The following is a 71811-nucleotide window of genomic DNA, read 5'->3' as shown; positions in this document are numbered from 1 at the left end:
GAATATTTAAGAGTAAACCAAATGGACAAAATGTAAACTAAAAAAAAAAAAAAAGCCACAGTTTGGAGATACAAAAGTAAGTCTATTCAAAAATCATCAAAAGATTATTAAAGTTTTCAGAGTAATACATTAAAAGACTATGAGTTCAAAAATCAGAAATTGTATGAAAAAGAGGGCAGAAGACTAAACTCTCATTATAACTATACGTGCTTTTTGCCTACTCTTAGCTATCAAAACATACGCACAAAGGCTGTAACGAAAACTAAGCAAGGTTATGAGAAGCACCAGAAATGAAAGTCAGTGCAGCAAGCCTGCATACAGCTGTTCCAAGGCTTTAGATCAGTGCTTTGAAACAACTTTCAGTTTCTGAATTGAACTTTGAGCACTGCATACAACGTAGCAATGAGCAATAGGTTACTGAAGTTTGAAACCATTACCTGGCTTATCTTATGTATTGAAGAAGAAGAGCTAAAACACCACCTAAAAGTATTAATGTATTCAGCTCCAGAATTTACAGGAGTTCCCCTCCTACCATTCTAAGCATGAAACAACAAACAATGCGTCCATCCATTTCCCCCTTGCCTTTTAACTAAAGACAGATGGAACAAGCATGATTAACCGCTGGAGCTTGCTTGCTTAAACAAGTGTTAGACTATTATTTCTAACCCTTAGCACTCTATATCTTAAAAGTACAGAACAGTTATAGAACAGAAACATTTGAAGAAAGAAAATTAGGAATTATTGGACATTCATTAAGAGCAGTATCCACAACGAACCAATACATATCTCTCCAAGTCAGTAAGACACGGAAGCACAGAGTACTTTCCTACCCCACTCTTCGGCAACAGCTTCATGGAGCTCCCAAGAATCTGCCCTATACACTTATATCATAACTTACATTACTCCAAACACACAACTGTAGAATAAAAATGGTCAAGCAAAACTTGCTTTTCACCAAAGCTGCAGAGAGCTGGGGACACAACTAAAGACCTGAAGCTTCCAGGCAGACCTTGTTCACAGCACAGTAACTGTTGTCTGCTCTTTCTGCCCTCCCTACTCGCTCCTCTTAGTCACAACACCACAGTTAGGAATACTGCTCTGTGCCAGTTTATCAGCTACGCTTTTTGCAAACCAAAAAATTACCGTTTTTGCACTACAAGGCAAAGTCTTCTCAGCAGCAGAAAAGCAATTAGAAAGTTTCCAGAGCCATGGTTTAACATCATTCTCTTGTCGCTGAAGCCATCCAAAAGATCTATTACAGAGGTTCTCTGTCCTGTTTCCTTCCATCATACAGCCAAGCAAAATGGTTCAACATTCTTCCATCCCTCCTTCCTTTCATTCTTTCCACCTGCTAAAGAAAAAAAAAACAACACAAATGTTTTACTTCAGGTTAAGGAAGACAAGATCACTGTGGTCTTATGAATTCCGCTACATCACACTCCTGCATTATTTATCTCAAATTTAATTATGCATGGGCCATAGCCTTGACTATTCATGTCTATTACAGAAATACACCTCATGATTTACCATATAGGTAATGGAATCTAAAGAAAGGCTTGTTTAAGCCCACGGCATTACCTATAAAATCCCAGAAATGCACTGCTGTTGACATAAAACAACTCCCAGAAACTTCCAGAGCACTTTCCCAGAAAGAGAAGCCAAGGGGTAAGTTTTCAAGACTAGCTCACTCATTACAAACCAGATGAAAGTGAGCTCAGCTGGAAGATTCAGCCTCCATATTCATTGTTCTTTCACGCAAAGAGCTACATACACTCGCATTAAGCACACAGCATTCAATAATACGACCTGAGTTTTTAAATCATTAAGATCTACAGGCACTCCTGTCAGTTCCCAGGCAGTTCCATAGTCCCACTGCATTGGCTCAGCTTTATGGAACCACAAGGCAAAACGATGCTCCACCAGAACAACCTACAATTAGAAATGAAGGCTCCATACCTTTTAACTATGGGCCAGATTGATTAACCTACAGCTACGTGGTCTTTCACATTTAACATTCACCACAAACCTCAAGGAATACACCCCATAACACCGACTTTGTCCCAACGTTATTTTTAACCACAAAAACAATTTTTTTTCTTCAAAAAAAGACAAACAAATCAGAAGTGTTTATTCATACAATCCGTAAACACTTCAACATAATGCGAGATATTAAGTTAAAAACTTCCAGAACTCTCGAGTAGGCCACTTTTGAAGTCTGATAATACCCAACAGAGCCGTTCCGCTTACGAATTAGAACGATTAAATACAATAAGTCAACAGACAGGAGCCACGCGAGCCCCCCGCGGCCGCGCCTCGCCTTCGAGACCCGCAGCTCTCGGCAGCCCCCAGCCCAGGGGGCGACACCGAGCCCCGGCCACTGCCCGCTCCCAGGAGGAAGGCGCAGCCCGCGACACTACTGGGCAAACGGCCGCTCCTCCCGCGGGCAGTTCTGTGCCGGGGCCGTTTGGCAGCTCCCCCAGTGGAGGCGGCCGCAACTCACGAAGGAAGCGGGCCCCGGCAGCCCCGGGCCGCAGCGTTCCGCACGGCCGTCCCCACCGGGGGAGCGGCCCCCCACCGCGCGAGACCGGCACGGCCCGTCCGCTTCGCCGCCCCTTCCAGAGACCCCCGCCTCACCTCAGCCGCCCCCGGCGCCGCCGCCCCTCACATTCCGCCGCCCTCACACCCCTTTGTTGTCCTCCCTCCCCCCGCCGCTGTTCCTTCCGCCGTCAAGCGCCGCCGAACGCCGGAAAGCAGCCCGCTGTCGCGCAGACGACTGCCGTAACACTACACTTCTCCCCTCCTCCCCGCTGGGCTGAGGGCGGCGGCTTTTACACGGCGCGGTGCGGCGCGCCGAGAAGGCGGGGCGGGGCGGGGCTGCGGAGCGGGGGTAGCGGAGTTACCGGAGTTACCTCACGGCGCGGCTGTTTGCCTACAAGACCGGGACAGAAGTATGGTGTCAGTTTGCGTAGCCGGGACTTGTTTCTTGGGAGCCGAGCCTCTTCTGGAGGCGAGGGGAGTTACAGGGTGCGGGCTTTCTCACGTGGCGCTGTCTTTCGGCGTAAGTGACACTGTGATATTTGGCTAAGTCCTCGTTTTACCTTCGCTCTTAGTGGGTTGCAGCCGCCAGCAAAGCTCAGAGTGACAGTGCTCGTATCCAAATCCAGTTTTTCTCATTTCTCACTTTTTCCAGTTTTTTTCACTTTGTCAGTTTGTTCAAGGTTTCAAAGGGGTTTTAAAGTCACGAGAATCTCTTCCTTTCTTAAGCAGACACAAATCCAGTTTTAGAGACTGCAGAGAATTGTGGACCATCTTTACACAAGCAGAATTAGCTTTCGCTGATGTTAAGTGCTTCCTTTTAGTTTGTATGTGGAGTTCTACTATGTTGCATCTTGTTACAAGTTCCAGTAATTCTCAAAAACATCAGCATTTGTGATGACTGCTGGTGATCAGATCATGTTCCAGCCATAAAGCTCATGGTTCTGTGTTCAGTTGCTCAGTGTTTGCAGCAAAGCCAACTTCCTCCTATAAATACAGTTTATTGTTGTGCATTGCATTGTGGATAGCAATAAGCTATACAGCAGTACGGTGCTGTGATTAGATCTGTGGTCTGTTGTGTTCATTATCCATTTGATTTCCTTAAAGTCCTCCCTTTTAGCTAGCAAGCTTTAAATTTATCATCAATAACCAATTCTTGTGGCAACCTGCTGCAGAATAACTGCCAACATCACTATGTTGTCCAGTGTCATTCATCAACTATTTAAGTTGTCTGTTGATTTCACTCCATTTAAATGTATCTGTTAAGATCTTGCACCACGGGGTTGGATTTTGGAAATACTAAGCATTGTGGTTAAGCTTCACCATCCCAGCAGTGGTATCGCAGAGCCTGGCTGCCGTATCTTCACTCCGTTCCACCCTTCGTGCTGCTTCTCCTAGAGTCAGCACATCAAGCTCCACTGATGTTGTCAACACCTGAGGTTGCCTAGGGATCTTCTTGGGTTCCTTGCATTACAGCTGCACTTTGCTTTAGCACCTTTCTTTAATGTGTGCACAATGCTTTACTTTTGTAAACTTGTTACTTGAAGTTTGATTTCCAAGTCACCTCTAGCAATTATTCCACAATAATTAAAGAACCTTTCTGTTAATATTTACTGCTTGTGTACAGCAGCACCTCTGAACCTCTGGCATCTCATAGCATCTGCTATACTGTTTTGGAACCAGATGAGAGCCTAAACAGATTCCTCTGAAATCTCAGAAATTTTTCTCTACTTTACCAGCATTTCAGGGTGAGAACTATTAAAAATGTTTGGGTATACTTTTGATATCATCTGTGCACTCATACTATCCTCAAAGAAAGAATTGAAATAAAACATTATTTGTCCCTAACTTTCAAACAGTGTATGAATTTTCGAATTGTTGGGGACATAGTATGATGGCACATGATTTACTTTCTGTAACTTAGCCATTGAAAACATTCTTGAGCAATGACAACTGCAAACTGCTGTTAAATGATTTGTTAAATACTTAATTTAGTTGCCTATTAATAGTTGTATAATAGTTTGTCTCCATTTACTTCTGTTGAATGTCTGACCTCAAAATACAATTAATTTGCTGAATATCTGACCTGAAAGTATAATTGCTTTGCTCACCATTTTCAACTAAAGCTATGATAGCTCTGCATGGGTTTCTCCTATGATAACATTCTGCCAGAAAAGCATCCATCATTGGGTTACATCCCAGTTCCCTGCAGCGGTAAGGGCAAGGTGCAGCCAGCTTTGCAGAGTCAGGCTCCGCTCCAGGCCGAGTGTTGCCTTGCTGAAGTAATGAGGTGGGATCAAGGCACTGTGCATGGGTGCCCATGCTCTGGCAGTTAGCACAGTGTGCTGTGCGGTGTGCAGAGATGCGTAGGTCGGAGCCTATCCGTACACACGCGTGCTTTGGTTTTGACTCAGGAAACAAACACTGGGCACACCCAGAGACTGGTGTTTGTGGGCTGCTGAGTAGGAACGCAGCTGGGGCACTTGGGAAAGCTCCGCATGGCTCAGCCCTGGAATGGAGCAGGGCAGGGCTGGCGCGGAGTTCCCTGGTTTCGCTCAGCCCGCTGTTGGCCTGGCTCCCACTGCGGTGCCCTGGGCCTGTGCGCGCTGAGCTCACGGCGCAGTGCACCTGAGGCGGTGTAATATTTCACAGAGCGCTGTGTCCTTGCGATGCTGGCTGCAGTCACTGGGGCTCGTTCCTGGCTCATAAAAACGGATGTAATGGAGGAACGCTGCTTTTTCGGAAGAACGTTTTTCGGAGTCACAAAGCAACCCTAGATGCGAAGCTTCTCCTCTTTTAGAGCATTTCTAGGGAAAACTGATAAACGTTTGAAACGACAGCAGCGTGGAAGGGCGGTAGATGCCGCCCCAGCCGGAAGGCGCGGCTCTCGCGGGAGGGGCGCGGCGGGGCCGGGTGCCGCGGGGCGGGATCAGCCCGGGCCCTGTTTGAAAATAACGAAAAGTTCCCAAATGCTGCTCGAGCCGCTGATTGGCGGAGCGACGCGGGGCACGTGACCAGCAGCCAATGGGGCGGCGGAGGCGGCCGGCCGGTCGCGCTGTGAGAGCGCAGTGTACCTCTGCGTAGGGTTCGGCGGCGGCTGTGACGGGCCGTTGCGGCGCGGGTGGAGTGGGGTGCGCTGCGCGTGAGGTGAGAGCGGTCTGGGGGCGGCGGTCGGGCGCAGGCTGTCCTGGGGCGGATTCCTGCGGGAAAGGGGCGGCCGTGGGAGGCAGGAGCGGTACCTTACCTCCCCTCGGTCCCCTCGCGCCGGGCTCCGTCGCTACGCTTCGGCGGTCCCCGCTGTGAGGGAAATGTGGGAGCGCAGCTCGCCGGCTCGGCTCCGCGCCACTTCCGTGCTCTGAATGGAACGGGGAGCCCCGGGACTGCGGTTGCCGGCACCGAGGTCTCCGGACCTGAAGAGAACTTCCGAGTGTCCTTGGGAATCGGGCACGCGTTGGAGATGGAGCGAAGCGGAGCTGCGGTGGAGCGGCGCGGCTCCCGGCCCGAGGGAGACCTGAGCTCGTTATCCCTCGCGCTGGTTCTCTTTCGTACTGCTTGAACAAAAGGAGAGGGGGCCGTGCGGCACGAGACCCTCGGCGCGATGGGAAAGCTGCTTTCCAGGAGCAACCGGCTGACTTAGATTCTTTGAGCTTCTTCTCTGCCGTGCAGTGCTTACGATGGTGTTTTAGTCCTGCCTTTGCTTAGTCTTTCTTCTCTCTTTTATTTCTCGTTAAAGTAGAACATGCTCTGACTCTGGCAGTCGGGCAGAGCTATACAGATGGCCAACGTTATTCACAGAGTTAAATTGTTCCCTTATCAGAAAAGTTATTTGATATGCAAGGATTTTTTGGAGTTCCTTATTCTGGGACTGAAACAGATTTTAAGCTGAGGTCCTTGTGATCTTAGGACTCTGATTCCCAAACGGAAGGTTCTTCAGTAATTTTAGTTGTGTGACTTTTTTTTTTCTCTAAGAAATACGCACTTCTGATGTCACTTATGTGAAATAACTTCCTGGAACGATTATGCTGAAGTGTTTTTCTCATTGTAAAACTCCATTCCCCACCCCTGAACACTTCCACTTCCTGTATGATGTAGAGGTTTTGTAATGTCTGTGACCAGCACTTGTGCTGCTTGCATGCAGGAAGTCTGGCATCCCAGATGTCTTTTCTGGCTTTGTGAAAACAAGTAAGGTGCAGCCAGCAAGTGCATGCTGGAGCCTGTGACTTTCTCTTCTTGTTGGTGGTTTTTTTTTTTTTTTTTTTTTTTTCTCCATTTACCTGTTTCTAACAGAATATTAGTAACACTTTCTTCATGCAGGCACACATTCTTCCCTTTTTGTAGTGAGTCTGTGCAGTGAAAAGTTCCTAATTGGTTTTATTAATTACTTTCCAGTCAGTTTACATGCTGACTTTAAGCTGTTAAAAATCAAGTAGAGAGGATAGTGGTGGACGGGAATCAAGGCCATACGCTTTCCGATAGCTCTTTAGGAGAGATTTATGATTTTTTTTTTTTTCCTTTTTTATAGGGGAGCTTTAGTACCTCACCCCAAACTCAGATTTCTCAGTTTGTATCTTTCATCTGTGATAAACTTGAAAATCCCTCTGAGGTAGGATACAGTGCAGGTGTACAGAGAGAAAACCTAATGGTGGTGGAACAATCTCTGCCTTGTTGTGTCCTCTCTGTAGAATAAGTATAGGTCTACCAGTCTTTCCTATGTTTACAGTTTAACGACCAATTTTAACTTGCAAATAGTCTTTAGTAATTGTAGCCATGGAACAATGTATTCTTAATGGCTGACATTGTGAGGGTGTCCCTAATCTTTTTTTTTTTTTTTTTTAACAAGGGCACACTTACAAGGATGCTGTGCGCATCAATTGCTACTTCTCTGAAAATTACTGGGTTCTGTGTACCTTCTGTAATGTTTATGGCTCAGTTAAAATCCTTTTGTTTGTGATGTGTTATAAGGTGCAGATTAGTGCATTCTCTTGCTTTTTCCAAAGTGCAGTGTTATAACCTGAGAGCCAAATACAATCCAACAGTAACTGTCTCTTGATTGCAGGCCTTTTGGTTCCAAAGGGTTGTTTGAAAGCTTTCAGGAGTAAATGTTACACTTCTTCACCTTGTCTGATTTCTTTCTGTTGACACAGGTAATGGTTTTATTATTATGCTTACATAAGTCAGAAGGAATCCTTTATTGGGACTTCTGAAAGATTTTTGTTTATGTAACAAAGTTAGGGATATCCTGGGTGGATTCTCTTCTTTTTAAATAATGAAATTTCCTGTTGTACGAGTGGACAGAATTAAGCATCCAAAAGGATCTCAGACTTGTTCTTTTATGTAGTGATTTGACCACAGCAATGGAAACCAGTCCTTGATTTCTCACTGCACCTACATCACTTCTTTTTATCTGACTTTACCTCCTGTCCTTCATTGTTAGAAAAGAATATCTTCTTCATACATCATTTGCTATGTCTGGTGAGTGTCTGTGGTGCCTTATATGTTAGATGCTCATTAATGTCAAAAGTAGTCTTTAGCTCACTTAAAAATAGAACAGATGTGTAGTGAACTGCCCTATGTAAGGAATGTTAATTGTGGTTGGTTTGAATTTTCTTCATAAAAGACAAGGATACTCTTTGGAAAATCCCTCCTTATACACACTCATTTTCCTCTTCTTTTTTCTCCTCTGCAGCATGTACTTCTGAAAATATGTAGAACTAGCAGCAACCTTGAGACTTTTTGCTGGAAAGCTCTTCATTTGTTAGTAAGAAGAGATTTAGGTTTGTCTAACCAATGCTAAGAAATGGGGTTTTAAAACTAAAATTCAATAACTTCTCACCTTTGGCTCCCAATCTAAATAGTGTGATATCTATGAGATTGGAGCTGATGCTGTGCATCAACGTGTTTGGACCCAGCCCACTTATCTGTGACATCCATGGGAGATTATCCAGAGCTTTAGGACTGATATTTCTCCCTTGTCAGGACTACCTCATATAAAAAGGTGGTACCTATAAACAGGTAACTTGCTAGTTACCTGTTTATTAGAGTGCAGTATGCATATCAGAAGGCATTTCATTATAGTATCTACTTAAGTCTTCAAGCAGGAGTTACCAACTTAAGGTGCTTGATTTCCACATGGCTCTTGTATGTGTCATTTGTTTTTGGGACTATGACATGTGCCTGTGCTTATGCTTGCACAAGGACTGCTGGCTGGTCTGGATTGCTCACTGGGTTGCTGCAATCTATCTGCACATCTAGTCTAACCAGATGCTATCCCACTGGAACTTCTGTGGAGCTCTTATCTTTGCCCTAGGAATTTCTGGAATTTCCTTCTCCCATGGCTCTCTGAGGTATCCGGATATATTGTGCCCATCAATCATATCTGGACTGTGATTGTTTAGGTTTTAAGTGGTTTTGTCTACTGTAGTGAGAATTTTTTTTCTCTTATTTAGCAAGTATATCCATAAAAAGCTTAGGTGCTCATGCTGGTGTTAACAGAGGAAACTAGAATCCTGAGTACGTTCTTGGTGTCTCTTTGAAGTTTTTCATTCGGTGTTTCTCTAGGGCTATTGAAATCAAAGTTAATTTGGAGGTGTGTCTGAGATATCCTCTTTCTCACCTGTGTTCTGTGTGCTTCTGCACAGCTGTAGCTGAAGTGTGACATTTGACCCTCTGTGTTGTGTTGACTACAGCAAGCATCTTCCCTCTGACAGTGTGATGTGCAGTAGCCTTGGGAAACCTGGTGAAAAGAATGTGGTGATTCAGTAGCGATTATCACGTTTTTATTATATCCAGCAGAGTGCTTTTGAGGCTGGTCTTTAGTTTGGTCTCCAGATACGCACCTCATTTGTGGGAGGAGCGGAGCACCACTATACAATGAAAAATAGAGTTAATTCACTGCGTTAGTTCTTAATGCTTGATCCTTTAATTTTCCAGGGCAGAATATGAAACAGGAGTTTTAAACTCTGTGGACTTGCCATGGAAGACTCAGAAGAACATCGCTTCAGCTCTGTTGAAGAGGAAACCAGATACTGGAAAGAGTTGGCTATGAAATACAAGCAATGGTAAGGCAGTGGTTTCATTCCTTGAAGCTGTTTGATAGGATGTATAAGCAGTGCATGCCAAGACAAATAGCTGAACTACCTTGATTTTACCTCTCTGTGTGGTGCTATGTTGAGTGGCAGCAGTAGCAATGCAGTACCACAGGTCTCAGCATAGACTGCATCAGCCCAGAATCCTTCGTGCTTATTTGAGCTACTAATTCACTATTACTGCTGCCATGACACTGCTGCTTTTGATCCCTTCTCTGGTTTTGAGTAGGACTGTGTGTTGGAGAGGGGCATAGAGCTTTCTGTGCTAGCAAATAGTATTTTCTTCCTCTCCAAAATCCAGAAATTGTTTTGATTCATTAAGGTGAGTTCTGTTGCTGGAACTGTGTTCTAGTGCTGAGAATACACAGGAGGAACTGCGTGAATTCCAAGAAGGGAGCCGAGAATATGAAGCTGAACTAGAAACTCAATTGCAGCAAACAGAGTCCAGAAACAGAGACCTTCTTTCAGAAAACAATCATTTGCGAATGGAACTGGAGTCCGTTAAGGTAAGAGGATGATACAGTAGCTATGTATCCTAAGCATGAAGGTGAATGAGACTGATGTGTGCAGATTCATCTTGGAAAAATTGAGAAACAACCATCTGTAATCTGCTTGAAAGAGTTCGAAATACTTCAGTGTCTCAGCTAATGTTTCTGGAAATCTAATTCCAGAAAGATGTTCTGTTCCCCTCCCCCAACTTAGTGATTTCCACACCCCTTCCCCCCTACAATCCTTTTGGCATTAAAAGCTCTGTGCCTTACTTAACTGCATTTGTTCTGTCACTCTGGTGACAGACTGGTGTTCTTGCTCTATTAGTGGCATAGCAATATTAAATGCTCTGCTTATTGTATGGAGTGTTGGCCTGTTCTTTTCCCCATAGTCACGTAAATCCATAGAAGCTGATGAGTGAGGAGAAGTTCAACAAAAACTTGCAGTTCATTTGGTTAAGGAGAGAATAGATTGCTTTCTTCTGTTGTAAGAGCTGAGAGAAAAGGGCAATGAATGAACTGAAGCAGTCGGGAGAGGAAATAGTAGGAACTGGCATAAAACTTCTAAAAAGTGGAGAGTAAATGTTTCAGAAAACCTTGTTTAATTTTCACAGTGGGTAAGTTTATAAAAACATATTCTGCTTGAAATGAGCATTTTAACAATTGGTTATTCATGCAGCCTGAAGATTGCAGTAACAGCCTGCAGTGAAGGAATAGAGGCTCTATTGATGGTCAGGTCAGCTGATGGTTTATTACAATTGGCTGAAAACAAAGGCTCAAACCTTGCAGTTCTGGTCTTTTATCTGAACCAATCCAAGAGCGAAGCATTAAACTCATGAAGCTATTGAGCAGTGATGTTAACTGAACCCATCAAGGATTGGTGTCTACATCTAGGTTAACACAAGTGAACTTGTACAAGTTGTAGCTTTGAATTTACCGGCTTGATGTGTGTGCTTGCTACTCCTTAGAAGCTGGAGTTCCTGAAGTATAAATGGAAATAATACTTTTGAAGACTTATTTAGAGCATTGAAAAGCTAGCTGAAAGTAATCTGCTTCTTAGAGAGCTTTTGGGGCTCTTAAAGCCAAAGTGCACCTGTGCTTTCAGGGATCAGGAATTATGACAACATGTCACCATACTTAACTAAGTAGAAATTAATAAATTCAGAATGGTTTCTCTTCCTTCCTCCTTATCTCTGTGTTATATGCACTAAAGCAGCTCTCTTCAGATTATCAGTTATGATAGACTATATGCCATGGTTCCAGTGTGTGGATTTGTTTTTGGTGACTTCAAGTGTGACTTCAAGGGTGACTTCAAGGGTGACTTCAAGACTTCAAGTGTGTTAAATTCTAAACAGAGAAGAATGTCAGGAATGCTACTTATCTAGCAGTCTTGGAGCTTTAAAGTCTCTGGCATGTTGAAGTCATCCAGTAGCAAGGTGGTGGAGTGTATGCTTTTGTTGTCACCTGATGTCTGGAAGTGATAACTAGAGAGAGGTTTGTGCTGGTGAAGTTAACCTTCTTCCCCATTGGTGTCTTTTCTAAATATGTGCCTTATGTGCATGCTGTAAAGGAAGACAGTTTGTTCTAGGTTCATGTCTGAAGCTTGTTGCATAGCTGCACCTGAAATGTTTTATAATCAAGACCTTTGAACCTGCTTTGGGTCAATAAAACCTCAGCAGTAGTGAAGAATCCTGATGGTTCCTTTAATACTATGTAAGCGTTGCACTTGGGTGTTCTTTTTCTTGATGCTTAGTTCCCTAAGTATTTCTTACTTATTCTCAATTCTAAGAAAGAATTATCTTCTTTCTCACATTCTGCTTGATGAATTTCTGGAGCTCCCAAGGCTCAGAAATTAGTCTTGTGCTGACATCCTGGAGTGAAGTGTACATGTTCATCCCATTCTGCAGAATCAGGTAGAGCAGATGGCAGGCTTACAGCCTTTTGCAGATAATTCCACTCTGGCCAGTGTATTTGCCTCACAGGTCCTGTAGATCCTTTCTGTGGTGTTTCTTGATGCTATTGCTCAAGGAGGTGCTAATTCTTGGGCCTCTGTGTTGTAGTTGTCACCTGCCTCTCAAAACAGCAAGGCCCTTCTGGCTGTCCCTTTTCTTAAACAAACAAAAAAAAATCTTTTAGATTGCAGGATGCTGTGTGATACGGGAGCTTTGTATCCTTTGCCTGTTGAGATACCTACAGTACTGGGCAGGACCCAGGCATGCTGGTGTAATTTCCTTCAAAAACAAGACAAAAAACAAGTAAACCAACAAGCTGTTGTTTAAGCCTTTTTCTCAGAAAAAGGTAGAGGTTGTCTGCATGTAAGATTATGATACGTTGTGAATGGAGGAGAGATGGGGAAGTGCAAGAGAGAGCTGTCTGGGACAGCAGGGAACTGCTCCGTGCTGTGGATGTCAGGAACTGTTCCCCAGCACTATCATTTGATAAAGAGTTATAAGAACTCTTGTCTATTGGCAGCCCAGAAATATGTGAGCAATTGGCTTTGTTGATATTTTACTTCGTGTAAGCTCATTGTTCTCTAAGTACTTCACAGGATCTTTTTTTTGCCTTTAAAGGGACTAAGGCAATACCAAGTCCCTGATAGGCTGTTTTATTTGTCCTTGACTAGGAAAAGTTTGAAATGCAGAATTCAGAATGGTACAGGCAAATCTCTGCACTGGAAGATGACTTGGCACAGACGAAAGCTATTAAGGATCAACTTCAGAAATACATTCGAGAACTTGAGCAAGCAAATGATGACTTGGAAAGAACAAAAAGGTGACCAGTCTTCTATGTTCTCTTCTATCACCTCAGTTCTGTCCTGCAAATATGGTGACTCTAAGTAATCTGTAATGTTGGGCTTTTTAGCACTGCCACTCTGAACTAACCTGAGCTAAATACTTACCTTGTTGATGGTTGTGATGAAGGTATTCAAGTAAAATTATGAATGAGATTTTTTTTCCCTTCTGTTACTCCAACTACACTATTTCATATTCAGTAAAAAGCTAAAATTAAAACAAAAAATAATCCTAACCCAAAAGATTTTACCTTCTCTTGTGGGAGAGGGAGTTTCTGTACTCCTGGTAATAAAATCTTGTGTATTGTCTTTCAGAGCTGCTATAATGTCTCTTGAGGATTTTGAGCAGCGTCTAAACCAGGCTATTGAAAGAAATGCTTTTCTGGAGAGTGAACTGGATGAAAAAGAAAACCTTCTGGAGTCCATGCAACGTCTGAAAGATGAAGCTAGAGGTGAGACAGCAGATCCCCTGTTCTCCCCTCCTGTACTTGTTCAGTCCAATCTGTTTATCTTAGTTTGACTTTCATATTTGTGTCTTTTAAATCTGCCATCTGAAATGCTGAAGCTTCATGCCCCACCATGCTTCTGTCTGCCTCAGTCCTTGAACTTGGTATAGAGGAGTTTACAGGTGCTAGAGTCTGTTTTAGACTTCTAAACTGTAGGAACGCTTTGGGATCTTGAGGTGTTAAGAAGAGCCAGCCCTGCTAGGGCATGTGCTTTCTGATTTCCTGTAACCTGTTAAGGTCCTCTTTAGCAACCATTAACCTCTGTTGTTTCCTGGCCTGTGAAAAGAGTAGTCAATGAAATACTGATAGAATGGTAAAGCAGTTGGGCTGTGACTGGCTTTCAGTTAGCTTTGACAGTTAGCCTTGTGTGTTAGTTCCTCAACACGTCGGTAAGACTGGATGAGAAAATGGAGGAGGCTGCACAGATGTGGAGCTGAAGAAACTTCCAACTCTGCTCAGATTCTGTGACCTTGAGTGGTTCACACTAGCTACAGTCAGTCTATGGGACAGGAGTTCTCTGTTGCTGGGCTGGATGGTGATGGTTTCCACTTGGCCATAGCCTATGCTTCCTTGATATGGAAGGAGGGGAAACAGTGCAGTACGTAGGAATCTCAGCCTGGTAGGGAACTGGGATGGGGTGTAGCCAAGATACTTCAAGTTGCAGAACTTCAGTCTTGATGTGCCTCCACTTACTAGTCTGTAACATCTGAAAGTATTAATTCACTGCCTCAAAGAAAGTCATGTGAAAGGGTACGCAGCTTAAATCAGGATAACAGCAACTGAACTAAATACTATAAAAACAACTTGAGCTGCAATCCCAGAGAAGCTTTAAGTATTCATCCATATTTTGAGTGTATGCCTGGAGTGGTCTTTACAAGGATAAATGATTTTGTTCTGCTGGTAGAGGTGAAGTATCTTACGAGCAAAATAAACTCTCTCAAATGCTTTTTATCTTAGTGAATAATGATTCTAAAGACTTGCTGCTTTCCTCACAGATCTACGGCAAGAACTTGCAGTACAGCAGAAACAGGAGAAACCCAAAACACCAATGCAAACTAGCCTGGAAACAGAAAGAACAGACACTGCAGTTCAAGCATCCTTATCTTTGCCTTCAACTCCCTCCGTGCACCGAGCACCCAACATCAGCATACCCACCCCTGCGACATTTAGGAGAGGTGTGTGACAGAGAACGAGCACAGCAAAGCAATGTCATACCCTTGTTTTCACCATAGATTCTGGCTACGTGACAAATGGGAAAATAAGAGCAGAGCTGAGTGTTTCAGTAAAATCCACTTAAATCCAATCACCGCGATCTCAGTATTCACTGACTGCAAGTTTGGGGCCTTATTCATAGGCTGCTAGTTTCCATTTGATGTGGATTGTCCAGTAATAATGATTGTAAGGGACTAGGTGAGCTAGTAGGACTTGATTATTTGTTCCCAACTGTTTTGGAGATGCGGGGCTAATTCAGGGAAGAGTTTAGAAACTTCTGCATGATCTTTTATGTTACATTTCTTGAAAAGGCTTCTCTGTGAGGGTAGATGCTTAGAGAGAAGTCTTCCTTTTACTCTGGAACAGCAGTACACTGGCAAGTCATCCTAGCTAGCTGTACTAAATTACTATCTCTGCTTTTGTGCTAATAGAATCAGTTACTGAAATAATCAATGCTCATTAAAAATAAAAATTCCGACCTTCTAACACTGACTCCTATCTCTTCAGTACTTAAAAAGTCAGAAACTTGTGTTAGCTGTGTATCAGAGATTACAACAAGGAGATGTACTGTCACATGCTGGTGACTGAATATTACAGTTAAGCACAAACAAAGATTGATTGTAGGCTTTGGTGCTCTTAACCTAATTTGGTAGGGGAGAGCTCTCAAAAAAGATTGAAAAGAGATTGAAAAAAGAGTGGAAGATTTATTGTAAAATGGGATGATGGCCCTCTCTGAGAGCACACTTTTGGTCCTGCCGCAGTAATAGGGATGCAGAGCAGGCTGGTAAAACAAATGGCTAGAAATTTAAACCACGGCTTGTTTAGAGACTTCAGTTTAGGACTTAGTAACTTGAGCTATCTCAGGGAGTCAGTGCTTCGTATTTCTAGTGGACGTGAAGGATTTGAAGGTCAGATACAGAAAGGTGAAGGTACTAATGTTTCATCTGCTCTATATGCCAGGCAGTCTTCTGATTTTGTCAAAGTGGGTTTTCTGTTTGTTTCTCTGTTTGTTTTTAAACAGTGGGTAATGTATTTAACCTGCCCTGTAGGTTTCGAGGACAGTTACTGTGCAACCCCCCTCACACCTGCTGCCAGAATATCTGCACTTAACATCATGGGAGACTTGCTGCGAAAAGTAGGGGTAAGTGTTTACCTGATAGCCAAAGTTCTTGGAAAGAAAGAGCTGTCTGAACATGTAGCCAGGATTGAATATCTGCACTGCTGCTCGGACAAGACTGGAAAGCCCATCTCAGCAAGCAAGTTAGCTAAGTGCGGCCTTGAAATTTGGCCTTGATTCTGTACACTTCTGAACAGCTCTGAAACAAAGACCCATCTCTGTTTTTCTGAGATCTTCTACATGTGTGGAGTCCTGATCTCTCTTCCTCTCCACACTTCTGAAAGAGTATGTGCAGAAAAAGACAGACTGGCATGAGTAAATGATGAGGGAATCTGTTCTGTTGGAGGGCAGAGAAGAAAGCAGGCTGATGCCTGCTGTCCAGTGGCTTCTGATAAAAGTTTTCAATAATACTCCAGTTGTTGTTTTAAGTAGGACCTAATGGCTTGATGAACTAATGACATTTAAAATAGTGCTGATGCTGGAAAGTTATCACATAAGTTCCTCCTGCCTTTTCCCCCATGCTCCAGTTCTTCTTGTGTTGGCACAAGTATTTGTATGACTTGACAGGCTGACTTGTGGAATACAGCAGGAAGTTATCTTAGCGGTGAAGGTGGAACCATTTAGGAAAGGAGCCTGTGGTAGAGAATAGGGTATCTGTGGTACCACCCAATACACAACCTGATGTAAGTTTAGGGAAATAGATAGTTCAAGGTAGTATACAGCACTGGTGTCAAGAATCTGCAGGTTCCTCTACTAGATGACTCATTTTAAAACAAACTAAAAATTGCACACTTGCTTTTTTCTGCACACTGTGCAATTTTTGTGTCAAAATTACATCTTGTGACGTTGTACATTACCTATCTTTACCTCAGGCTTTGGAGTCCAAACTTGCCTCCTGCCGAAACTTTGTGTATGACCAGTCTCCAGACAGAACCACAGTGTCCATGTACATGAACAGAGATGTCCTTGAAACACGCATGAGTTCTCATCAGCCTCTGTGTGATACAGGGTTAGTGCCATTCTAAGCTTTTTGCCTTAGTGAGAACTTTCTGACTGGTAATGTTTGTTTCTTGTTTGTTCTTTATTTTGGTAGAGTCAGACCTGTTTCTGAAAGGAAGGAAACTTAGTTATTCAAGATTGATTTCCATGTTTCAGACCAGATTAAAAATTGTAGTCTCTGCTGCTGAAATCTGAAGACTAGCTGTGATCAAGATCAAATTTAAAGCAATTGTAACACTTTATAGTAAAATCAGTGTTTAAATGTGAGCAAGTACAACAGAGGAAGCTCATGCTTATTGGCTTTGTTTGATTTATGCTTTGTTCTTGTGCAGTGATGAATCAGCAATCAGCAAAATTTTGGCATATGGGGACTTCCCTTATCATAGTTAGGATTTTTATCCACATGAGAACTGGAGGAATGGGGGGAAGTAGATAATGAATCGACTCATTTGAATTCTTTATAGTTGCTAAGATGTATTTCCAGGGAGCAGCTGACAAAAGCTATTACCTAATGAGCTGGTTATCTCTTTCCTCCCATTCCCAACACATGGGAAATGTATAAGTATATTGCAAATTAGAGTTCAGTATATAAGCCATGCCAATCCTGTACTGGATGGTTGTCTTTGTTTTGTTTTTCCCAAGTTTTCTCAGTATTTGTAGTACAAGTTACTGCAGATGCAACTATTCAGCCAGACCCTTGATCTGGGAATACTCGTTTGTCCTGTTAATTGGTGCCCAAAGTTGTCATGTGGGAAGAACGTTCCATGTAGTACTTACTATTGCAGCCTGGGGAGAAACCTACAAGAAAGCCTCAAGGGCCATACATTTGTGTATTCCTATAAGAAATTACACTTCTATTACTGTAACATAAGAACTGAAATTCTAACTTCTGTAAAATCTAGTCTGTCACTACTCAGAGAGAAATGGAACCTTGTTTTACAGTGGAGAACTTATCACTTGATATTCAGGCCATTGTTTTGTTTGTTTGTTTTTTAATCTGTTGGCTTCTCTGGCTTAGTGTTGCATTCTTGTAAATGACCAGTTACTGTGACCGAGATGATAAAACTGAGCAAGAAGTGCTCTAAATTCTGCTTTGTATTTGCAGGTTAGTGAAACGCCTGGAGTTCGGAACAAGACCTTCAAATATTCCAGGACCAATGAGTCATCCTTCACAAAGTGTTGTTAAAATGCTGCTATGAAAAGGAAAAATGAAATCTTATGTACATATAATATGAATATCAATAGGCAACCAGACAGAAGTGTAAGAGTAGGTGAGCCCTGAAAAAGAAGCTACTACTGGTAATGGCATCTTACGGCTTTGCCCTTCTGGCTTTTATGCTGTGTTGTGTGGGTAGTGTGATGAAGCAATGTTGCCTAGCAGCACAGGACATAAAATTGCTTCCTATATTCATTGCTGTGAATAACTCCTGCTTTGACACTGCCAGTTAAAGCTCTTGTCCCTTTACCTACATCAGGTTCCTAGTGCAACTCTAGGTTTTGGCTTTTGCAGTTAATAAAATCACCCATGATGTTCTGGCTTTCTGGTGCTGTCACCAAAGTTAGGGGAGTGGTTATAGGTAGAGATAGGTGTATTTCTGTGGAGAAACTGCTCAGTTCTTTGTAGGTTGCTTGCTGGCCAGAATCTCACTATGTGAAATTCTGTCTGGTGGTGAAGCTTTGTAAGCAATGATTTACTTTAAAGAGCAGGTAACAGTTAAGAGTTGAGGAATGCTTAATACTTATGGTACTCAGGAGATCCAGGTAGTGGAGAAGTTTGCCCTGTATTAGCCTATAGATATACTTTTGCTATATTGTGGCCCATAAAGCCTGGCTGTTGATTTGAGTTTCTAGTTCTAACATATTAATAAGTGGGTTTTACTACTTTCCAGACCTCCATTTATTACTGTGCCTTGGGTATGTGTGAATTTATCTTATTTTATCTTTGTTTCTCTTTAATGAGAAATGTTTCAGCTGTTACTAATTTAGCAATGGTTTTAGCTTGAAAAGTTCTTTCTGCTGGCCAAGTATATCAGAATAGTGAGTTCTTTTTTAAGTTGGCGTGTTTCCCCTACAGAAATACACTACATTTTTTTTAAAAATGAAATACACTCACAGTATTAATGCACATTAGATAAGCTTGCACTTACAACAGCAGTAATGGCTAAACATTTTTATATCTGGGGAGAGAGGGAGAAACTTACATGACAATGCATAATTATTTTGTTTTTTCAATGTGAAAACAACTACTGATGCATCTATTTCTCTGGAATAGAAAATAACCACAGGCCATTGCCATTATTCAAGCCGTCTACAAAGTTGGCTTAACTAGGGAGCAGAATAAAGCTTATTTTGAACGCTAATTATTCACTTTGGATTTTTTTTTTTGCAAGTTGTCATGCGTACCATGTAAGTATTTGTCATCAGTTTCTTTGCTGTTTCTTATCAGTGAAGCCTAAGGATACATTTTTGCTGAAATTATATGCATATTTTTCTACATCTCTTGTTCTCTTGTTTCTTACTCTAAGGAATGTTACTGCCATAGCTAATGATGCCTTCTGGATTTTCACAGTGCTTGGCATTACTCTTAAAATCTTGAACAGAGGCTGTGATCTGTTCTAGTGTTTTTGTCCTCTTCTGTCACACAGAGTTGGCACTCCTTTCTTACCCATAAGGAGCTAAAGCACGAGCTACTTCATTAGTTGTGCTGTCACATGAACTCAGTGGACCATGTAGCCTGATCACTCAAGATGAGTTCTGTGTGATCTTGTCAGAATTTGCCTGCTTAGTGAGCAGTTGACTTCTGTTCAGGCTGGGAGTCAGCACTGATGTAAGGTAGAGACTTAAAGTCAAGGCTTTGCTGGAGCCATGGATTTGAAGTTGAAGTGGCTACTGATATTATACTCTACAGATATGTGTTTTTGATGTGGCTACAGGTGGGAATGCTGTTGAGAATTGTCAAAACAATATAGTGCAGATCAATTGCCTCTGTAACGATGCATCTGTTGACAGAGGAACTGTAGCTTGCTGTTATGGGCTAACCTTCGTAGGCAGCTAATATCATACATCTGCATTCTTGCTTTGTGTGTCCAGAGGGATGGGGAAAGAATTGGAAGGGTAAAAGTTCAAGGAAAAAACAGCTCTCGTGGGTTGAGACCAGGACAGTTTAATAGGTAAAGCAAAAGCTGTGTCTGCAAGGAAGGCAAAATAAGGAATTTATTCATTGCCCTCTTTGCCTTCAAGCTGCTATGGAGAAAACTAACTCTGTCCCAGCCAAAACCAGCAGTTAGGACACTGTTGCAGAAGGGTTCTTTCTGCAGTGTCACAAAGAAAAAAAATATCTCTGAAGCTTATTTTGCTTTACAGAATGGGGTCTAGAACCTAAATTCCTCAAGCGGTAGGTAGTGCTTTAACCACTGCACTGTTAGGCTTCTGAGTTATGTAGACGAAGTCCTTTTAGAAAGGCATGATGTTCAGTTTACAAGTTCTAATGCAAGTACTGGTGCTTAACGCCATTTTATTGAAGTCTGACTTCCTCAATCTCCTTTGCACATGTACAGGCTTGCCAGCATAATAGCCAATTCTTGAACATGTTGACAGAGCTATGCTTCTTGGCTGACTATACAATGAAAAGCTTTTGCCCCCTCACCAACTTGTCATCGTAATCACTCTGAATGGATTCTTATTTAAGCTCTTCCTTTTGTATTTGCTCTAAAAAGAGTATTATTTGGGGTCTGATTCTGCTGGCTAAGTGGTTTCTGCTCTTAAGCTGTCGTGTTCTTTCTGATTTTTCTGCCTTGAGGAATAATTATTAGTTGTAGAAGGTGATCATCAGTGGTTGGGATAGATGCTTTTGCATGATTTGGTCTTCCTGTAGTCAGACTGCTTTAAAGTTAATCTGCAGTACAGTGTAAGACATCAAGAAAGCTCTTTGTACTCAGTTTAGAGTTAATCTTCCTGACTTTACAGTGTGTGGTTCTCTACTGCCCCAGTGTGACCGTAAAGCTGGCTGCTATCTGTGAGTATTAGGGCTGCATGGGTTGGTTGTAGGTCCTGGTAGTTGCCAGGAATGGGCTGCAGACCTGCTGAAGTGATCCAAATATAATTTATTTTTTTTTTAACTGCATGCTGATCCCTTAATACCAAATAGCTTGGGCTTAGATCAGTGTATCTAGTGTGGCCTGCTGTTTCTATTTGCTTCCAACTTGCTTTTGGAGGCTTTCATGGGAACTACCCATATACATGCAGATTAAACATGCGGATTCAGTTATCTAAACACAGGCATTTAGAGCCCTATCTGCTTCCTAGATGCTGCACTAGAAGACTACAAGTCTCTTGTAGGTGTTGCCCATCCTTGGGTACATCCTAGGGTTTCTCAGCACCATGCCTTCATGAAGTGGCTAAGCCTGTCTCACGTGCTTTGTGTCTTTTTTTTCTTTCAGCTGAATGTACATGTCTTCTTTCAAAAGCAATCACTTAGAAGATATCAGTTTTTCATTCTAGCAGACACAGTTGATATTCTCAGAAAGGTATTTGAGTTGTAAAGAAGTTGTATTGCATCTCCCATTTCCTTCTGGTGTGTTGTATTACACCCAAGTGACACCTGCACACAAGAATGTTGGAGTGGTTTTTATAGACTTTTATTAGTGTGTAAGCACATCCATGGTGCATATAAAACTGTAACAGTTGATTTAATTTGAACAAATGATATTTTATTTTTCAGTATGTGATTAAAAAGGCATTTCCACCTTGTGAATGGTGCATCAGGGGTGTAGTAACCAGGAAAAAAAATACTATATTGAATACTTAAGACAAAATGAAAGTTTAAGAAAAGATTAACTGACCAATGCCTTTTTTCCTGCAACAGTCCTACAAATCCTTTGTAAACTTCAGTTCACTGAGATTTAAATTGTCTGAACTACTGGAACTCACTTTCTTGGAAGATTCTTCATGAATTGCTCTGAGTTTATAACAAAACTTCTCAAAAACATTTCATGATAAAAGTTCTGGAGTACTTTTAACATGAATCTATACATTGGAGACAAGGCAGTTGTGCTTTCATCATCATCCAGAGGAGTGGGTGTGTGTGACCTTGACACTAAGAGTAGACTTAAACAGTGCTAAATATCATCCTCCCTCCCCTTGCTGCAGTGCAATTTTAAGCGTGTTTATTCACTGGCTTTTCCATTGAGATCTCCATCTCTTCCATCAATTTCTTGTTCACCTCCATCTGTTGCATTCTCAATTACTCTTCTGCCTCCAGATCTACGTGGTGGGGCAAAAGATACTGGTTCATTTCCTCTCCTGCAATAACAAAATAAAATCAGATGTTAGGTCATTTACAGCCCTCACAAATAATCATAGAGTTTTGTAACAGTACCTGTGGGTCTGAGGTTTTTAAAACAAAAACAGCCAAGAACTGTGGGCACCTAACATAGTTGTCTTCTCTGTAGCATCTGAAGCTAGTATGTGGACAGATTGAGACTCCCACTTGCTTGGAACTGTGATGGGATTCCTGTTCTTGTCCTTGAAGTCTATTCTAAATTGATTCATCTGCTCCAAATGCCCTAAATTCCTTTCTATTTTTTTTTTTCCCCTTTGGGACTACAACTGAATGTCCTTAGAAGGGATTGGGAAAAATGAATTGCTTATCCCCCACATCACTAGTGGAGTACTGATCCTGCATTTCTCAAAGATCAAGAAGACACAGAAAGCTCATGCTGAATTTTTAGTCTGAATAAGCTCACCAGTTACAGAAGACTAGTGAGGCCAGAGACTGGAGCAGTGCTGTAGATGTCAGTGGGTGTTTTCTGATCCCACAGTCAGGCTGTGTTGCTCAGAGTACCACAGGTGCTGTGACGTGGTGTTCTAGGCTGTGAGTAGCTCCAGCCTTTTCCACAATGGGGAGGAAGCCATCACTGTGTTTTGGAACTGTTATAATTCATGTGCTGACGCTCAGTAGAGACAATGTGTGATAGAAAAGCTCGCAGAAAATGTTTTTTTCCCATGTTACCCCTTTTCTTTTCCCTTTTCCCTCCCATCCCCATAGATTTCATAGCTACAGCCCAAGCCAGGGACACTTTGGTCCTCAAGGTTAATATCTTTGGGAGGTGTGAGCAAGTGAGACAGAAGATGAGTATGTCTCATCTTGGCCTTCATTGCTTGTGTGCTACAAAACATTGGAGTTTTGTAACATGGCCTCTCACTTGCTCTTAATTAAGCAAACCTTTGTAAAGGCTTGAGACCACAGACATAAGCAACAAAATAAATTCATGATCACTGAATGTTATGCCAAAATGACTAATTTGGTATTAAAATGTATCCAACTCTGCACTTTTGGGTACAGCAATCATGTGTAAATATTTAAAGGCTTGTCTTGTCCTTGCAAAAGACTAAGCCAGAGTTGTCCTTTCTGCAGCAGCTATTCAAGTTCAAAGTTCTGTCTTCCATATTAGGAAGCAGATAAGAATGTTGGCTGGCCTAAATTATTTTAGAGTACAAACCAAACCTGTGTTTCCAAGATAGAACACATTGCGTACGTATATAGTTCTTGTTTTGTTTTTCCAACCCTTTATGGTAACTTAATTTTGATGTGAGCAAGCAACTTGCTGGATACTAACACTTAAGATCTACTCTTAGCCTTAGTTCTTCTGAGGCACGTATTAGAAGACTTTAAGATAAGGGTATGTTTCTACTCTGTTGTGTTTGACAGATGAAACCAGAAGCATCTACTATTTCATGATGGCAGGTATTTGTTACTAAGCTCTGGTTAGGTCAATACATTTGTTTGATCTTGTCAATGAAGATCTCTGTCTTCATCAGGAAGAGCTCTTTGGATCCCTTCCCTCCTTGGGCTCTTGCTATCTAGACTTACATACAAGGCATTTGTCAAATGGCTTTTTACACTCTTGTAGTTCATTGGAGTACTATAAAAGAACATGTTACTGGTGGAGAGTAACAGAGTGTAACCAAGTCTTGCAGTACAGTTTTGGCTACAAAGAAAGTGAACTTCCTTCAAATTGGTATTGGTCCCATTTATAAATAATTTTTAAATCTGTTAATCTAAAACAGGTTTATGGCTTTGATAATATTCTTGTGATCATCTGCATCAGTACTTTTAGAGTAATGCATACAGCTGAGGCAAGGCCTAAGCATTAGTGTTTTGCTTAGCATCTATTTAGTCTACCTTTGAACAAGTGCTACTGGAGTGATGCTTCAATCACGCTCTGGGAAAATTAGGCTGACTAAAAGGCACATGCAAGGACAAGACAGCTTCTTTAAATATTTGTGTATTCACAGCGAAATTCAGCATATGTAAAATAGAAGATATACAAATATTACAAGGCAGTAGCTCTTTAATTTTTGCAACAGCAGGTGTCATTTCTAGTTCTACAGAATGTGATGAGGTGTGATGTAATGCTGTGCTGTATTACAGTGTTCACGTTAATTTCTGTCTGTGCTTTACGTTTCAGTAGCAGTAGACAAGCAACACACTGTAGACAAGCAAGGTAATGTCTGCAAAATAGTTTTAAAAGCCTTAGTAATAGCTGTTTGTAAGCAACCACAGGCACAGTGCTATGTAACAAAAGGCACAATTTCCTTTTATTCATGATTGGATGGCATAAATGTGTAATAAACCACATGCAAACAAGGTATTCTAAAATCTTGTGAATTAGGTAGGATCTTACCTTAGACTCAACATTACAATATGCTTAAGAAATAATGTGAAACACTTAACATGCTGTGACACTTCATGTTCATTAGTGCTTTAAATCAATTTTACTAATTAATAGTGTATTTGATTTGCAAATTTTTCATCTTTGGCTGTAAATAGGTGCAAAAAAAAAAAAAAGACAATTGACATGCAGAAAATGTCAGAGTACTTTATTGGGTACTCTGTTGGTAGAGCTTATAAGAAGTGAGAATGCAACACTGGTAAGTCTACGTCAGTACGTAGCCTACTTGTAAAAAAAGTTGTATTGCTGATGAACAGCTGATGATAGCTAGATTATTGTAATATTTGTTTCTTTTTAAAAAAAATTAATGCCAAGATATCCAAGCCTTCACAGTTTGCAGAAACCTCACATAATTTTTACTTGGGCCAAAGAAAATGGAATTTGTACGACACAAGCTAGCTGCAAAGTTGAAGGCATGGTACCTGCTTAGTCATGCGAAGGTTCCTGTGTCCCTCTGAAACAGAGATAAAGAATCCCGGGCAGTTATACTAAGCACATAGTCATGATCAGAGGTAGGTATATTACTTTTAAATAATTAAACAAAGTACATTACCGCCAATTACAGTACATTCAGGTCAAACAAAAAAATAATCTGCTATTCAATGTAAATATCCTTTTCTATATAAAAAAGGCTGAATGCAGCAGCTATTTTGTAACAGAGCCAGTAGTGTGTACCAACCAAGGTGGTACTAACAGAGAAGGCTACCACATCCCTAACTCTTTGCTTTGAAGTATCTACGTCTGAAGTTGCATGCATGTCAATGGAAAAACTCAACTACAGCAGCAAGAACACAACTAGGCAGGTGCTTTAGTTTCATTGGAATTACTTTTTGTTTTTAGGTAGAAAGCAGAGTTCTACAGTTTGATGATGCAGATACAGAAATTTCCTATGAATCAAGTCAGCCTGTGTTTCTGTCTTAGTGTTTTCAGACCCAACAAGTGCAGGAAAACTCAGGTATGTATCTGACTGCTCTGATCTTTTTCCCAGTCAGTTTTAATAAGGAAAATGCAAAATAATATTTTGGTCTTTCCTTGGTCTGATGACCCTATATAAGGAAAGGTGAGGTTCAGAAACCTTTGAATGAGAGTTGTATAACCTGCTTTGCCTTTTGCTGTCTGTGAAAATGCACAAGACTTATCACAGTCATTACATATGAGCTGTGTGTGTGTGTGTAAGTATGAAAAGCATGACCATTTCTACCCATTTGTAACTGTAGAAATTTATATGGCCACAGGAGTATTTTCAAAAGCAACCAAGCCTAATTCTGTTCCTATTTAAGTCAACAGCAGTTTTGGATAGAAAAGTAGTAAGGCCTGTGCCATGTTGTCACAGTTGTTGATCTCTCAGCTAAAATCCTGACTACTGCAGTCCATGATATGCACTTCACCTTCTGACTTTGGCTTCTTGTTGCATTTGCCAAGCTAACACTGCAAAGTTACTCCTTGTGTTCATTATCTGTGCCTGTTTGTTACTTGAATAGATTATTTTATTTTTTACTTCCTTAGTTTAATGCTAAATTTTCAATTTTTCCTCAAACAATGGCACTCTACCTTAGCTTGCTCTTCAGTGCTGCAACCTCCCGGCCCAGGGCGTCGTTGCTCTCAGTAGCTTCATCCAGCTCCCTCTGCAGCTTCCTGCGGTTTGCATTGATACGTTGAGACTCCTCCTCAGCCTCCTCCAGCTGCCTTTTCAGCTGCTTGAGTCGTAGGTTGCCCTTCTCAGCCTACAAGACAAAATTAAAGTAATTCTTCAGGTTGAAATACATCTGATAGCTTTAGATTCTCATTTAAATTTCATATTTCTATTCATATTTCTATTGAGAGTTTTCTCCTCTATCAAAGGCAAAACTTAAAATCTAAAAACGTAAATATAACTACTTTGTGGGAGTTCAATTTGCTGATGCAAACTTAATTCTTTATTTTGCTACACAGTCCTGACTCTGCATTTCTGGTTTGCAGGTTGATACGTGTTATGTAAAGTTAAATATCTCAATAGGGTACAAAATGTGATCATGGTCTCCATTTTTGTACCAAAAGGGATGTTGTGCAGAGTCCTATATATCACAGTCAGACTGTTGGTCTATTGACAAGGGCTAGTGCTTTGGCACTTCTCTCAGCATGGAAGAAAAATCAAATTGTCACATCTTTTAGCAAAAGGCTTTATAGTTGTCCTAGCACAGACCCTTCTTGAGGTATAACACGGAATCTTGCTTTTTTAGGAAAGGCAGAAATCTGAAAATTTTTAGTAAAACTAGAAAATGTCTGTGCCCTTGGCTAACACCTTTATGATGCAGACTCATACCTGATCTCTGTATTGCTCTGCTTGTTTTTTCTCGTCCTCCACCTGCAGCAATGCATCCTTCAACTTCTTGTCCTTCTGGCGTAATGTCTTGGCTGCAGCCTGCTTCTCTCTGCAAATGACAGTGCAACATTTGGTGATGTGGCTTGATGTGGCACCAAGGAACCATATGGTAAAGGCCTATCTGAATGTAACAGATGAATTCTAAGCAAGATGTAAATGTCTTTGATTAAAAACAAACAAACAAACAAAAAAAACAATGTGTTTTTGCTGCATGATAAGTTCCTGAGGGGATAAGGAGATCTAAAACACAAATTGACTTCCTCAGGAAATAGTCCTACAAATGGCAGTGTATGATAGAGAATCTGCTAGGGTCACGTGGTAAAGTAAGGGGGCAGATTCTTACCATTACCAATAGAACTTTTCAGCAACAAAATGATTTTTTACTCACAGTCTGTAATAACTCCAATTTTAGTGGCCATGTCTCTAAGGAATGTTATGCGGGGAGAGAATTTACCAAACATTAATGGTTCTGAGAACCTGATTACACAAATATATATGCATTTGTTTACTTTGTTTCATTAACTGGAACAATAAATGGATGTCTATGCCCTCTGCAAGCCTAAGTACCTGGCCTCCTGTTCCAATTGCTCTTCAAGAGAAGCAATTTTGGCTTCCAGAGCAGCAATTGTGCTTTTGAATTTAGACTTCACGGCTCCCTCCATCTCTTGCAGTTTACTCCTCAGCTCCTTGTTCTGCCTCTCCAATTGCTGCCTGGCATTTTCATTCTTCTGTGCGGTTGCTCGTTCTGTTGCCAGCTCATTGTTCAGTTGCTCTGCCTGCAAGGGCAAGAATGGATGTTGTCAAAAGCGTTGTGTACTTTCAGGGAAAATCAGGTGGTGATTCATGGTGGCAGTTCTCCAAATATATTTTCAAAGCCACAGATAACTTTCACTGGAATACAAACAAAGTGACACACGTGCTGTAATGAGCTCTACCTGCTGCACCGCTTTCCTCATGCGATCACTCATTGTCTCTATGTTGCTGTGCTCTTCATCTAGCTCTTCCTCCAGCTGGGCAATTCTTGCCTCTAGGCGCCGTTTCTCATCCTGTAGGATTGTTCTGTAAGTTTAAATTTAAGAAGTGTACAGTTATGGCTCTGACCAATTGAACACACATAAAGCTATTAGGAACTACCTATGATTCACCAGGAAAAGAAAATCAGATAGCGAAACCATTCAGATGCATACATGTTGTATTGTTAAGACTGGATATCTGTTGGGACATGAATACACCTTCTTTTGGGAACCGTGCAATTTTCAGCAGCATGCTTATAGCTCTGTGAATAATCCAATCTATTCTTACCTTCCAGAAGCAGCACTTGCAAGTTCCTCTGCCATCTCTTCTTTCTCCAGATCTGCTTGTTTGCGAGCTCTCTCTGCAGCAGCCAGATCCTAGGAGTGAAGAAAAATGCAGCATAGCAAAGAAATGAGCAAGTGTTCTCACAAAGTTACACAACTATGAACTCTCAAAAACTGGTGTAAGCTTGGTTATCTGGTTAATGGAATAAACACTTAAATCATAAATGTCTGGGAAGAATGTCTAGCTATTGAGAACAATTTGTATTGGATCGTAGAGTTGACTTCCCTTTAAACCCAAATTGTGCTTTCCTCCAAGGTGAGCTTGACCTGGCTATGCTCAGATGTATATTCAACAACGCCACTGGAGAGCATGAAACATATTACAAATTTTGTTTTTAATTTTCCATCTCTGGCTATTATATCATATCAATGCAGTTCTGTCTAGCTACTGAAGATCTTGTATATTCTGTGTAATACTGCTTTAAAAGTTTTCCATTTTACCTCTTGAAGCTGGATGAGTTCAGCTTCAAGGTTCTTGGCTTTCTTCTCATTTTCTCTGGCTGTAGCGAATATTTCTTCTCTGGCAGCCCGTGCATCATCCAGGTCTCGTTGGTAGTCCTTCATCTGAGCCTTGTTGAAAAGAATAACGAAAGTTTATTTTTGTCTAGTTTTACAACAACATCAATGCAAAGAAATGTGCACATAATAGGACACAAGCATAGTAGAACCACAAAGCCTTTGTGTATTTTCTGTAGAGATCAGCTAGCATATGCTGAGAGACTCTTAATTATTCTAAAGAGAGTGATGCTTCCACTTGTGTGCTGTAGTTTTTGTAATGCCTATTGACCTTATTTCCCTTGCATGTTTGCGGGTGTGCCATCTTAATCTTTATGAATATTTCAATTCTTTGTTTATCTGTCAGCATATGACAAAAGAGTAGAAAAAACTGGATTTGTGGGTTTTACATACCTGTAGTTTGCGAAGTTGTTTGATGGCTTCTTCCCGAGCTTTGTTAGCAGAATCAACTTGGCTTTCTAGATCTTTGACATCAACCTCCAACTTCTTTCTGGCTGCAGCTGCCAGGGCGCGTTGCTTCCGCTCATCTTCCAGTTCCGTTTCATGTTCGTGGAGCTGATTGTTAGAGAAGACACGTATAGAAAGCATTCTTCAATACTCTTAAACACTCTGTGAGTCTGGATAACCTGCATAATCTGTGTCTATTAACTGTGGTATTACTAGCAGTTAAAATGCATTTCCATTTTCAAAAATTGAAGATTCTCCAAAGGAGTCAGCATTGTGGGCCTGTACTTTTGGAAATAAGATGACTATGGGATTTCTCCTAGCTGTAACAATGCTACTGTACAAATAGGCTCTGTCCTGTCTGTTTCCCTTTCCAATACTTTAGTATCTATTTCATGTACTTTAGGAAGGCAGACATATCAGAAACTGTCTTATTTCACTTGTTCTAAGAACACAGGAAAATATTTACTGTGCTAGGGAAAATAATTCACGTGTTTTCTACTGTATTGACTGTAGTGTTGACTTGCTACATCTGTTAGCAACTGTGTGCTTGCTACTGAAATGCAAAATATAATACTGTTATGCCATCTTTATATATATAATGCTTTCTTATTATAGTGAAGTGCTTTACTAATGGCATGAGCCTGGGAACATTCAGGTTTTTTGGTTTTGTTACTGTGTTTGTAATAGTAAAATGATACCTGTTTAAGGAGTTGTCTCCTCTTCTCCTCATTCTGTTCATCTCTGGCTTGTAAATCTCTTTCAAACTGGCTTTTCATGGCTTGCATATTGACTTCCAACCGAAGTTTGGCATCTTCAGCAGCCTGTAACTCATCCTCTAACTCTTCTAATTGTGTCTTCATTTCTTCTACTTGCTGTTCAAGTGTCCGTTTAGACTTCTCCAATTCATGGACCTTTTAAGCAATGAAATAGATTTGTTATACAAAAATAAATCCAGTTAAACCCAGCTTATTTTCTATATAGGTCACATCTGAAAATATCAGCTGCAGACAGTGAATGAGCTAATTTGAGTTAATTGCATTTTTTGTATACTTAGTCTCCCTTGAAACAACCTGAGATTCTTTACACTTTATTATGTACTGATTTTAATCAGTCAAGTATCAGCAGTGAATTTAGTTAGTTCGTATTAGAAGTGATATTATCACTGTAATAAAAGAAGTGATCGGTAATGTAACAGTGGAAATTTGCTGCAGCTATACAAGTACATGTTAAGCTGGTGGTAAGGTCACATCACTAAAATGACATCTGCAGAGTTTACCACTTAAAAGTTCTTTATTAAATTACTAAATGAATTAGAAAGTCTTTAATATTTTCCAGTCTTAGAAATCAATCTTCAGGCTTGAAGCCATGTTAAGAATAAAAGTAACTTCCAGTTACTTTGCCAAGTCCCTTGAAGGTTTGGATGCAAATGGAACAAACTTGGAGTTCTGCACAAAATACCTGATCTTGCTGAATGAATCTGTGTGCTACAGAAAGCTCCCCACACTGAAAACAATTATCTGTTTGTTAGCTGCTGTTCTAACTTACTGTGAAAATCATTCTGAGCCCAAAACTTACATTCTTGCCAACATCATCTTTGGAGCTAACAAGGTCTTCCATTTCAGCTTTCAACATTTTGTTTGTTCTCTCCAGTTCTTCTTTGGCTTCCAATGCCTCTTCAAGTGCACGGGCCAAGGACAGAGCCTTTGTTTCTTTTTCTCTAGCTTCAGCTTCTGCTCTATCCCTTTCATCTGCATATTTTGAAGAGATGTTTTTCTCTTCAGCCAGCATCTATAAAGTGATAGTGTTAACATAGGAATATTAGTATAAGGTTTTCTTCTGTTACAACTTTCTTGTCAGTTGATAAGGACAAAGAGAAATGTGCATTTTGATTAATACATATAAATAGAAATTAACTGCTATATGACATGTTTAATTCAAGTTTAAGTTATTTTTTTTGACGCTGCTTTATCTTTCACTATCATCTTTTAGTTGATTCCCTGCAAGTCACAGAGAAGTCAGGAGATAGCACAGCAAAAGAGAATCTTAAATCCACACCTGATCAAACTTCTTCTGCTTCTTCTCCAGGTTGGAGACCAGCTGACGCTGGTTATCTAAGTCCACCACAAGGTCATCCAGCTCCTGCTGGAGTCTGTTCTTGGTTTTTTCCAGTTTGTCATAAGAAGCAGCTTTTTCCTCAAACTGTTGTGTGAGACTTTCAATTTCCCTCTGGAATTTCTTTTTACCTTCTTCCATAGTTTCTATCGTAGCAGTAAATTCTTGTAGCTTCTTCTTAGAGTCGGAGAGCTGAAATTTGAATTCAGAGAAGAAATCATTATATCAGTGACAACAAAGCTTGGCACAGAAGGGGAGTAGGAGAAAACCAAGACCACAGAACCTCTAATTTGACCCAGGCAGACTACTTGCCTACTATGCACATACAGGCCAAGTGTGAAAAACTGCCTTGGGACCTCTTTAAATATATATTTATGCTAAAGATACTCTTCAGCATAAAGAAGAAGATAAAGAAGTCTTCTGTCTCCATTGATGCCATCTGGGCTAACAACACAAGTTCCTGAAGATCTATATATTGTGCTAGGATTCCTGTCTGAAGCCTCTGGAATTACTGACACAACTTGGTGATAGAGGTAATGATTTAGGTATGGCACTGATACCTGTATTGTCAGTGTAGAAATATGTCTCTCCAGATTTTGTTTGGCTTCTACTTCTTCATCCAACTGCTCCTGCAAGCTGTTCTTATCATCCTCTAACTGACGGAGCTTTGTAGTCACGTTCAACTTCTGCCGTGTTTCTTCCTGAAGCAGCTCCTACAGTAATCACATCAACCAGCAAGACAGTCATTAGCTGAGGCCTTCTTACAGCATTTCTTGAAATTGTAGATGAGCTGTTACTACATACAAGTTTACCTGTGTGTCTTGTAGCTGAGATCCTAAGGTTGCCACATCTTTAGTTAATTTGATATTCTTGCTTTCTGCTTCATTGAGCAAACTGGTAACATTTTCAACCTCAATCTGTGAGAGACCAAAGTGAAAGAACACTCAGTTATTTTGTGCAACTTTAACAACTTCCTCTGCTTAGTTTGCTCTGGATCAAAGTCTCAATGTTTGAAGGGGTTCTGAATATGCTGCTATGCTTTTTGAGTCATCTTGAGCACTAAAAGTGTTTCTAGTTCATAGGAGAATCATAAACTTTGTAGCAATTCTTCTGGACAATATGTGGGGCTCTGTGGAATTAAATCCTACACAGAAAATCTGTAGTGTCTGCGTGTTGTGTCTGCACATTGTGGCATATGTATTAAGACGCCGTTTTTGTCTGGAGTTTACCTTAGCATTTTATTACTATATATCATAGCCTGTTTCTATTCATAAGACAATGCTAATATATTGTATGTACCACAGTAACAGACAGCATTTCTAGGAATTCACTTGTGAAAAATAGTATTGTTCAGGTGAATAGCAGAAATGCTGAAAATTCATCTCCTGTTTTTCCTTCAACTTCCAGTGAATTGCAAAAGGGCATGAGGATTTCCCTGTATTTTCCTTTCTCTTTTCAGGTTTGGGAGAACCTGATATATTTTGGATATATTTTCTTATTTATCAATTAACTTACAATTAGTGAGAGAAGCTTACTGCTGCTATGAACAAACTTGTAACTGTGGTTGATCAGTATTGCTGGGCATTGCAAATCTACCAAAGAGCTACTTAAAAATATTTTTAGTTGTTCTCTTTTTGGGAACTAAATCACAAATAAGTAAGCATTCCACTTCCGTTTTCATTTTTCTGGATGCATCTTATGAGTTTAATGCAGTTTAATCAATTTCCAAAATCCTTATTTTTATTGACATTCACCACCACACAGCAATAAACAAACAGGATCTTTGTAAAATATGCAGCACTGTCACTGAAACAGTGGTGGCATTACACAACACAGGGAATTGTAAGACTAACAACTCTCACTTCCATGAGTGGTTGTAATTGTTTAATGGTGTGATAACTGAAATAGGAGCCTTACAATTGAACCCCACCCAAAAGAAAAAAAAAAAGAGTGTTCTAACTGAAGTCAATAAGGCAAGGATTCCTCCAGATGTACTTCCAATGAACTTAGTCTAACTGGTCTACTCAAGTCCAAGGTGTCATAGTAAAAGCTCGAACCCCCCTTTTACCTGCAGCTTGTGAACTTTTTCATTGAGTTCTGTCCGAACACGCTCTCCATCAGTGTATTTAGACTGTAAATCTTGCAGCTGTACTTCCAGCTTCTTCTTTTTGTGCTCTACGTCTTGTTTGGCCTGACTCAGGCTCCTGACTTCATTAGCCAGATCAGCATTATCTTTCTCGAGTGTCTGTTTGGTCTTATCCAAGTTTGCTTTAGCCTACAAACATGAAGAAAGAGTTTTTGTAAAAGGAATTCGTATTACTTAGTGGGTGGTTATCAGTGGGATGGATTGCTATTTACCCGTTTAAATTGCTCCAGCTGCTCCGTTAGTTCTTCCACAGCTTGAGTGTGCTTTTGTCTCATCTCCTGGACTTGGGCTTCGTGAGTTCGAGTCTCCTCCTCCAGAGCTCTCTTCAGCACAGTGACTTCTTGTTCACGCTTTGCTCTGCAAGAAGACATACATAAATGGAGAGGAGCACCTAGGAGCGTTCCAGTCACTGGGAAAATGGCACTCCAACATAGTTGTAAAGTCAGACTAATTACAAGTTATATCACGTTGAGAGATAATGCAAAAATGAACTTAAAGAAATTCTGTGAGGTAGTTTTCACAGGATATATGACAGACAAGATCAGAAGAAGTTGTACTGAGATCAGTTAACAGAAATGGGTTTCCTGCGTGAAACATCAGGCGAAAAGAGTTTCGACTGTTGAGTACAAGACTGAATTATTAAGATGCCTAAGACAGACAATTAGATACCTAGTTCCAGGAAAAAAAAAATAGCCTAGGTAACCTGAAGATTGTCTATATGTTGGAGACTATCACTATGAAAGTCTAGAATTGTTCCATCTGCGGGCAAAGTCTCCATACCTGAGCTCTTGCTGGGTGGCTGTGGTATCCAAAGTATCTTCAAGCTCTGTCTTAAGAGCCTCCAGCTCTTCACCTAAGTCTCTCTTCTGTTTTTCTGCTTTGTTTCTTGCAGCTTTCTCAGATTCCAAGTCTTCCTGGAGATCAGAGATGTGAGATTCCAATTCTCGGATCTTCTTGAGGGCGTTGTTCTTCAGACTAGTTTCCTCTTCAAGCCTGGAAAAAAAGTGTTTAATTTTCTGTATTAAAAAATATTTCATTTTCAGGACATCAGTGTATAGAGATTAAAGGTTTATGTTCAAGGTGCGATTTTAATCTTAATAAACTGGAAATACTTAGTTGTACATGGTTACTTCAGTAGGAATCGTGGTTTATGCTTTTTGCCTATCAATTGTGTTGCTACTTTTTATTCTTTACTTGGCAGTATTATCAAGGCCTTACGAAAGAAGTGTTTTCATTGCTGTCTGGGCATAAGGTTGTTTATGAAAAAACAATAGCGTAAGTATCTTCAGCAGAAAGTCAGGCAGGATGTACTCAGTGTCTGGAAAGAGATATGTGTTTCAGCCTGGGATTTTTAACTTGTATGCAGATTCAGGAGCAAATACCTGGCTAGAGCAGCCTGCAGCTCTTCCTCCTTTTTGGCTAGCTGTGCCTTCAGCTCAGCAATTTGTGCCTGGAGCTCTGCAATTTGCTCATGCAGATCACTTGACTCTCCTTCTAACTTCCTCTTTGTTTTCTCCAGTTCTTGTCTGGTCTTCTCTTCCTTTTTCAGTCGCACTGAAAAAGTAAAGATTTGGGTCATGAGAGTGGGCTTGTGCAAGGAGCTTTCATCTGATCTTGAACTTGGATGCAGAAATGTTCTGGTCTTCAGTGAGGCTATATATTTAAGTGCAAGTTACTGTCTTTCTGAAGCAACATGCAAAACTTTGCTATCATCACTTATTTCCAGCCACTAAAAATATATATATTTATATTTCTCCAGAAACACTTTTTTCCCCCAAATTCCACTCCTCTACTATTTATGTGTATAAAGAAAAGCTATCTATGGTTTATGCATCTTGGGGTTTCAGAGATTGTCATTCACAAAATGGTTTCAGCATATGAAAGTGGATAACACATAGTTTTTAGAAGTTTGCTCCAGATTCTCTGTAGGGTTTTATTGTTGTTTATTTTTTATATGTACCAAAGCAAATATCTGACATAAAGCATCATTGTTCATATTACCTTCCAGTTCTGAAATCATAGATTCATGTTTGTTCTTTAGCTTTGTAAGATTTTTGGCTTTTTCTTCCTCTTCAGCAAGATTTGTTGTTAGGTCACTTACTCTTTCCTCAAGGAGTTTTCTTTCCTGAAGAAGAGTAAAATAGTTTTGTTAACAGAAGTGTCTGTCATCGGTTATCATGAAGCATCTCTATACCAAATAAAAAATGTCCAGTATACTGTCTTTGGATACTGTGAGATTGTAGCAGTACGTTTCAATTTGTTGAGTACAGAGGGGCTGGAAAGCAGTATTGAAATTTCCCATGTTCTTTAATCAGCTGTTATTAGAATCTTACACCCACTTTGGCTGGTAAGTGAAGAGCATATTCAGAGGAGTGTCCCCTTCAAGAAGTACTTGAATACATGTTTATTTCCAATTTTAATCATGAAATCTTAGCTTTTCAACCAAACATGTTCCAATGACTGTGCTTGACTATTGTGGGGATTTTCTTTAAGATACTGTCACCACAGAGGATCTCAATACTAGTATTTTTCACAATTCTGAATTATTCAAGAAAGCATGGAAACTTACTTATCAGAAACTTACTCAGTACAGGCTGGCCTGCTGGTCTGGTAAATGTTTACACATGAAACTCAATAATCAGAAGTATACCCTTTCCTCATCTAACTAAAGAGATTTTCTCTCATCCTGGACTATTTTCGCAAAGTAAGAAAATGGGCCCACGATGCTTACCTTTGTTAGCTTGTTATTCTGATCTTCCATGATAAGAATGTCATCTTCCATTTTCTTTATCTTGCCATCTGCTGTAACTTTTTCAAGTTGCAGTTTCTGTCTCGCAGCTTCTTCTTCTTCCAGCTGTTCCTCCAGGTCCTTTGAAGGGAAAAAGAAATCATGAATTCTGGAAATAAAATACAATTTAAATTACAGGCAATGCATAATGTTTGTCAGTCTATGTGGGGTATGTTACAGAGTTGGTTGTTTTTACTAAGAAGTAGACTATCTGTAATACTTTTTGACTTAGAAAGATTTACTGAAACAGTCTTTTTTACAGAAAATAATTTAAAATTGGGGTAGAGAAAGATGATATATAAAGAATTCTGGATGAAAGAGCATAAATCTGTTTGTTACTACTTCAGTGGCATTAAACACATTCTACTAAGGGCTGCATAGCAGGGTCTTTCATTGGCAAACCTCAGGTCCTATCTCCTGCTGTTCTCTGAGATACAAGTTACTGTGTCTGTTTGTTGCTTATGCTTCCTTACCAGCATTTGTTGTTGCATCTTTTTCTTCTCTGCCTGCAACTGTTGGCTGCGTTCCTCCTCTTCCTCAATTCTGGCCTCCATCTCATGCAGAATCTCTTCCAGCTCTTGCTTTTTTGCAGCTAAACGGACTCTCATCTCTTCAGCTTCAGCATACAGTTCAGTTTCTGCCTGAAGTTTCTCCTGAAGGAGGTTCTTCTCTTCACAAAGCTATGGAGATGAAATGTATAGGCAGTTAAAATTTAGGTTGCAAGTTGTCCCCACAGAGTCTTTCTACTAGTCATGATATACACATAGGTAGCTGTACCACAAGTCTTTCTGCAGATACCAGGCTTCTGCGGAAGTTACTGGGAGTTTGCACTGAACTTTTGTTCTGGACCATTGCTATGAATACAATGGTAAGTACAAAGAAAACAGACCTCTTTATCCTAATAGCTTCTGGAAACTGTAAGAGAGTGGCTAATATTTCGGAGAGGCTTAGATCTGTCAGTCACCTGGGTGTGTTTCTGCTCCAGTTCCTTCAGTTCAGCCTCTGCTTTCTGTTGTCTTTCCTTAGTTCTTTGCAATTCTTCATCCTTGGCCTGCATTTCTTCCTCTTGGCGGGTGACCTGTAGCAATGGTTTCACCTGAAAACAAAAAGAAAATTAAGAATCATACCAGCAACTTATTTTACTGAATACAGCACTTAATGGTGTCAGGATGACTGGTGCTGGTGGTAGCACTACCTGCTGCCGTTCAGGTAGTTGGCAAATAATGTCTAACCACACTTGGCGTAAACATCTTTAAACCAGCAAGCCCTGGCAGCATTCATAACCATTTCTGCATTCATTCTTGAAATCTTGTGAGCACCTCTAGTTCCAGTAGTATCACTTGCTGAAAGACTAGAAGGCTGGTTTTGTGCACAGAGAATGTACAGAGGCTGTAACTGCTGCATAGAAAGCCATTCTTGCGAATAACAACCAAGCCTCTCCACTCACTGGGAAAACACTTAAATTGTTAGAGTGGCTAGAAGGAAGTTAGGGAACTCCTGAGTCCACATTACCGCGCGTTTCACAACATTCTGGTTCTTGTTCTAATTATCAATTTGTGTGAAATTATTTCATTTTGGGCAACTAAAATAGTCATACTAAATTTTACGTAGATCTCCGCTTAATTAGTTTTTCATCCCAAGATAAAACTAACTTTAAAGTTAAGTGTTATAAGAATATCCAGAGTGTCTTTTAATCCAAAGTTCTGTGAAGCTAATGAAGCCCTTGCTGTCATCTGTGATGAGCTGAGCAGGGAGTGTGCCTGACATGACTTGTTATCTTGTGCAGTCCATTACTTTTGTAAAGCTGAGATTCACAGACAGCAGTTACTCACTTTGGTGAACAGTCTCCACCATTGCCAGTTCCTCAGCTTCAGGTAAGCAGCACAGTTTCTTTGGATAACCTTCATTGCAGTCAGCTGTTGCTGTCTCTTGGCAAAGGCCCTGTGATAAGAAGCACAAAGCAAATTTGTTTAGTCTGAGAATATAGATTGTAAGACAAACATATTAAGCAAAGCCATGGCATGAGACCCTGCTGATTTGAGAAATCTGCACAAGTTCTTTTGTCACTTAAACAGTACCTCTGCTTTCTCAAGAAAAAGTGTTTAGATCTGTTTAGATTTCCAGTATTTTATTTAGTCTTTGGGGGTTTTTTTGGTTTGTTTGTTTCTTTTTGTGCTCAGTAAATATGCATACTTTTCGGTTTGTGCCAATAGTTCTGGATATGAAGTATATGGGCATTGAGAGCACACACTGGTTATCTCTATTGAAACCTGTTATGTTTAAATTTATTTGATCATCAATTTTGAAAGCCTTGATAGTGTGCAGAAAAAGGCTATTGCTGTTAATAGTTTGGTGATATGTATTAACTGAGAGTGTGCCAAGTGACTCCAGTGCTTCATGCTCTAACTGCGTAAGAAATCATGTTTTGTTTTACAAATGCCAGTGGTACTGCTATTTATATTGCAACAGTGCAAAAGGTTCCATTTGTAGGCTATAATACACCTTGTCCTACTAGTAGAAATGTGTTTAAATGATGGGTTGTTGCCTAGAATGCTTCCTGTATGGAGAGTTTAAGTAGCCTCACAATGTAATTGCTTCTCTGTAACTATACTAGTAAGCTACTTCTGGGCAAGAAATGAGTTCTTTTAGGTAAACACTGAAACACAAGTTGAATTGTAAAGCAATACTAGCAAAACTAGCTAATAATAAAACGTCTGAATATCTTCAGTTTGTTATGCAGAGAACTAAAGCTACTGTAGATAACCCACTGCCAAATATATATTTTTTGTTAGTACATATTCTTACTTTCTGGCCAGGTAGCCTCGGCACTGAGCCTGGAAGGCAATAATGACGTCTGTGATCTTCAGGTCTCTCTCTTCTTCCAGGTGTGCCAGAACACCAGTTCTGAAGAAGATTTTACTCTGTCCAATTCTGTACAAGTTGGGATCAAGTTCCAGTGCTTTGATCTGGAGGGAAACAGGGACATTTGTTAATTCCAGTGCTGAAGTTTAGAATATTAAAAATTATCATTCTTTTCATTCCCAACAGTTTTTATATAAGAGATATAGATCTGATTATCAATAGGATCAAAGTTGTTTTCCTTACCATCAGTATGCAAGCCTGCTTCCCATCCATGAATCCTTTAGGAATAGCATTTGCAGCAAGAATTTCATATCTGCCAGAAGACACAAATGTTAGAGAGGTGGAAAAATGTTAGATTATTTTGTACAGGCAAACAGTATACAAGCCCTTTTAAACCCTACGTAAGGACTGAGCAAGGGATTCCTACCGCTGACGGAATTCCTGGAAGACAATCCTGTTGGGGAACCCTTGCCGGCAGATGCGAATACCTTCCAAGACACCATTGCAGCGCAACTGCTCCAGCACTAAATGGGCATCAAGTTTGCCAGCCTGAAAAGGAAACAAAAAGTATCTTTAGCACAGTAGAAATTTGCAAAGATGTTGCTAGCACATATCTACGTTTGAAGACATCTTTCAGTTCTGCAGTGTGCGCTAATAGTGTGCCAAGAGTCTGACGTTTGATATTTACCCTTTTTTCATGATTTGGAATGATGCAGCGGACAAAGTTGGGATTGGTATTCCTTAAGGTGGTCATCAGTTTAGTCAGCTGCTCCTTATAGAGTTGGCCCACAGTACGGAACATGCCTTTTTTGGTTTTGGAAGAGCTAGGCAGTGAACTTTCAGTCATCTTGGCCATCTGGTCTAGACCAACAATACGATCCACTGCAATATAAAAAAGAACATGTGAGTGGGAATGCTTGTATAAATTGTCTTCACCTCGCGTTACACTTTTCACTGCCATTGCTAAAGTGCACCTTCCAGAAGAGGACTAAAATACTTTTGATGCAATTGAAGCATGCTAATGAAAGCATTAGAAGATATTTCTGGGTAAATAGCCTACTTCTGTCTAACTCAAAAATAAGGGTTTTTGTTAACTAGTGGAAGAATGGAACAATTGAATGCACAGCACGTATTTTATGGCTGCTCTACAAGGACAGTCCTGCAAAGTATCCCTACTAGTAGGTTGTGTCACAATGTGTGACAACCATTAAGTATGTATCATGTAGTATGCATCTTCAAGATCCATGGAAAATTTTTAAACAAATGCAGTGTTTTCTATACATACAGATATTCTTCTGGTTGAGTTTATTTGAGATAAAACTTTGGTGAAGAGAATTGTAGTAGAATTTTTTTGGGAGAGGAACATGTAAGTTAAGGACTGCACACAGTCTTTCATAACAGCAGTGACAGTGTATTAAGTGAGCTGTCTGATATCTTCCATAACATTATAGTAGCATAATGAATATTTTTTATTGCGTTGCTGAATAATATTAAGTAAGGAAATTATTTTGATAGTATTTAGCTATCTAATATGCTTTTCATAACTATTTAGAAAAGAGTCTTGTCTCTTAGATCAATCTCTTCCACTCTTATCAATTTCACGCTTGTTGCCCACTCTCCTAAGGGAGAGCTGGCAGAACAGTTCTAGTACAAGTTTCTCCCTTTAAACCACATTAATGGTTTAGAGTTGTGATTCATACCGTCTTTCCAAAGGTCTGCCACAAATTTGTCTGAAGACTGGTTCAGCAGAGAAGTCACATTGTCATTTAGTGGATCCATGTTCTTTGTCAGCCAGGCGCTTGCATTGTAGGTAACCTACAGAAAACAATGCTGGGTCAAAAATCTGTTTTGCCAGAAATATGGCAGAGCCAAGAACACAGGGCACTGTTCTAACATAAAATAATCTAAAAACTAGTAAGATTTGAAAAGCTTTCTATAGTTGAGAGCTGAGTTGAATACTTGTTCTTGCATGTACTTCCATCTAAAGAGATTTTTTTTGCAGACATACCATGGCAGACTTGCAGAGGAACCACTATGCCTTTAAAAATCTGTTTGCTAGAGAGGAATCCAAGTTACTTGGATATTCAAAACCGCAGTGCTGGTTATTTTTGTTTTCATGTGAGCTTAGCACAGCCATGAATGTTGTGCGATTCTTATTCCCCATCTTTTGTAATTGAAGCCCTTAATATATACGTTATATAACTAAAGCCATCCCTATCAATGGGAGAACAAGATTGATTCATTGTTGGTCAAACAGTAAAAAAGAAACAAAGTTCTGTAAGTCAGTGTGGCTGTCTCTCTCATACCTTTCCTGCATAGTGCAGTATGCAGAACTCAGTTTTATCCTTGAGTTGTTTGGACTTCTGGAATTTGGGATGGTTGCCTTGTTCTTGAATTAGTTTCTCCACAAAGGAAGTGTCAGTAGCTTTGGGGAACCAGCACTCCTCATCCAGCAGAGCTAGGACACCTGGCGGGTTGGTCTGCAACATGAGCAATACCAGATCAGTATAATGAAAGCCGGAGACAAAGAAAGAACACCACCTTCTTTTTGCTTTGTTACTCATCGTCCCAGGCAACAACAATCTGAAATATCTTAAATGCTTCTCATATTGATACGTAATGGATCCTGATGAAACCTACATAGTATCCCATCTATACAAATACAAACTTACCGGTCTTTCAATTAGCTCAATGCAAGGTTGCAGGTCAAGGCCAAAGTCAATGAAATTCCATTCAATGCCCTCACGTTGATATTCCTCTTGCTCCAATATAAACATTGTGTGGTTGAAAAGCTGCTGAAGTTTCTCATTAGTGTAATTGATGCACAGCTGCTCAAAGGAATTGATCTGTGAAGAGGACAAAAGAATTGTATTTCTGATGTTAGAAAGACACCTAAAAGAGGCATCGTAAATGTCAAGATAAAAATTGCTATATTCTAATTTTTTAAAGATTACTGTAATTCAAAGGATCCATATTTTTGTATTTTAAGGCAAATTTACAGTAAGATCACATGTAGTAAATCTGAAAACTGGGACCTGTCCAATAAACCATAAAGACCAGACCTTGGTTCTAAATACAGAGTCCCCCCAGAAGCCCAGCAGTGATGCTGCCAGTTCCCAGCCCTTCCAAGTAGAATAGTCCTGTGGGTTGTCTTGGCCATGTAATGCCATCCAGCTTGAGAGAATCAAATTGTTTATGTGGTTCTGAATTTAGATATTTGTTATCTTGCATTCCGAACTACAGCATGATGACAACAAGGAGTTTAACCAATTTGTGTCCCACAGCACATACCTCAAAAATCTCAAATCCAGCAATATCAAGGATCCCCAAGAAAGAAGCTCCTTGTCGTTTAGTTTTATCAAGAGCTTTGTTTACACGAGTTAGAATCCAACGGAAAAGACGTTCAAATTTTGCTTTGGCCAAAGCCTCTATGGCAAAGTCAGCCTGAAAGAAAGAAAATTCTAAGTAAAAGAACAAATCAAATTAACTGCTAATTTAAGTAAGGATAATGCAAAGAGAGAAAGAAAACAGATTCCCTTTAGATGTGATGTAAGAACGAAAAGAAGAAAGGGAAAATAACTCCAGGAGAGCAGAGCAGACTGCAAGTAGGTACCTGCTCTTTGGTCTGAGCTTTCTGAACAACATCTCGTCCTACTTTGATCCTTGGGGTTAGAATAGATCTTGTGAAATCAGTCACATTAATCCCCATCAGGTGACAAACTTTTTGAGCAGCTAGAATAAAAAAGTGATATTATATTTTATATTTCAGATTGAATTTTCTCTTAGTGTGAATACAAGCAAATCAACAATTATGTAATGTAGTTTATCTTCCTTAAAAGCTCCTCTGTTGTACATGCAAGAGATGCCACTTGCTGTAAAAGTATTATTTGTGATACAACCAAGGAATTCACTGATGATCAATTTACGGATTCAAGATTACCAAAAAAGGTAATGAATATTGAACTCATTCTAAGTATGGCATATCTTTTAAGACCTGTGAAGCATATACACATTAACAGTTTAAAATCTTGATAAAGAGTGCTTCCTCAGCTGCTATTTTATTACTTTCTTAATGTTAACTGACTTTTTAAAGGGACAAATCATACCAGTATTGTCAGGCATAGAAGCTTGATCAGTGTTTCTCTCCTTCTTGAAGACAATATTGCCCAGCTGTAGGACAGACGAAACAACTCTCAATATAGCTGTAAGATAAGCAGACAGTATAAGTGAGGAATGGAATGGACACATTTTGAAAACTTCATTCTCTACAATAATGAAAGTTCATTGTGTGGCCTTTGGTAGTCTATACTTCCATGGAAAGATCTAGATTTGCTATAAAAGACAGCTATAAGCTGCAATAGTTTGAGAGCTTGCAGAAGTGCAGCTCAAATAATCAGTGCAATTGAATAAATGGGCCACTAAGGGAACGCCAGCATCTGCAAAATGTGCTGCATCCCCAGGTAGACATCCAAATCTTGGGAATTCATCTCTCAGTCAGAGTGGCCTATGCTCGGTCATTTGAGAATCTCTATCTCTGTTTTTAAAATCAAACATATCAATGAGTTTCCAACAGCTTTAAGAACAAGTGGCAATTCCAAAGCTCTGGCTGTGCAGTATGTGGCTGTTCATTCACGCAAATGAATAGTGTACAAATATTCACAGGATTAGCGTGAGTACAAAACAGTAATTTATTAACACTTAACTCTTAAAATGTAGAGAAATTTCATGCCTTTTAACCTCAGGTAGTAAAATCTGCTGCTGTGTTACAGATGAGGTCATATTAATCCAGAGAGGTCATTTTGTTCATTTGGTAGACTCATACAGGAGAACAATACTGTCCCAATGGGCTTGTATTTTAAATCATGAAATGAAAGGGGTTCAGACAGCAATACAAGTCATTTTGATGTCATGGATAGTGCTGCTATCAACACCAATGCATGTGTTCTGGCTGTAGAACGAAGCAGTTTTTGTCAGTACCATAATCTAACTTTACCAAGACAGATTTGTACTACTGTTCTGCAAGGCAAAGCATTTTTTTTCTTAGAACCCTCGGGCACTGATGCAGACGGGAAAGGTAACAGAAATCAGCTCTGGCTGACAAAGCTGCTCGAAGGCTGGAGTGACGGCGTGACACAGTTTCTGCCACCAGGTGTCACTTGAGGCATGGCGGCTGCAGCCATGCTGATGTACGCTGGTGAGCACCAGACAAAACCCTACATCTCCCCGGAACTGTGAGGGGTAAATGGTGGTTAGTTTGATGCCTGTGGCAGGCCCACATTTTCAAGGTAGCTTAGTTGTTTGTTCATGTTTATTTTCTTTTTCTCTGGAACAGTGGACAAAAGTATGAGTTATTTCAGAGAATCACAGAATTTGAGCCTGATCCACTCATTTAAAAATTATGTGAAGTAAGATTCTACATTCATATGTTTATTTTGCGAAGTGGTCATTCTGGACAGAATGAACTGCAGTGCATTTGGATCTGTCTATATTATTACTTGCAGAGTACGATCTTGCTAACAGTTCTCACCTGTCTGTTCCTCCTCAGTAAAGCCCATAATTCTCATGGCTTCCACGGTCTCCTGGAACATCTCATCATCTTGTTGAGCAGGAATAGGAACGTGACCATTAGATAGAAAGGTATAGTTGTTGAAGCCTTCCAGCAGCAGATCATCTAACAGACAAAGAAGAAAAGTGTAAGTGTGTCAGCTTAATGACATAAATATTACATTTACTTCTGTATGTAACCTAGTCAAAATTCTCTCCCTCTTCTTGCCCCACTAGACCTGCACATTCATACTGAATAATAGTAAGAATGGAACCAGGTAACAACAAAAGGGGTCCAAACCAAAAAACTCTTAAGTTCCGTACAATGGCCAGCAACAGATTCTTAGCATAAATATTAGGGAAAATGTAAAGTTATCTATTGCTTTATACATTCTTTCAGTCAGTCATGTATGGAAAAATGTTGTATTGAAGCCATGATGTTCCAATTGATGTTATATTGAATTCCTATTTTTTTATCCACTTTTCACCACGACGTTATGAAACTATGAGTTTCACAGTGTAAACATGAGCTATGAGAAAGATATTCTCTTGATTGTGAAACTGCTAGCCAATAATTATATTTGGAACCCCCGTTTTTGTGTGTGTGTGTAAAAAATAATACACAACTCCTCTTTGTTCATCTTGATATCATTCAAGATCAATGAGTTTATATCTGCTGTCAATTGAAAAATAATAAACTGTAAACCACCTGGCTTAAACAGACAACAAGTTGAAACTTTTTTACAGTTCATTTAAGAGAATTACTTTCTATGGCTAAAGAACTGTTTATTTATCAAAAGAATTGAATAACATTCTCTTTAAGATATTAAGATAAATCACATAGGTAAGCTATTCTTCATGCTGTTCAATGAGATCATTAGCAAGTGACTTACTTCTCATTTGTTCAGAAGCTCCAGCAATCAAATAGTAAAAGATATGAAATGTTCGCTCATCTTTGGCCTGACGAATAGCACGGGATTTTTCAAGCAAATCTGTTTGTCAAGTATGTTAAAACAAACAAACAAACAAACATATTCTGGTCCTTCCATAATTGTGCCTTCAGTCTCAGAGCCACTAATAGCATTGCTTAAATTTTTTGCCATGAGCTTATCTAACATGAATTTGGTTCTAAGTTTGTGTTGAGATCACTAGTACTGGTTTAATTATCACCATGAGGAGTAGATGAATTTCCTACCTCACACTGTATGATAAAAGCTGGTAATCATGATAGTAAGCTCTGCAATAGTCATACATGCTTCTAAAGTTAAACATATAACAATGGTATTCAGAACATTTACTTCACTTTCACAATTTCACAAATATGATTCTTTTATCATAGGGTGGGGCTCCTAAAAACTTTTTTGAGGCCAATATTGTAGCTATAGAAGCAATAAAAGCAAACTTTATTTATTGTCTACTTTTCTGACTAAAACACTAAAAATGTAGTTGGCAGCAGCGTTAAGTATTTTGACATCAGTAGCTGATGTACACTTCAAATGATATAACACTATAGATAAAAATTCAGATAAGACCTGAAAAAATAAAGCCCATTTTTTCTGTGTGGGTCACTTCTCAAAATATGTGCAGAAAGCTAAACTGTTTGTTGTTTGATGTTACATTCAACAGATAAGATCCTTCTTTTAGCTGTATGTTAATTTCTCCTCATTTATTGGAGCAAGCAGCTTCTCTTTGCAAAGATGAGCAATGCAGCACTGAGGAATTTAGCTACATGCCCATTTATACACTATCTCATAAACATAACCCTGGGAAGAGGCATCAGTACTTGCCAAGTAAAGTCAATCTAAGTTTAATTTCTCTGAAATACTTGTACTTTATTCCTGGAAAAAACCCACATCAGAGCCAATGATATATAGCTCTAGGTATGTCATTTCAATGACCAGGTCAGTATTTAGTTCCCAGAGCAGTCAAGTTCTCTGAAAATATCTACTGCTTGATGCCATATGGGACATCAGCAACAGCAAAATATTTGCTTCACTTCAGTTATGCAAGTTCCCAGATTAGTAATTTCTGACCATGGTGATTTAACAAAACATGCAAAGATCAAGGCAGGTTCAGGTAAACTGTCCTTCAGTTTCACAAAAGGAGAGGAACTACAGAGCATCCAAAGACAGCTCTTCTGGCTGCACCATGTTATTTGGCTTTTCCTCTCTCTTTTATTTTTCCTGCTATCAAGTTCTTAGAGGGGTAGGGACAAGTATATCACTTTTATTGAGATGAGCATTTATGCTGCAGACATAAACTACTAAGCTGTATTATCGTATGGAATTCTCCCTCAGCAGGTTATTCTCCGCACTTTTTATTGGAATCCATCTATCCCTGTGCAGCATACATAATTTTTGCAGGAATACCAAACCTGGGCATGAGAAATGGGAAACATCCTCTGAGCTCCTGGATAAACTGTAGGGATAATGCCACATTCTCAGTCTTTTTTTTTTCTTCCCCCTCCCCCCAAATATTCTATAACAGCACTGATGAGAAACAGGAAAGTTTCAAATCTTTTTATATTTGGAAATGTAGATGACAGGGAACTGGATTGACCCATGCAGGATTGTACCTGTGATGTGAAACAAAACAACTGCATAGCTTTCAAGATCACATGCAACCTCAACCACAAATCAATCTCCTCCACTTTCTGAAGCTAGATGTGGAGAATAGCACACTTTTCTATAGATGAAAAAGGAGATCTGAAAATGTAAGCACAAGAGTAAGACAAACTGAGAATCTGGTACCAGCATAAATGGAGCCACTTCCCTCCATCTTTGTTTATACCAGCCTCAGCAATATTTGCCTTTCTTAGACATGCAGTGCAGCTTGTTTATCTTTCTTCCTTCTGCTAACCCTAGTTAGCTTCCAGTGCTGTTCACAGAAAAGGATACAAGTCTCTATGTTTGCTCCGACAATGTAGCCTGTCACATCAAAGTTGATGCGGATAAATTTGCCCTGTGAAGGAAAAGAAGACCTAGATTGGTCTGTTCTTTTAGGTTATGTGGGGTTTTACAACATTAGCATGTAGGCTGTTCAGTGAGACATGTACATCATCATCTTAAGAGTATCATGCTCGATTCCCTCCTGCGAGGACAACCAGGCTGAAATGAACTCTGACAATGATCAATGTGGGAGTAGTATTAGATCTGAGGGATACCTCTGCAGAGAGTCAGCAGAGGTAGGAGTGAAGGGCCTGCAGGGAAAAAGAACATCTGCCAGCACTCCCAACAAAAAGTAACATCAAGTAGTTACAGCTCCCATCTACTGTTACTCTAATGTGAATCCATGTGAGATGCTTTTTCTCTTGTAGTCTTTCATTTAAGTCATTAACAACTCTTGCTAAATGACAGGAATGCCTTCCAACAAGATGCATGCTCAACAGTGGTGCAAAGAAAAAGGAAGTACAGATTTTCTTTTCAAATTTCTAGAGGATGATGATATGTCCTGGAGCAGTAGTTGACTTTGCAAGGCCACACACAGACCGATAAACTGTGACAGAACAATGGTACTGTCAAGTCTGAGATTGACTTTTAGTCCTGTTAAAGGCCAAATTCCTATTTCAGAGAGAAGTTCTAAACAGTAATTCAAAGGGATTGCTTTAGAGAAGCTTTTTAGAGAGAAGTACTGAAAGAAAGAGGGTGATTCTTTGTACACTGATTTAAAGAATGGTGTACCGCCCCACAGTGTAGACCCAAATGTATTTCTCCTACTTACGAATCTGGAGGAGTTGTCATTCTTCACAGTTTTGGCATTTCCAAAAGCTTCAAGAATAGGATTTGCCTGTAGAAGCTGTTTTTCCAGCTCACCCTAAAATTCATTCAGACTCAGTTAACCCTGAACTTCATAATTAGTTATTTAAAAACAGTTCATGTACGCTGGAGAAAAATGTGGAGAAAGATAATTTAAGCCTCTAACTTTTTTGTTGAAGACTGCACTGCTTGTGGATTTGTTTTCATTCCCTGTTAATCTCTGTTTATATATTTGTGCAGTCAAGTGCTGTCCTGTGTACATGACCCTTTTCCAGCCCAGTTGCCTGTGGCAGATCAAAGTCTATTAATCTGTTTAGCATCATGACTGGTCTTTCTTAGTAAGAGGGTCATTCAGTGACAAATCATATATATATATATATATATTCAGTTTAATGTCATTTTTAAAAAGATTTTCTTAAAGGAACCTCTAGCATATCTTTTTCAAGTTAGTTTATCGAGATCCTTTGCTAGCAAATGACGATGTAATTAGAATAACTTGCCGGGAATCATTTTAATGTAATGCAGCACAAAGCTACAAAGCAGATTTCACCAAGTCTATTAATAATGATCCATGCAAGGCTATTTAAGTTAAAAAATGGAAGTGCATTGATTTATTTCAAACTAAGATAATGAATTCTCATGCAAACACACAAACCTTTTATTATGTTGTTAATTGTGCTTGGTAATTGCTAGTGGAAACACATCATGCAATGAAATGAGCATGCATTTAATACTCCTATTTATAAACAAACTAGTGAAGCTGAAAAAGTCTTTGCTTACTAAGATGGTTTGACAGTTTTTTTTTAACTTTTCATTTAGCTCTGTGCTATAAAATTACTTTCACATTTGCTTCTTCTCACCATACTTGTGGACTACTTTACAGTAGCATGCCCCATTTTAAATAACTCATGCTGAATAACATCAGAAAAAAGTCCTTGATGGATAATATGATACCATTTAAATCATTCTAATATAAAAATGAGTCAATATTTAAGTTGAATCCAGAGGCAACAATTTGGAAAATGACATTTCTTCCCAATTAGGGTGCAAAACTGATAACCTTCTGAATAACCGTTTCTGAATTTCTCGTGATTTATATGGGAATGATGAGAGTTACCTCAAAAATATAATAAAAAACCAAGAGTTTCTTAACAAATGACTAAACTTATCTACAAATGACAGAACGAGGACCTTCCCAAGAGTACAGATGTTTGGAGAGCTAGGGCATGAAGAAAGTCCACTGAACTCCATGGAGTTCTTTGGGTCAGCAATGAATTTAGTTTTGTCAGAGAGCTTGTCAAATGAATAATAAATAAATTAAGGGGCAACACTTTGTCATAGCTGGTCTGAGAACCAGCAATCAGAATGGGGGAAAAAGGATAATACAAAAAATTGCCTGGCACACAAACGAACAGTATATGCCAGCAAACCTGCCTATATTCCCAAAGTACTGATATGCTGGATGGCACACCACAGTGCAGGAGGGCCCACGAGGGCCTGTTACAAACTGCCATAACATACCTGCAGACACACGCTGCAGTGGGAACTGCTCTGTTACACATTACAGCAGCAAGCTAGGAGCATGCTAACCTTTGCGGATGTGAACAGTCCTCAACAGTTACATGAAAATGTAAAATTGAAAGCAATATCAAATGGAAAGCATGCAGCCAAACAATCAACACCGTGAGTTTTTAGGAATTATTTCACAACAGTCCTAGAAAGTTCAACCTGAAGTACGGAAAACATTTAGATATTTTCATTCAGAAATCGCATTGCTCAATTTCAGGCTGAGTGACTCTTTCAGGATCGTGGGAAATTTCATTCAAACTATGGCAATTTAAACACACACATATAGAAGAGAGTGATATTTGAGAGATGACCCTGCCTGTGTCAGACCTCATTCTTCATCATGGAGCCTGACACAGTTAGGGTTGATTTGTGAGAGCATTTGGCGCTATTGTTGCTTTTCATCATATCATACAACATATTTCAACAAAATCTCTTAAATTTTTTGAGGTGCAACAATAGCATGCAGATCTACACTCAGTGCCTTAAACACACATCAAACAGTCTAAGTTACTCACGTAAGAAAAAGATGGACCTTGCTGTATTGAATAATGTGGTATAAAACAAGTGTCAGTATCATTTCCATTACACAGACATTTTTATCGTTTTTCCTGTATTAAAATAACCAATACACAGTTTCCATGCAAATAAACCAGAAAAACAAAGAAAAACAATCTATTGCAGACATACCAAGAGTACAAATACAAGTAGTGTATTGGAGTAGTTTAACTGAATTTAAAAAAAGAAAAAGAAAGAAAAAAAAGACCTGAAGTAAAGGAATGGGATTTGGATTCAGTCCCAGGTCAGTCTCCCAGGACCAGGCAGGAACAGATATTTTTATGGTAAATCCCCAGCTCTTCTCTGGTGCAGTGGAGGCATTTTGCTATTGATTATTTTTTTAATGACTGAAATTGCAGTGTCAGTAGCCCTAGGCACTGAATTACCACTTGTCAACACATTATAGAACAATTTAGACTTTCTCTCAACCTTCATCTGGTGGATATTTGCCTTTGCGCCTGTCTTGGAGCCAGTTTAATCCTGAGACTCATGTAATTCCCTGGAGGAGCGAGCTGCAACTACAGTTACATACTCAGTGGAATGGCCCTGAAACCACAAGTTCATTTCCCCCAGCCACTGAGAAGGACTCAGTTGGATGAAATAAGCTTTTTTTTCCATAAACATTCAACAAAGAAAAACCATGCCTTTGATATTGGGCTGTTTCCAACAGCTTGAATCATAGATTTCTAGAAAGTACTGCCCCGGGGGGACATCTACTTCTTCCCCTTCCCTGAAGTACAACAGTTATTCACGGTGGAAGAGGCAAGGCAGTGCTTTGGAGTTTTCTATACGTAGGCATATAGCACAGACAAGACCCAGCACAAGTGTGGTTGTGAGGCTTTTACTTTGTTTTGCACTATGCTACTAATTCCTTATTTTTCACTCAGACTTGCACTTGGGACACACTGACATCTCTTCCTTAATTAAGCTTTTTTTGTCATAAAAGTAAATTGCTACTTTATTTTATTTATTTATTTATTTATTTTTTCCAGGAGTATTTGAGTAGCATAAAAAGGGCTGGAAATGACTTAGGACCTAGAGTTACATCAATGAAAACAGCAGACAGGTGAGAGCTTCAGCCATACCAATATCTCAGAGAACTGCGTCGACATAAGCTAATATTACAGTTCAGAGCAAAATGATGGACTTTAATCACTAAGGTAAGGTTATTACAAATTTTGAAGAAAGTACTTTATTTAAAATCTGCCTTCCAACATGTTCCTGTGTCAAAGGAGCAAAAAGAAGTAATAGGATATATTTTGGAACTCTTAGCTACCTTGCAAGAAAATATGCCTGCTAACAAAAGTGATCAATACTTTAGGAATTTAAAAGTTGTTATACATTTTTTGTGTTTGTGTTGTAATATAAGGATAATATTTTAATTAAAAGCTTTTCCAAACTTCTTATTTTCCAGGGGCCAAGGGTAGAATAAGGACCCCAGCCCTTGCAGAACTTAAGTCTTTCATGTTATGATATAAATAGGTGCTATGCATATAGAAAGCTATGAATATTTCTCTTCTAACAAAGAGCATTCTGATTTGATGCCTAAGAGGATGTCAAACAAAAGATTTTTTTTTCCATAAACACAGAGCTGTGACCTAATTGTGTACTCTTAATATGTCAACTATTTGGCAAGCCACAAACGTTGAATTGCTGTTAGCAATAAGCTCAATACAGTCCCAATAGTCAAAAAGGAGAGTTGAATACAGAAGAGCTCACTCACAGTGATGCTGGTGTCCTTTTTGCCCTTATGTGATGAAGCAACAACGGCCAGGTACTGAATGACCTTTTTGGTGTTCTCTGTCTTGCCAGCGCCAGATTCACCTCTGAGGGGAAAGAAAATAACACAAAAAAAGCTAGGTAACTGGTGAGCTCTTTCTGCCATACGATGTACGTCATGTATAAAAACAAGACTGGAGTCTGCCTGGCTCTGTAAATATCCCAGAACACAGTCTCTCTGATTCCACCTGACTTTAGCATGCAAAGAACGCAGTATCAGAGATGTATCTCTGTCCCATTCGTGTTTTGACTGGACACTGGGCCATTTAAGGCAATTGTAAAACATTTTTTATGGCAGTGCCTGAACATTCATGAGAACTGAGGCTGGCAGGGAGTCTGCTCATACTTAAAGAACAACAACAACAAAAAACATTAACTATAATGTGGTACAAGAATAAGAAAAGCTATCAACAAAAATACAGTAGTTTTCTCTATGGAAATTCTGGCATTAAAGCAAGTTATATCAATGCTGGAGTATAAGGGAACTATACTGCCTTATATGACCTCTAAGTTCAAACTTTCCATGAATTCAATGGGACCAGAGCTGGCACTGCTGGAGGCATCCCTGCTAACAGGGTAGCAGGAACATCTCATATGGGGACATTTCTGACCAGCAGAACTGCCATCCTGGCTGTGCTCTGTCTCTTGAGAAGCAGGAATGCAGTGGTAACTTTCCACCTTCCAGAGGACTTCCATGGTTAAATTTATTTACATCTTCCAAATCTTCTCATAAAGTAAAATGCTAGTTTTCAAAGTACAGGAACAAGGACCCAGATTTACAGTCTTTACTCAGAAGTAAGAACATTTCCAGCCTACTCTTCCCTCTTTGTCACATTTTATCATCTCAGTTCTGCTAGATACCTTTGACTCTGATGATGATACGGACTAGAATGTTTTTATATTGCCCTGTATCAGCAGTCAAGAAGGGCATGAAAGTGGGTGTGGATGTAGTAATGTAGTAATTTAGCTCCTCTGACTCTGTCAAGCTAGTGCTGTGAGGACAACAGTCTACATGGAAGTCAAACCTCTGTGCCTTTGGATTTAAATTAAAATGAATTTAAAATTTAAAAGAACAATACATGTAAAAGTCCCACAGATATTTGTCAGCTCTTTGAAACTGAGTCTGTTTAGCTGGATCCACTGCAGTTGTGCTTCTTTTCCTAATTAGGAAATAGAGGAGTTAATTTTTCCTACCAAGGGACTGGTGAAAAATGGACATAAAAAAATATGAGTAAATGCTGGGAAGAACTTTTAAATTGTGATGACATTGATTAAACCTTAGGAAGTCAGAAACAATTTCTGTCTGATGCACATCATGATGAGGAACGTTTAGAGTTTTAACCAGAAATAATTGAGACGGTTCCTTTTCACAAGACCTGGGTTAATTTGCACAGTTTAGAGTTTGGATCCATCCCTGCCCTGGACTTCAGTGCTAAAACATTTCCATGTTTTATTGATAAAAATTAAGTGTTCTGGGAACAATTCCAAACCAAGCACACCAATTTGAAGACATATGCGTACAAAGTTTTCAAATAAATCTACCTTGCATCTCTGATACTTTGGAAAAAAATAAAAGCATTCTTCAAACAAACTGTAGGCTTTGAGCTATTCTATTTTATTAAAGGTTATTTGTAGTTCATCACTACATGAATTGCATTTCCTTTCTCCCAGGGCAATGGTGCCCATCATTTGGCTTTTCCCTGAATGCCTGTGAGTATTACCATATAAGGCATCATTTTCCTTGTAATTATCCTACCATACTGTAATGCTTTAGTTACTTAACATTTTGTTCTGTGCTTGCTTTCCTTAACTCTTTGCTCCTGCACAGTTTTCTATTTTCTGCAGCTATTCTTCTTGAGCTTTTAAATTCCTTTTGAAGTGGACAACAACAAATTCTTCAACATGAAATGGAACTGTTTCAGCATGAAATGGAAAACAGACATGATCTCACAGCAATAAGGATGAAAAAAAAATAAGTAATGAAGTATCGTGTTTACTCCTAAATGTCCCTAACAATACACAAGTCTGATAAACAAGTACTCATTAAACAACATTACGCTGAAGGATCCAGCAGAGCTGCATGACAAGGTCTAGACTTCATCTCAGTGATAGAATCCAATGTGTTTGAAGAGTAATTAATTAAGAGGAATAGCTGAATTAGGTTCAGTGCCTTTAAACATAAAGAAGCTTACAAGGGGAAATATCTAGGAGGAGGAGAGCATGTGACTCAGTTGATTTCATAGGTGAATTAAACTTTTCCCAGAACTATTGAGCTGCAGCAGAACTGGTCATGCTGCTTTTTTTTCTCAGCATCTTTCTTGAAGTACCATCGTTTCTAGGATGGCAGAAACAAGTTTTACTGTGAGGTGGTATGAAGAATCCCATCTGTTTTAAATCTGCATGCTCTCTTTAGTCTCAATGACTCAACTGTTAAATAAGGGCCTGATTCTTGCAAGCATCATGTTTACAGCATGGACCATACACACAGTGGGGTTCCTCTCAGGAGGCATCTTCTGGTTGTTTATGTTCCTCAATCTGCAGCCCGAATCATGTTCCAAGTGAGGAGTGCACTGTACAAAGTCTATTACCTCTATCCTAAGTTTTTTGGGGAGCAGAGAGATCATCTGTTTAACTGAAGTATCTCAAATCATTCTTATTGCTGCCATTCTTAGAAGCAGCGCATTTATTGCCAGTGCACTTCTTTTCACCCAGCTCAGGTGGGCAATGCAAAATCAAAGAGAGGAAAAGCAGTAACTGTTGCACAGCTGTGATAGTCCAACAGCAGTACTTAGTACATATTTTCATCCTGAGAATCTGCCTTGTTTTCCCAGAGTGAAAAGATATGCTAGGCTTATAGGCGTGCTACGCAAAAAGAAAAGCATGAAACAATGCTCTCTCATTGTGTGACATATTTTACATTTATTCCTCCTTCATTTCTTGCCCAGATTTTTGTTTTGTTTTTTGTTTTTGTTTTTGTTTAGTAACTCAGTAACTGATTTAAAGCACAAAAGCCCACTTACATAGTGCTATTGAATCCTCCACAACTCTATTGCTTTCACCTTAAATGAAAATTATCTCAGTTTGAATAGGTTTCCAAATTAGCACAAGGTGAGAGTGGGAAGCTGACTGCATTGGTGTGGGGTAAACCTGGGGTGTAGCTGGGGTGTAACTAAGACTGCTGCATGTTTGGGGAAAGAGTAGTTAAAAAACTGGACTTTTTGTTGAAAACTTGAAAGCTTTCTGTATTAATATTATGATATGAGACTTAGCTTAATTCCACTTTTGGAAACATCTAAAAAGTAACAGCAGGATTTGTTTCAGCAAGCAATGAACCACAAAAATTGACCATTCACACATCCCTTAATCTGGCTACTCTGGCACTGCGGGAAGCCTCTGTGAACACAGCAGTCAATGAGGTGCTCCAAATCACATTAGAGCTTGGCAGGCTTCATCCTGAAGTATGAGATGTGCAAAGATAATGAAAATCTTTGTCCTAGACCAGCTGAATCCCCAAAGACCTCGCTCAGAAGCCAGCCCGCTGATCCCACTAAGTTTATTTACAAAAAAATCTCAAAAGACTGAGCTGGTTCGGCACCAAGCTCCACCCCAGGTCTAAAGCTGCACAAGATAACCACGCGGGAGAGAGGCCAGACAGCATTGCTTGCCAGCTCCAGCCTTTGAGATTTAGTGTGCTGGGAAAGAGAAGAGTTTAGCTCTCTTGCAGAGGAGGCTTTGCCTAACAAGACTTCGCAGTTCAGAAGATGTCTTGGGTGACTGCTTCCTGACATTATCAGGAGAGAAAACAGGTGGAGGTAATGAAGCCAAGTGAGGCTCTGGAGAGTTTGCCCCAAAAGGGAGGGTAAAGGATGGTCCCTGCCTAACCCAAAATTTTGTCTTTTGTTGTACCAAATAAAGTGCAAACACTACCCTGCTCTGTACATTTTGATAGAAGCTAATCAATCTAAATGCATGCATTAAAGAAAAAGTAGATGAGCTCTTGGCAGCATCCCCAACTATTTCTATATGAATCCTTACAGCTACATTTTTCACAATTTAGGTGGAAAGTTTGAAAGTTTGAGTCTATAGCTATGGAAAGAAAAGATCCCAGGTGATCATTGCCATGAGTTCTTCAGTTCTTGGTCTATATTTTAGGCAAAAAGATAATCTCTTGGAATTTTTAGTAATTATAAAATACTGTGAACTGATTGTACTTGAAGCTGAAAGCTAAGTGAACTTTCTTGTTTCTGTACAGAGAAATAAGGCCAAAACATAGGATAAACTACTAGTAATTAAAGCTGTGTATATTGATTTTAGCTTAAATAATCTTGATTTAAAAAACCAGTGAGAGGAATTTTTCAAGCTATGGGTCATGATGCCAATCCAACATGCAGCAGCTATTCTAAACTAGATTGTTTTCCAGATGGGAAAGACATTTCATTCTCTTTATTTTATGTTTTAGTGGTGTGAAATGCTTTATGTTTTCAGCTCCCAGGTGAAGGGAAAAAAAAGTATTCATATTCAATATATTTTGTAGCCATCAGAAGTGGAAAAAAAAAGAAATTGAAATGGAAAAAGACATGAAAGAAGAGGAAAAAAGAGATTTTTTATAAGCAAAAAGGAATTGAATTGCAAAAGAAATTTCCTGAAAATAAAATAAATCTTAATATTCCAAGATTAAAAGATCTGAAGTGTTACTGATACAATAATAAAGTAAGGTGCAGGAATAGAAGGACAAAATGCACAGTTTAAATTAGACTCCATTACCATGACGTGTTTCATCTGGGGAAGAAAGTGATGGTCAATTTTTATTCCAACACTGCATTGATTTTAGATTTGTTTTGGTTTTCATGCATATGTGGACAGATTCGTGACTGATATACTTGCATGTAAGTGAAATCTGTTTATGAAAGGTCAGAGCTATGCTAGTCTTTGTGGTACGGAATATATTGTCTACTTCTTGCATGATGAATTTGTTCCAGCCAGCACTGCACTCACCAGTGCCTGTATGGCTGGTGGTCAGGAGCACTGTTTTCTAAAAAAAATAGGCAGTAGCCACATTTTTATGGATAACCTCCCCAAACCAGTTCAGTTTGGAACTATGACATGTATTTGCAATCTGTGACTGACTACAGCATTACGGTATAATCCTGCTATCAATACTATGCATGCCATCTTCTGCAAACAATTATTTGTTTTTACATGAATTGAATGTTACCTTTTTTCAGGAAAACTGGAAGATGTGTAATGCAACAAACATCAAATTATGTCAAAAGCGTCTTCAATAGCACTCAAGTAAATAAAACCAACTGATAAGCCATAGAGGAATGTGATTGTCGTTAAAGCTGAAGGTTACATAGAAGATCCCCATCCAATTGAACAGTCTGAGTGTTTTGCAAAAATCGGTAGGAATGATAAACCAAGGGGATGTTGGGGAGCAGTATGTCACACACAGCAAAGCTTATTGCAATAAAATCACCATCTGACCCCTGCTACACTAATTGCCCCCACAACATCTGGCACTGATGGCAGGTCAGAATTCAAAGAGGAAAACGTCAGCAAGCCAGGACTCAGAACAGTCAAGGCTTACAGAACAGGGCTGGCTTCGTTGGTGTTTTGCTATTGCCTAAAGCAATTACATGAAGACTGCAGAAAGCTTCCCATAGTGCAGTGTGCACTTAGCCAACGCTCCATGGCTTTGCACACAGGCTTCCAGGTGGGCTGTGCCACATGGAACTGCCAAGCCTTGGCTGCTGCAGCTACACAATATGCAAACAGCCCAAAATCACATGAACAGAAAAGATCAATTTCTTAAAATGACAACGGATTGAGGATATGACAGCAGGCTGCTGACGGGCAGGAATGAAAAGCAGTTCAGTTAATACCCAGAATTCTCCATGTTCCTCAGTTTTCTCAGTTTCCTTAAGGGACCTCTTAATCTACAACTACAGTCCCCAACTTCTTGTAGTAAACTCTGAATTCAAAGTCAGTTTAAACTGAGAACTGTGCATTGAACACATATTAGGGCACTGATATTGCTTCTTATTTTGTCAACAAGCAAATCTTCTACTGGGACTGCAGATCAAGCTCTTTGAAGGTGAGAATATATCAGTTCCACCAGAATTTGAATTGATTCTGCGTAAGGAATGACATTGTAATATTGAGATGTAACAAAACAACAGTTTACTTACGTGCACAGGATAGATTGGTCTTCTCGGTCTGTGAATAAAGAAAAAAATCCATTACTTAGGGAAAATAGCTAAGTCCTGTCAGAAGTACTTATATTTATAATGACTTACATTGAGCAATCTAGACCTTTCAAAACCTGACAATTCACAATTAGTCAAAAGTACAGGGTTCACATCTTATTTAATTTGCCATCATATTTAAATAAGGATCTCTAATGGAAATATTTTGTACCAAAAAAATGAACAAAAGGTTAGGAGTTCAAAAATATTTGTTGTAAATTCTGTGAGAGATGAACTATAATGAGGACAGCAAAAGGATCAGACTCCCTATAAGAAGATTATAATTGATAATTTCAAGTCTGAAACTTGAGTTGTTATTATGCTTATGAAATATGGCTAGCAGCCCACTTCAGACAAAGTCTGGACAGATAAGGCATCAAAAACTAAGACATTTTATGGTGGTCATTAGATTTTGAAAGCACAGCAGTCCAAATAGAATCACAGAATCATAGAATGGCCTGGGTTGAAAAGAACCACAATAATCATCTAGTTTCAACCCCCCTGCTATGTGCAGGGTCACCAACCACCAGACCAGGCTGCTCCCAGAGCCACATCCACCTTGAATGCTCTTTTCTCTCTATTTCATTTCAGATTTAGAAATGCCTTTTTTTTCAAGACATATCCTTCTGTCTGTGAGGTATCCTCAAGATTGAGGAAAAACAAGATACATTTTTTTACAACAGCATATCAACAAGAACGTAAGTATTCTTCATGCTTTACCATGAACAGAATTGTCAAACATATATTGGATGAAAATTTATAAAAAGGTGGGCCAAAATCTCTATTTGTACTGTGTAAGGCATGTAAGAGGTTTCTGTGCTGCAGTTCAATACACCATAATGTTGCAGCATGGTTTAGAAGCACATCTTGTCACGTATCTCCCTTTTTAATGTATTTGGAGTTGGAATTTCTCTTTACCTTCAGAACTTTTGCACAGAATTTTCTACCAAAAGGCTGATCTCAGGATTTTAGGCTGTGATAGTGAACACACACTGAGGTTTCATAATGTGCTCCATAACACTAACGTATTTCCCAAAGCTCCACTGAAAGAAGACTTCCAGAAAAGTCTGTGATACTGATAGGCTTTACAATTTGGCCTCTATGGCAAGATGTGTATTTAGCATATTTGCTGTGATCAGTTCTGAAGTAGAACCCTTTTTTAAAATTGGAAATGTTCAGCACCAGAGGAGGTTATATAGAAAGGTGTGGTGTCTCCATCCTTGGACATATTTGCAAGTAGACTTGATTAAGGCTATGAGCAACTTCCATGGCATTGAAACTGGCCCTTCTTTGCAAGAGGCTGCATCAAACTGCCTTCTACAGACTGTAGAAAAATCTTCTGAATAAGAAAACAAATTCCCAAGTTGGTCAAATGCATATTTGAAATGTGTGCTTGGCTTATAAACCCGAGACTTGAAGCAGACAGTTAAATAAGGCAGAAGCAAACGTGTCTGTATATTTATGTATCATCCACCAGATGCAGAGTGAGCATTAGACCAGGGAAGCCTCTGGGCAGAAGTTAAGACACAAACCCGTTCCTCATTTTATTTTGTGAGTTGGATGACTTGCAGGGCTACCTATCTGGTTGCTCACCCTTATCGCTGACCTTGCATGTAATAAATGGCATGAGATAAACAAGCTTTCTGTACTGCACAAAGATAATAGAGATAAATTCAGCCTATTAAGCTTACAAGTTGTAATTGCTGCCTGGACCACAGCCAGCCTAGGAAAAGCAGTAGTGGATTCTGCTTTGGCTTAATGATACTAAATAACTGTATTTACTCCCAGTTTCTCATTAACGTTCAAACCGGTGTTGTAACATCAATTGCTTCATTGATCCCTTGCTCAGAAAATGGCACCACTTAACTGCTTTGGTTGGTAAATTGGTACAAAATGAATCATTACACTGCTGTTGGAGGATTTGTCAACACTGCAGGACTGTTCCACATACACATTTTGGGTGAGGGGAGCTGTGCGCAGTGTTTATTTTTCACTGAACTTGGCTTTCTTTAAAATTAAAAAAATGAGAACGCAGTAGAATTTTTGCTAAAAATACACTGCTGTGTAAATAGAAACCATTGGCATATATTGATGTTACATCACAAACCCATAAATATCATAAAGAAAATAAAAGTGACTCCTTGATACAGAGTTGCCAGTGGAAATTCTGAGCTCAGGGGACATTAGAAAAAGTAATATTCCTGCAAGCCAAGTATTTTTTCATTTCTCTGCCTGTTGCTCCCCCTTTCCCTTCCCAGTAAGTGATATACCCCTCTTGATCGTGTCATATACTAAGGTATGCACCATAGGCATTTGTGCATGTGCACTGTGTGACTCTGATAACAATTAGCCTGAAGGCTACTCGGAGTTCTTGGAGGGAAAAGGAAAACTATGTTGTTTTTTCTTTTTTTTCATCTTTTCCTTGTAATCCTGAATGGCTTCGAAGACCGCGGCTGTGCAATCCCATTGTTCCCTGTAAGCGGGCAGCCCTACGGCTCTCTTGGAGAAGTCTGTGAGGAAGCAGAAGGAAAAGACTCCGCTCTTGGTCACCGGACTTATCCCTTCCTAATGCCCCAAGCACTTGGCAGCCTTATAAAGTCCTGCAGTAATAAGCCCTATGTTGCTAAGTTGTGCAGTCTGACCTGCAAAACCTCCCACTGACATGCTGGCCAATGCGCATTCATGGAGGGAGAATATGCAACACTGCTCCATTTCCTTCAAAAGTTTCAACATACTGCAAAGGTAAGGATGAAATCAGGGAACCAAATCGTATTCTGCTTTGTCTTGAGCTGCAATGCCTGCCTCATTTGTTTTCCAGGACTCTCCAAATTGATTGCTTCTATTTCTGTTCCAAAATATTTTATTTTTTATAGGAAGGATTCTGCCCTGTTTTTTGGACACTGAAACATTATGTGGGTAGATTTAGCAGAGAAAATCACTTGCACAAAATAAAACTTGATAAGCATAATTTCTGGGGCTCACAAAGTAACAAAATATCTTGTATGTTCCAATATCTCTATGGTTAATACCTTTTTTAAAAAATACATTACTACTTGGAAGACATTCACCCCCTGTATGTCTATATTAAACATTTTGGACATTTTTGGATTTTCTTCCAAATATTTAATAGTAAACAGACATACTTCACTGTCTAAAATCCACCAGCTTTCCTAAGTCCCATCAAGTTCCATGACCAAGAAAGTTCCAAGACTTTTTTTTCTGGAATATGCTACACTTTTTCACCAAACACCTCCAGTTTGCTTGTAGGAATCATATGCCCCTCTGTTCTCAATAGACACGCTAGTTCTGCTTAATCACAAACAAAATCAGATGGTTTATCACAATGAAGCAGCAAGCTGGCAGCTTTACCATAAAAGGGAAGAACAGACTGAAGCCAAGCTCCAACACTCACTCACTGCTTCTTTACATTTGTTAATAACTGTCCTAAAGGGAACATTTCTGTATGGTCCTGCTAAGGACACAGTAAACAGCTGGGTTTTCATGCAGCTTCCTTTTCTAGGACCTTGGGAACTGTGTTTTCCTCCCAAACCTCCAAGTAGATACAAGGTTGTTTGTTTTTCCATCTTTAACTCAAGCTTGCTTACAAAGTGCTTTCATGAAAATGGCTTTGCAGAAAATAGATAAGCTTCTTGGAGTTGAAGAAAGCCTCCATATGTCTTCTCAGTATTATTCAGAGCGTGTAATAAAAGCATAATCTTCCACATGAAAAAATATTTCTGTTATTACTGCTACACAACCTGACCTTCCTTATTTGTGCTGCTTATCACACATTTGCTGTTCGCCACCTGCAGAGACAATAGCAGAAGGCAGCAGAATTACCCACCCTCACTGGACTACTATCACTGGCATCTGGCAGTGCTGCAGAAGCCATCCATCCATCCACCCACCTCTGGCTCTTCTGCCCTGCACCATGGTGCCCTCTCGTGTGCTGCATCATGCCTTTGTGCAGCCACACTGCACACCAGGCTGCAGTTACCCACCCTAAAATGAAGCTAGCAAAATCAAGGAATGATTATTAGCTGGGCTGTTTCTATGTGAAGACTGCATGAGGACGGTGCTGGGAGTATTGGGATGAGGAGGCTGAGCCCTTTGCGCAGCGACTGTGCAGTGCTATTGCAACTGCAATGAGAAGCCACTGCATCCATAACACAGGTACAGAGGTCAGTAAAGAAATATAAGTGGACTTTTTTATGATCGTCTCCAATTATTTGATTTCTGTTAACAGTGGCTGTGTTGTTACAAGAACAACTTTGATGGGACTTGAACATCATCTCTAATGAATACATTGACCAAGTAAGTCTTGAAAGCAGAGGAGGAGCACATGCTGGACGTTTGTGCCAACAGAGGGTTTGAATGTGAAGGGTTCTGATCCCCAGCTGATGAACTTGCAATAGGACCAGCTATTGGCAGATACCATTGGTTGATTTGTTGAGAGATAGAGGTAGCCCAGGATTTGAACAAGCTGACTGCTTTTGGCCAGGCAGTCCTGATCACAGAGTACTAGAATGTAATTCTTCAGTCTTATGAACCTAAGATATATTTTAGTTTGGCAAGAAGTTTCTTAGATAAGGAGTAATATTGACATTTCTCAAGGAAAACATTCAGTGCCCTGATACAAGTTTATGAACACGAATCTCTCTTTATACTCCCTTTACAAACGTGCTTACAAAGTCCCATGAAGCACTCTGTCCATATGGATTGCATACACATGCACTCTATTATGTTGCTGCCCACTCTCACCACCTCAGCATGAATACAGTTTGGCTACATAACTAGTTATATTAAGCTTTGGTTTAGTTTTATGCACAAAACATGAGTCTGTTTTTCCAAACAAAAGCTCAGCTTTAAAGGCAACTGGGGCCCTCTTCAGAGATGGAGAGACTCCAAAACTGCATGTGCAAGTAAATAAGCAAGTGAAGCGTGGGTGTCCTGGGCTTGTGATGCAAGTTCTTGTGGGAAGGGTTTGGCTGCTGCGCCAGCTGTGTGTGGTTAGGAGGAGGTAATGGAAGTGTCTCTCTTGAAGTTCAACTTATGGTCTGTTCCCTCCTCCTTTCTTTCCCCTTCCTTCCTATTTGTTCTCCCCTTCCTTTTTTCTAGCAGGAAGGTTTCCTCCAGAAAAGACATATGAATCATAAGGTATGAAGATCCATCAAGAATTGGTGGAGTCAGAACATTCCAAGCACCAAAAAAATGAACAGAAAGAAGGGAAAGCATCCACTTGTACTGCCTTCTCCTCCCAACCTGGGAGGCACAGCTAAATCCTGGCTGTTCTAGAAGTAGTTAATGACTGCAGCGAAGGGTGATCATGCTCAGGTGGCTTCAAAAGACCTCCTTAGGAACAACAGGAGAGAGGAAGAGCGAAAGAGGTCCTTAAGATGTTGGGATCAGGCAGAGAACTGAAACTAGTTTCAGTTTAAGAAGGAAAATGATATATACTGCTACACTGAAACAATCCTTATTTTTCAGTAGTAGATGCAGTATGACATTCCTGTTTTTCCCCTGTTGCTACTTTGCAGCACTTTCTTAGTTGACTTTTCCTTCATCCCACTTTTGGGGACAAATAGCAGAGTTCTGTGCTGAACAAGAAGGGTACTGCTGAACTTCTTGCATAGCTCCCGTGAGGCTCACTGCTGAAAGACTTTGAGGAAAGAAAGCTGCTTTGACAGCAGGGCCTGCTCAGAACCCTCAGAAGTGCTGTATGCAGAGGACAGAGATCAACACCTGATCTGTAAGGCAGATAGATGGCTGAAGCTTTCAAGGATCTGCTTCTACCAAGTAAGTTTCTTTCAGCTGTGGCTCCATTAAATGAGATTCAATTCATCATGTTATTCTAAAAGCTTAAACCTGTCCTCTCAGCCCTAAACATTTTTTATATACCTGTCCTTGCTGTTACAGTAAGGAGGAATGTCTGATTTCAGTACATCTGTTATTGATGCTTTATTGATCCTCCTTTGTTGCACTGTAATTCTGCCTCCTTCTGCCTGTGGGTGATAAAATTGGTACTGCTCCAGAAAAGAAATGTACCATAAGTGACAGGAAGAAAAAAATGTTGATGTTTTAAGGCAAAGTTTAGAGTTGAATTCATTATATTTCAAGTACTTACGTATCTGAAAATGTAAGATCCTAAGGTTAGAAGCCAAAGTTACAATTAGCTGATCAACTTATGTAAGTAAATGATCTTCAGGTGGTTTTTGTTATCTGGGTTATTTTGTTAATGCTGCAGTTATACATAAAGTACTCAAGACATCTCTAGGGAGAAAAAAACCTGTTTTTATGCTTTTGGTATCTGTCACCATTGGTGCGTGTATCCTTATGTAGTGTTTGTTCCAAAATAATAGAGATTTGGTTGATATTTAAAGACAGCAGAAGTCTGAAAGGTGGTTGGTCAAATTAGACAGCACAGAGGCTTATCACATATTTTGTCTACTCTGAGCCTTGAATTACAACAACATGAACCATCTGCAGTGTTCTGAACAGACTGATCTTAAGATCTAGTCAACTTATTTCTTTCAGATTTCAACTACAGGAGTGCTGCAATCATTGTGATCACAGTGTGTGCCAGGATCATGGTTAGATAAAGTGCAAAATGGTTTTGAATGGATTAATATCTCCATAGCAATTGCTGTTCTCTGTTTGTATGTAAACGTTGCTAAGAAGTCAATGCTGGGTATTTATCTAGCAGCTAAACTGACATTTCAGATGCCGTTAATCATTTTTTCCCCTGTCAGACCAAAAATCCATAAGCCCTATACCCTTAAATCCTTAAACTTAAAACAAGGCAGCCCTAAGCTTCAGGGCTGAGTTTGGAAATCTTGCTGAACCACAGTTGTAGGGCAAAACTTTTGCAGGAACAGACCTCAAATGGAGATTTACATTTCAAAGTGTTCTGCAGCCTCCTGGTTCCCCAGAGCACCCGAGGCTGCTGCGAGATAGCAGCCAGTCACGTCCCTGCATTCTGTAGATATTGCAGCCTTGCGTGGTCATTGCTGTAGCATTTTTATCTCTAAATGAATGATCTTTCTTTAGGACAAAATCTCCTTAGCCTGTCAGTATTCAAAGCAGAAATTCCCTACTTATTTTTAAGGTCTCATTATATGCTTTGGGGTCTGCTTTCCCACTGCTGTTCCATTAGAAAACAGAGCACATCTCAACTCAAGACTCCAAAGCATTAACACTGTACTAACAGTAGCCCCAAATTCAATCTGCTTACTAGGAGAGAGCGAGGAGCAATGCTGACAGATACAACAGCCTTAGCAGCTAACTTTGGAATAGTCTCCACTGGTGCAAAGGGAGCGTTTTCCATGCCCGTATTTGCCAAAACTATTTGCTCAACTTTGAAACCTTCCCACATGCCTCGACACAGATGGGTAAAAGGATTGTTTTTCCTTTTTGAGTCAGTGTTTGTGGAGTGCCGTTCCTGCCAAAGAATTCCTCCGAAACTTCTTGAAAGCCCATGTCTCCCTGTGTATCACAGCTTTTCTGACTGTGCTTCTTGAGGGAGCACACATGCAGCAGTACATTGTTTTCTCTCACGTTAAAGTGCAGTGATTTCTAAGAACTTGCCTACCTTGCAGCATGCTCCTGTAGGCTGTGTCTGCAATAGCGTAGATGTGGGGCGGCATCTCGTGCCTCTTCTTTCCCTTGTACATGTCAATAATCTTCTCTGAGTAGATGGGCAGCTGTTTGTATGGGTTTACCACAACACAGAAGAGACCTGAATAAGTCTGCAATGAAATTCAAGTAAAGAAGGGAATTAGTGTTGTGTACTGTATCTAGACTGGGACACAAGGCATCAACTGCACTGAACCAACAGGATTTTAGCAAAAAACAATTATTTTTCTCAATTTAGTATGACAAATGAAGTGGCAGTTTCTGTATGTATGTGTATGAGTGCAGCTTCCAAGTGCATAAATAATTGTTTCTAATAAGGAAACTGACAGAAAGTATGTAATTTTTTCTGCTTGTGGAAACGCTCTGCTTTGATGTAATGCTGCATGTTTTTTTTATTTCAGCTGTTTTTCGTATGTAGTGAATCATCTTTATTTGTGATGAGCTAGGGACTACAATGCTTCAGAATGTTCCTTTATACATGTATTTGTGTGCTGGAATGTTGTTTGCTCAGGCAGATATCAAATTCTTAAATCTTAGCTCAGAAGTGTGGGTTTGTGTTGGGCATATAACCACCACACAGCAGTAATGATTGATGTGAGTCTTTGAAAAAAATTACTCCAGTTCCAAACAGATCTCTTATCAGAATGGCCGTATACCTTCAATAAGCAACAATTTCTGTACGAGATTCAAGAAAAAAATCTGTTTTATGTGTTCAGTTTACTGAAGGTATTCGTGTAAAAATGGATGCATAAACAAGCAAGAACACTGGACACCAGCTGATGGCTATTCATCCAACTGTTAGGTTTAAAAAACATCCTTTGTCTCAGGAAGCTCCAACTTATTGAACTGGAACAGAAATATTAGTGAGTGATAATAGATGAAATGCCGTGTATTACAACAGTTACTAAAAGTGAGCAAAGTAAACAGACACAAAAAATAAGTAAAGAAAAAGAAATGATAGTTGCAGCCCTTAAGTCAGCCTTTGGCTACTATTTTTTGAAATGACACCAGTCTGAAACAAATGAACTTTTGTCCTTTATGACTTGGACGTAAGTTGTTTGGATTCTCCCAGTTCATGGGTGAGCGCTGCACTGCGCAGTGCTACCTTGCCCTAACCTCAGAGCTGTGTCTAAGGACAGCTCAAGCCGCCTCAGTTCCCCCACAGGAACAAGGATAGCACAGGACTGTAAAATGCCATCTCAAAGGCTTGGATCTGGGCACAGGGGTTTCCCTTTCCTGACCATATTAGGAAATGGCACAACACGGTCTCGGCACAGCCTGAGAGCTTTATATGGTACTGAGCAAACAGGGCGAGAGCGTCCATCAGCTCATGGCGGTGAGGAGCACTTGGGTGCCCCACATTGGGCAGAACGCGTGGGGTGCTCCGAGCATCTCCAACCTTTACAGCATTGTGACTGCACCTTCACTTGCTCTTGATGTCCCCAAGATAAAACCTTTGGGGAGGGTAAATCACTGCTACGCTGGCTTTTAATTGATGACAGAATTTAGGACAAAACTCTGTGCTAACTGTGTTAAAATGAACTTTCGTGCTGTATGGTCAATACACTTGAAAAATGGCTGTGTATCTTACATAAGCCAAAATGACCACTAGGCCCTTAAGGGAAGTAAAATAAGATATTTTTTTCAGTTGAAGTAGATGTGCTATATATACTCAGGTACTAATATCCAAGTAAGTAAAAGAATAAATGTTCAATTCAGGAAGTTATTTAGGTCTCACTTCACTGAGATTTTTAGATATCTTTCTGACTTTCATCATGCAAAGTCTAAATGTCTCTATATAGTTATCCATTTGCACGCCTAAGCGCCAACTTGGAGACACAAGAAGCAGATTTTTAAAGCAGGAAAAAATCATAGAATCATCACAGAATCATAGAATGGCCTGGGTTGAAAAGGACCACAATGATTATCTAGTTTCAACCCCCCTGCTGTGGGCAGGGTCACCAACCAGCAGACCAGGCTGGCCAGAGCCACTTCCAAAAAAAGCCTGAGCCAATGAAGTTTGGGCATCCCCATTTCTAACTGGATTGCAACTGATACCTCCTCTCACCTGAGGGAGGTAAACCAGGCTTTGTGGCTTCACCACTCACAGCTCTAGATGTTCTACAAAGATCTGGGGAAAACAGATTAATATAAAGTGTTCTGAAGTCAAGGAAGCCAGTTAGCCAAGCATGGAGTTGAAAGTGGGATTTGAAATATCTGTGCTTTGGATTATTCTCCTGAGGTTTGGCCTGCCCAGGGATGGGGATCTGCAGTCGTGTCCATCCCTGGAGAACCTGGGGGCAAGATATGGTATCTTAGGGATAGTGTCCAACAGGATTGCTGTCCTTTGCACATCACCACTGATGGTTAAGAGGGACTTATGCAAATACATACATCCGAGTTGTTAGTGCCTGCATTTGGGCAGAAGTATCCCAACACTGGCTCCAACATAATGTATAGTTTCCTATAGACAAACAATTTTACACCGTTGAGCAAAGGCTGAATGCATAGTGCCTATGAATGCAGGTACAAGAAACTTGTTTATGCTCTCAAATTGAGTTTCTATTTTATTGATGCTCATACTGTCATTTCTGGTCTCACTTGTGACTGGACAAAGCAGATTCTGCTTGTTCTCAGCAGTGTGAAATGTGAGTTAGTAGCAAAGCACTTTTTGTTCTTTCTTAACTCCATCAAAGAAAAAGGTCAGGATGTTCTTCCAGTGGATGGTTACTTTGAATTATTGCACACTTTTTATTTCCTCTGATTCAATAATATTTACTTTAAATCTAAGGACAGATGATTTGCTGTGAGACTTTTTTGTTTGTTTGTTTCAGCTAGATTGAAATTTTTTTTCTATAGCATAATTGGGAATCCCCACTTGCATCAGTGGTGCTCTAAAGGGAAGAACAGTAAGGTCAAGTTTTCCTTGTATGTGTGGGATTCCAAGGCAGGAAATGTAGGCAGCCAAGGCAAAGAGAGGAGATGGTGGTTTACAGTTTGTTTTGCAAGTAGATGAGAACAAAGCCAAAATATCTGTTTATATCCCTCCCACACATTTGGTTTTTTTTTCCCCAAAAGGTGTGTAGTAGGACAAGGCTGGACAATTTAAAACAGTTTTAGGTTTCCTGAAAATACTATTTGGATTACAATTCAGAATTGTAACTCTTTTTTTTTTTTTTTTTTTTTTTTTGTAACTCTTAGTTAATCACTATCTTAAAATCTTGTTGAGAGAGAGAGAGCTTAATTTCAGATATACTTTGATGTTTGACTCCATGAAAACAAATTTTAACTTTTCAAAAGTGGATGATGCGAGTAAATGAACTTCCTGTAGGATGAGAGAGTTCCATTAAACTCCTCAAAGTAAATGAACAGGAAGTCCTGAAACATCTGGTCTTTTTTTTTTTTTTTTTCTCCTAAAAAACAAACAAAACAAACAAACAAAAACACCTCCTTCTCATTTTATCCATCTATACTTGTAGTAATTCCTTTTAAATCTTGCAACAATGCAAAACATTTTCAGACAAATTCCATTGTAGTAAACAACATTTTGAGCTCTAGTATTATAATAACACACAGCTCCCTCTGTTCACCTGTGGGCACAGAATCTAATAAATCTAAATGCTGAGAGCATTTAGGCATCTTTCAGGCATCTTGATGACATGCATTTAATAGATTCCTGAAGGAAAGATCTTCAGCTTTAGCTCTATCAAGTTATGCATAACAATTAAATGTTGGGTTTTTTTTGTTTAACTATATATAACTATCTTTATTTTCTGCTTCATTTCCTACCTTCCAATTTAGCATTCTTCAAATTAAAGAGAGCTCTATTCCTGCCTCTAAAACCACATTACTTAAGCTCTGTGCTTTCTTTCACTCATTAGTGGCCTGTCATGCAAGTAAAATTTCCATGGATTGAATTTGTTGGTTACTTCTCTACAACATAACGTAGGGATCCTCCATGTAGCATCAAAGGTAACAGCTAAATCCCATGGAAATTTCCTGGCTTCTTTTATTGTGCAGTTTGATGACTACTGATGCAGATTATTAATGGCAAAACATGATTATGTTAACACTCTTGTGTGAAATGGGAAGCAGAGAAATCTGGGCCCTGAATCACATGAGCATAGAGAGATTAGAATTTACCCAGCCTTCTCTGATCTGTAAGTTGACCAACAAAGGGGAAAAAAAAAAGCCCTAGTAGATGCTGTCTTTGAAGGATATGAGCACTCTTGATTGAATTACAGTGCGATTTTTCATTTAGTCAAACATAAGGTTTTATTCAAGCAGCCACCAAACCAGAACTTGTCCATTGCATTTCATTGGTAGTTTGCCTGGGAAAAGGCTATATAACCTGGCTTTTCCATGTGTTATTTTTTGAAGTTACTGTTGGGGCATATAGACTGAAAACTTGATCAGATTTCCATTGAAGTCATGATTTTCAAAGCAGCCCGACTGCTGTTTAACTATCAGAGGATGCTCTCCAAGTCAATAACATCATTTCATAATTAGCAAACTTTGGGGAAGAAACCCGTTATGTGTTTTAATTTAGTTGAATATAGAGGAAGAAGTAATAAAGCAGAAGAGTCATGGAGAAAAAAACATTACTGAGATGCATTTTTGGTTTAGGATCCTGTTGCTGAGGGGTACAGACTTGCATGCCAAGTTATACACAAATACTGTATCCCAGACAGCAGGTGGGATCTGCTTTGTTTGTGATGGGACATGGTAGCATGCAAGATAAAACCTACTTACATAAATTAAGCCTGAGAAGTATCTCTCCCTTAGATTGTGCAGCACTGAAGCTTCATTAAGGCATGTCAGCTCGGCCATGTCCTCCACTTTGGAGAACTTGGGAGGGTTCATCTTCTGGATATCATCCTTGCTCAGTGTCACTTTCTTTCCATTTTCCTGCAGTTCAACTGTCACCTCATCCCCTTTCTCTTCCTTGATACTTGCTGCTTCAAATCCATGTTTCTCCGATGGAACCCAAACCAGTTTCTTCGCTGACCAGTCAGCCTGGGCAAGAGGGTTGTTAACGAAGTTTTTGTCCACAAAGAGGAATTTCTCATCATCGCTGAGAGGTTTTTGAGACATTTTGACTCAGTAGTTACCTGTTGAAGAGGCAAAATATTCTGCTTTAAAAGAAAAGTAAATGTGGAGGTGTTCCAAGCAAAACGTCTTTGCTAAATCTTTACCATGTGGTAGATCCGAATTACTGCAAGTCCTGGGTCATATCTTACTTTTCCACACAGATACTGTTGGGTTTAAATACCTTGGAGAATCATGTTTAAATATCTGATCTCATTCCTTTGTTACTGTGTCTAAAATCATCTAACTCAAAATCTTTAGGACATTAAAGAACTGAGCTAATTACCCTCATTTTGTTTATGTTGTACAGAAGATTGGAGAGAAAAGTAAGACACAATTAGCACTTATGGTGCTTGCAAAACAATTTGAACAGCTTCTTCCAGCCTCATCTCTTACTCATCACAAAGTTAATTTAACTTTGATATATTCAAAAGTTACCATTGCTGAAATAGTGTTGGGTGTGTGCTGAAATACAAGCATAATAATGAAATAATTCATAGAAGAACGATTCCCAGGTTGTGTTCCAGAAAGAACAGAAACAAACTTTTTCTTGCTAAGGACCATTCCCAATTGCTCTAATATCATTT

At 39.7% G+C, this 71811-nt stretch overlaps 3 protein-coding genes across 5 annotated transcripts in view; 1 reads left to right on the top strand and 2 right to left on the bottom strand.

Annotated features, from left to right (window-relative positions):
* The window catches only part of MARF1 (meiosis regulator and mRNA stability factor 1), a gene marked incomplete at both ends in the record, with an annotated part of 20578 nt that extends 19288 nt beyond the window's left edge, over positions 1–1290 (bottom strand). For both annotated transcript variants that reach the window (XM_079542805.1, XM_079542806.1), the window contains one exon: positions 1144–1290. In XM_079542805.1, the coding sequence (XP_079398931.1) occupies positions 1144–1290 (147 nt within the window). The remainder of the gene's footprint in view (positions 1–1143) is intronic.
* Positions 1291–9507: 8217 nt separating this feature from the next.
* NDE1 (nudE neurodevelopment protein 1) lies at positions 9508–17932 on the top strand (the record flags this gene model as incomplete). Its single annotated transcript, XM_079542725.1, has 8 exons — positions 9508–9593; positions 9973–10126; positions 12732–12880; positions 13215–13351; positions 14401–14580; positions 15667–15758; positions 16607–16743; positions 17839–17932. The coding sequence occupies 8 exons, from the start codon at positions 9508–9510 to the stop codon at positions 17930–17932; spliced, it is 1029 nt and encodes a 342-aa protein (XP_079398851.1).
* Positions 17933–21898: 3966 nt separating this feature from the next.
* Positions 21899–71230, bottom strand: MYH11 (myosin heavy chain 11; the record flags this gene model as incomplete). Of its 2 annotated transcripts, XM_079543034.1 has the most annotated exons (41): positions 21899–22034; positions 26018–26190; positions 26769–26877; positions 27396–27604; positions 27764–27887; positions 28131–28219; positions 28628–28756; positions 29096–29257; positions 29848–30060; positions 30725–30937; positions 31205–31453; positions 31822–31974; positions 32074–32178; positions 33330–33536; positions 33620–33764; positions 34188–34400; positions 34790–34961; positions 35409–35532; positions 36139–36276; positions 36669–36875; positions 37160–37291; positions 38028–38136; positions 39001–39161; positions 39301–39370; positions 39485–39606; positions 39746–39939; positions 40758–40872; positions 41364–41537; positions 41730–41903; positions 42349–42501; positions 42671–42789; positions 43164–43259; positions 44585–44728; positions 45495–45593; positions 47499–47562; positions 48322–48414; positions 50441–50461; positions 52204–52306; positions 58448–58475; positions 66093–66249; positions 70889–71230. In XM_079543034.1, the coding sequence occupies 41 exons, from the start codon at positions 71228–71230 to the stop codon at positions 21899–21901; spliced, it is 5940 nt and encodes a 1979-aa protein (XP_079399160.1). The 2 variants fall into 2 exon arrangements, with proteins under 2 accessions (XP_079399160.1, XP_079399161.1); XM_079543035.1 differs by lacking the exon at positions 50441–50461.
* Positions 71231–71811: the final 581 nt, after the last annotated feature.

The sequence above is a fragment of the Tetrao urogallus genome, assembly GCF_951394365.1.
Source record: "Tetrao urogallus genome assembly, chromosome: 15".
Taxonomy (NCBI): Eukaryota; Metazoa; Chordata; class Aves; order Galliformes; family Phasianidae; genus Tetrao; species Tetrao urogallus.
Note: the sequence above shows the minus strand (reverse complement) of the source record. Positions and strands in the feature narration are given on the sequence as shown.